General features: G+C 47.5%; 4 protein-coding genes across 4 annotated transcripts; 2 read left to right on the top strand and 2 right to left on the bottom strand.

Moving 5' to 3' along the window:
• Positions 1–10049: 10049 nt before the first annotated feature.
• LOC306944206 (gallinacin-9) lies at positions 10050–11520 on the bottom strand (the record flags this gene model as incomplete). The annotated part of the gene is made up of 2 exons (XM_079532677.1): positions 10050–10183; positions 11463–11520. 2 exons carry the CDS (start codon positions 11518–11520, stop codon positions 10050–10052), a joined length of 192 nt encoding a protein of 63 aa, XP_079388803.1.
• Positions 11521–18205: 6685 nt separating this feature from the next.
• LOC306944204 (gallinacin-10) lies at positions 18206–18708 on the bottom strand (the record flags this gene model as incomplete). Its single annotated transcript, XM_079532675.1, has 2 exons — positions 18206–18342; positions 18651–18708. 2 exons carry the CDS (start codon positions 18706–18708, stop codon positions 18206–18208), a joined length of 195 nt encoding a protein of 64 aa, XP_079388801.1.
• A 27683-nt stretch (positions 18709–46391) lies between these two features.
• Positions 46392–47079, top strand: LOC306944202 (gallinacin-12; the record flags this gene model as incomplete). The annotated part of the gene is made up of 2 exons (XM_079532673.1): positions 46392–46524; positions 46931–47079. The coding sequence occupies 2 exons, from the start codon at positions 46392–46394 to the stop codon at positions 47077–47079; spliced, it is 282 nt and encodes a 93-aa protein (XP_079388799.1).
• Positions 47080–52233: 5154 nt separating this feature from the next.
• On the top strand, positions 52234–56782 carry DEFB125 (defensin beta 125; the record flags this gene model as incomplete). The annotated part of the gene is made up of 3 exons (XM_079532674.1): positions 52234–52294; positions 53276–53393; positions 56692–56782. 3 exons carry the CDS (start codon positions 52234–52236, stop codon positions 56780–56782), a joined length of 270 nt encoding a protein of 89 aa, XP_079388800.1.
• Positions 56783–71488: the final 14706 nt, after the last annotated feature.

Genomic DNA, 71488 nt, shown 5'->3' with positions numbered 1-71488 from the left:
GGAGCACTGGAACAGGCTGCCCAGGGAGGTGGGGGAGTCTCCTGCTCTGGAGATGTTCAAGACCTGGCTGGATGCCGACCTGTGCGACCTGCTGTAGGGAACCTGCTTTGGCAGGGGGTTGGACTCGATGATCTCTGGAGGTCCCTTCCAACCCCTACAATTCTGTGATTCTGTGATTCTGTGATTGCTTGCCTTTCAGCTTCTTAATTATACTGTCGTTAATTTAGTGCTTAGCAGTGTATGAAATAATAACATAGACACATGCAATCTTTCATGCAAAATTTTAGAAGAAAATACATTTTCATCTCTTTTTCCTCTTAGGGATACCCCTGATTATTTTTTTCCCTGGTTATTTTTTTTTCTGTTGTTTCAGTGCCCTTTCTGATATCAGCATTCACTTGGACCTTCCCAGGTTGTGCAGACCCAGAGGATAAGCTGCACACCTGCCAACCTCCCATTTATGTCCCAGGTTGCTACAGAATCATAGATATCCAGTCTAAATCTACTCTCTTTCAGTTTAAAGTCATTTTCCCTCATCCTGTCGCTACATGCCTTTACAAGAAGTCCCTCCCCAGCATTCCTGTAGGCCCCCTGCAGGTACTGGAATGCCCCCATGAGGCCCCTTGGATTCCTCTCTTCTCCAGGCTGAAGACCCCCAGCTCTCTCATCCTGTTCCCATAGGAGAGGTGCTCCAGCCCTCTGATCATCTCTGTGGCCCTCCTCTGGACCTGCTCCAACAGCTCCATGTCCTTCTGGTGCTGTGGGCCCCACAACTGGACGCAGTGCTCCAGGTGGGGTCTCACAGAGCAGAGTAGAGGGGCAGAATCACCTCCCTCGCCCTGCTGGTCACATTTCTCTTGATGCAACCCAGGGTACGGTTGGCCTTGTAGGCTGCAGTGCACATTGCTGGCTCATGTTGAGTCTTTCATCAGCCAGCACCCCCAAACCCTTCTCCTCAGGGCTGCTCTCAAGTCATTCCCTGCCCAGCCCGTATCTGTGCTCGGGATTGCCCCAACCCAGGTGCAGGACTTTTCACTTGGTGCTGCTGAACTTCCTGAGGCTGGCATGGGCCCTCCTCAGTAGCCTGTCCAGTTCCCTCTGGATGCCATCCCTTTTGCTCTGCTTTGTCAACTGTACCACAGGAGCAAAAGGATGTCGTTACCTGGTCCCTGATTCTTTGAGACCTATTGGGGATATTTATTGCCCTGGCAATGTTGGAATGAGGCAGAAGTGCCCAATGACTGCATTGACAGCCGGACATTTCCCCAGTTGGATTTCATGCTGCTCCTGCTAATTGTGGACGCGCCCTGAGGACAAGTGTTGAGTAATGTCACCAAAGGTCACTCCTTCCCTCCTGTCATTTGCAGGGAGGACACGGGGAGAAGAGGATGGCAAGGAGAAGGTGAAGGAACCTCGTGGTGAGAAGTTTGCAGATGAGATCTTCAAGATCATCGCTCACCTAACTCTGCTAAGGCCATCGCTAAACCACGTCCCTTAGGGACACCTCCCTCGGTCAGTTAAACACCTACATGCAGGGAGAATGCACCACTTCCCTGCGCAGCCTCTTCCATCACCAAAAGGCTATTTCCATGAAAATATTCTTCCTGACATCCTTTCTGAACCTCCCCTGGCACATCTGGACACCTTTTCCTTGTGTCCTATCACTTGTCACCTGAGAGGAGACCAACGTGCACCTCGCAGCAACCTCCCACCAGGCAATTGTAGAGAGCCTATATTTCTGCAGAATGCTCATCTCTACAAGCCACCAGCCCACCTGCGTGTTACTGCCTGTGGTGCAAGGAGATCAAGGAAAAATCCCCATCTTCCCCAACAAACACAGCCAAAGTTCAAGCAGAGAAATGCCAGTGTTAGTCATTTTATTGAAGCGAGGAAAGAAGCCTTTTTGGAGATGCTGCCTGGTTCAGATTTATGATTTCACAGGTGATAGTATCTGCTTCAGAGCAAGGGAAGTATTAAAAGCCATTCCCTTGCTTTTTTTGTTTTTTTTTTTGTGTGTTTTTGCAGGAGGATGTGTTGCCAGCAGGTGTGATGGAACTGGAGTGCCAGAGAGGCCAGTTGGTAGACGCAGGAAGGATTTCCCAGGAGAAGTCAGGGAGTCATCAGTTCCTCCAGCCCCTGTATGATGAAAAGCAGACAGTCTTAGCTTGCCCCCCAAGCAGTTTGTCTGTGGTGCCATTCATTTGGGGGTGTTTATCTGCTGTATTTCATGGCACCATAACGGATCCTGCCATGGGATGTGAACAACCCCTGAGGACCCTCTGTGCCAGCAGGGCTGTCATTGGAAAAGCGACCCATGGTGACATCGGTAGCTGTGACACATAGCCATAAGAATGCTTTGCACTTCCACATACCTTGCACAGCAAGAGCCTATTCCATTCTTACATGTTCCAATCCAGTAATATGGCCTCCGACAGATTCCTCGAGTGCAGATTCCATTTCGAAGCCTACAAGTATCAAAAGGCTGAGGAAAGTAGCGCTGACCTGAACAGTGAAAAAAAGAAAAATCATTTTCTGTGGAACTGAGCAAAAGTTGATGCACATTCTCTAAAGCTGGCTGTCCACAGAACGTTGTGGTGCTGGGGTTGTTCCTCCCCAGCTGCAGGACTCGGCACTTCCCCTGGCTGAATTGCACGGGCTTCCTGGCAGCTCACTGTCCAGCCTGTCCAAGTCACATCTCACCTGCAACGCCCTGCAGCACCACAAAGAGCACAGCCAGCAGCAGGTAAAGGATCCTCATGGCCACGGCCGGGATGTGAAATCCTGGTCTGCAAGGAACTGACACAACAAGACCAAAAGACATGGAATGGTTAATCCCTCACTGAGAGATGAGCAACAGCTTATAGAGTGCCCCGAATGACCCACACCAAAATCTTATACAGTACAGTGAACTGAAAAGAAACTGCAAATATTCAAATAGTCCATAAATATATCTTGAGACAACCAAGCCTCACCATCTCCTCTTCTTTGAGTTTCCAAGACTTCTGAGACTAGAAGCTCTCACAGTTCCTTTCCTCCCCTATTGCACCAAAATTCTATCTTTGATTTTATGAATATTGGTCTTCTTACATTGAGAATTTTAGTTCTGCTTCCGTATGGTACATGACATGCTACTCTGAAACCAACACCAACTGCTGAACCATTCACCTACAGCCTGCCGTGGCATTCAGAGACCAAGACAAGTGTCACTGTTCTCCAAGTTGGAGAAGGACACCACTGTCTCTTGAGCAGCAGTGAAAGCCTGACCTCAACCATAAGGGAATTGGACTTCTGGTCAGCTATGGAGGAAGAAAGGCAGGTTGGAGCACTGAGTGCTGTGCAGATGGCAGCCTCTGTAGGCAGCTGGGCAGTTCCAGGCTGCAAAGAGCTCTGTGTCTGCCAGTGCCCATGGACTGAATGGGAATGAAAGCAAAGAAGTGGATAAAGGCAAGGAGCAGAGGGCACCTGTCCAGAAGCAGCCACAGGAGGGATTACCCACTGAGGAGGAGGAGGAGCACCGCCGCCTTCTGTCTCTCTTCTCCGGCAGGTTCCCCAGCCCCAAACACTCCTCTTTATGTGAAGATTGAGGGCTCTGGCAGAGCAGCCACTGGCCAATGAAAGAGGACTTTTGCTTCCCGATTGGTGCTGCATTTTGCTGCCTTCCAATGAGGCTGCACTTTGGACAGCTTTGACCACAAATCCCCAGGTCTTGGTGCAATCCCTCTCAGAGCATTCCGCTTCCTGCGAGAGACGAGAGACGTTAGGCCACAGGGCTGTGTGAAATACCTGCAAACAGGCACAGACTGCTGCTTAGGGCATTGCTGATGCTTAGAGCATTGCTTGCCTTTCAGTTACTTAATTTGCTGTCGTTAATTTTGTGCATAGCATTGTATGAAATAATAACATGGACACGCGCAATCTTTCATGCAAAATTTTCAAAGACAATACATTTTCATCTCATTTTCCTCTTAGGGGTACTGCTGATTACTTTTTTTTCTGTTGTTTCAGTGCCCTTTCTGATATTAGCATTCATTTGGTCCTTCCCAGGTTGCCCAGAGCCTTGCAACCTGGATAAGCTGCACACCTGCCAACCTCCCATTTATTTCCCAGGTTGTCACAGAATCATAGAATGGTTTGTGTTGGAAGGGACCTTTAAGATCACCTACTTCCAACCCCTGCCATAGGCACCTGCACCTCCCTCTAGTGCAGGTTGCTCACAGCCCCATCCAGCCTGGCCTTGAGTGCTTCCACGGAGGAGCATCCCAAGCCTCACAGGGCAACCTGTTTGTTGTCTCACCACGCTCACATGAAATAATTTCTTCCTGATATCTAGTCTAAATCTACTCTCTTTCAGTTTAAAGTCATTTTCCCTCATTCTGTCACTACATGCCTTTATAAGAAGTCCTTCTCCAGCCCGTGCAAGTATTGTTCCATTTGAGTAAAATTGATTAAAACCCCCAGAGACCGAAGGTGCATGGGGAAACCTAAAACTTTTAAGATGGCCTGGAGTACCATATTTGCCCTTGAGAACAACCTTGGCTATGATACAAGCTTCAAGTTGTATAAAAGCGAATAAATGGAAACATCAATTGTCATAGGCTGGGAGAAATGTGGACAGAGAGAGTATTTTTAGTGATTACTAGGGACTTAAACAAGTAGGAAATAGAAAATGCAATGTTGCTGCCTTTGGATGAGGAGCAGGACTCGAACAGGACGTTCCCCTCTGCAGGACTCACATGGATGACTTTCAGAAATCTCTGTACTGGGAAAGTTTTCTTCATGACCAGGTTTCAGCTTCATAATTACTTGTTTGGGCTGAAGACAAAGGCAGCTCAGATGCCTTCCATCCTCCCTGAATGGTGCTCTGGGGGTCCCTGCGTGTGAGTGTGCTGTTCCATTGCAGAAAATTGATTGAAAATACTGGGCAGGAGTTGTGATTTCCAGGCAGGGATTGGCCAAGCTGGGTCTGGGCACGTTTCCATGGGACAGGCCAAGGCCAGGACGTTTTCCCAGCTGGATTTCATGCTGTTCTTGCTAACTGTGGACGTGCCATGGGGACAAGAGTTGAGTAATGTTACCAAAGGTCTGTCCTCCCTTCCTGTCATTTGCAGAGAGAACACGGATGGCAAAGAGAAGGTGAAGGAACCTCGTGGTGAGAAGTTTGCTGAGGACTGCCCATCCTCAGTGGTAAGTCACAGCTATCATTTGAAATAAAATCCATCATTCCAAGACTTCTAGTTCTGCGGCTCAATTAAAATCTTACAAACAAGAAAACATGTACTGCTTGGCATTCGATCACTGCACTCAGTAATGGTGACTCTGGATGGTTATAATCATTTTATCTGCAAAATGTAATTGGAGTCTGCACAATGAACTGATGGCGCGAGATGCTTTATAGCTGTTTGTTATTTGTCATAGATGTGCTGTGGTGAGATGGGAAAGAGGATCCCTTAGCTTTTATTAGAAATATTATTAGGGACTTTATATCACTTTATAAACAACAAAAAATTAACATTTCTTGAATAATTCAAGCTTTTGAGCATGCCTTATCTTGGTTTATGTCACCATCTACATATACCTGAAACAAAATAGGTAAGAATTAAATAGGATGGGCATTTTAATCTTTCATCAGCATGCCACAAACAGCATGCCAGATCATGCAATCACATCCTCTGCAGCTGCTCACAAGAAAAAGAAGGAAAAAAAAGAAAAAAAAAAGATAAAATTCTAAATGGAAGAGCTGTTGATTTTGTGCTCATGGAAGTTTTGCCTATTAGTTATAAAAGAGACCTAGGAGAAAAATGCTTAAATTATAAGAACTGGGTACAGTTTGATGGATATTGATACATTTTTATTTTACTTTTATTTTGTTATAATTTAAAAATATAAATAAAATATAGGAAGTCCATCAGATTCAAATGTAGGAGTCCTCAGTGCAGCTGATACAGGCTGTTTTTGCATGTGATGGAGACGAGAGCACTGTCTCCCCATTCTTTTGAATTTTATAGACAAAAAGCACATTTCATATGATCAAGTAAATGTGTTTTCACCTGATCACATTTTCTTGATCATATGAAATGTGCTTCCCTTAAAAAGTGATATTTCAATGGACAGTTTCTAGAAAATTTACTCTCCTGCATAAATGATAACTTCAATTTGCAAACTGTAGGTTGAAAGTCATACATGATGCTTGGGTCAATGGTCCATGCAGAATAAATGCAGGATTATTTTCTGTGGCATTTTTTCCCCCCTAGTGGCTGCTGCGTTTTGTGACACTGAACTGGGACATGAAGATCCTTTACCTTTTCTTGGCCGTTCTCCTTACTGTGCTCCAAAGTTCTTTAGGTAAGAGCTCCATAAAGCCAAAGGAAACACCAAGGGAATTTTGTGAGTACAAACACAGTAAAATAGAAATGGAAAGGGCTTCCATCTTGGCTGCTGCTGTAGTAGTTTGGCACACAGGGTGTGACTGCTGGCCTTCTTGCACCGGAAACTGAGAGAATGTAACGTAATGGTGCAGAATACTGGAATACTGCTGTCACACTACAACCCTTGCATCTACTTGGTCTTCTTTGGGAAGGAAAATGAAAAGTCACCATCTCTGCACAGGTTTCATGCGTGTACCTAACAACGAGGCACAGTGTGAGCAGGCAGGAGGGATCTGCTCCAAGGACCACTGCTTCCACCTCCATACCAGAGCCTTTGGGCGCTGCCAGCAAGCAGTGCCGTGCTGCCGGACTGTGGTGAGCTACGGTTGTTCAAGGATCAGCTGTCTGATGGGGAATGGGTTTGTTATATACCTCAGCCAGTACACTCAGAGGGTTTCCTACAGATTTCAAAGGTTCACCCGTATGTTTATTGCAATGCAAAATTATGGGGGGAAAAGTCCAACAGAAAAAATCCATGAAAATGTGTGCTCTGCTTCCACTGTTTCTGATACGTAATTTTCAGTTTCATCTTGCTGTATGATGTTTGCAACTCATCTTGGTTTTGGAAGTTCTCGTTTAAACTATGCTCAGTAGTAATAGGAGAGGTATTAAAAAACAGAACAGAACAAAACAGACTAAGCAGTAGATTCATATAAAAAGATTCTCTATCTTTGTATCAGAGACTTCAAGAAGTGGAGGAAGCTTCGGGTTCAGAAGCTTCCAGGCATTTCATGATTAAGTATTTATTCATTCATGGTTATAAGAACACAGTCTGAAAGTTTATTTCCCCTTCTTTCTTTCTGGAAAGTGGCTGGATGCTGGAAGGGTGGTGATGGAGGCAGCATCCCTGGGGGTGTTCAAGAAACATTTCCATGTTTTGCTAAGGGATGTGGTCCAGTGGGCTGACATTGGTGCTATGCGGATGGTTGGACTGGATGATCTTGGAGGCTTTTTACAATTTTGGTGCTTCTGTGATTCCCTCTTGCAGTACAACTAATGTTTGCCACGACCTCAGACCAGCTAAGCAGCTCTTCTGGTGATGGAAGAGATTCATCATCCTGCTACAAAACCTGGAATGTGGGGCTGAAAATAGGGGTTTAACATGCACACATGCATGCACCAAAGGCTGAATAGAAGAGGAAAGAAAAGTGGCACCCCTGCAAATCTCTGCAAATTGACCTGAAGAGACTCTGACAGTGGTCACTGAACCACCCAGTGAAGACTAATGTTCCTTTTCTTTTCTAAAATAAAATAGTTTTTAGCAAAATCACACTGCATCCCCATGAGAAGATGCAGAGCAGATTCTTGCTTTGGCCTTCAGATCAGATGCTTGCATTTTTGTTTTCTGCTTAGAATTAATGGTAATAGAATTAACACTGAAAGACAGAATCTCCAGGAGAGGCTGAATGCACAACTGAAGTTTTCATATTTTGTAGACCACGTATCTCTACACATTTTAATAAGTGTTCTCCAGAAGACTTGTGTCTGCTCCTGATACCTGCAAGGAATTGCCTTGGTTTGTGTTTTTGCTGGAAGTCCTGGCTCCCATCTCACCCAGGGTTAGTGTGACATGATAAAAAAATCCAAACTCACATACAGACGGGAATATGGGCATTTATTACATCTTATTACATCAGTTAGCAATGGCCAACAACAACTTGTACAAACCCCTGTGAGTGGGTCAGCAGAAGGCTGGCACAAAGGGATTGTGTGCATGGACCATGGCACTCCAAAACCAGTTCATAGCAGCTCGTGGGGTGGGCAGTGTGGGTACTTTATCCACTGCTCATCTGAGATCCTTTAGTTCTTTGCATTAGCCCTGTGGTGTGCTAAGCACATGGGACACCATGCCATGCCATCCCTGCCATCCCATCCCATGCCATGCTAGCCAGTCCCATGCCGTGCTATCTCACCCCACCCCATCCCATCCCATCCCATCCCATCCCATCCCATCCCATCCCATCCCATCCCATCCCATCCCATCCCATCCCATCCCACCCCATCCCATCCCATCCCATGCCACCCCATCCCATGCCACCCCACCCCATCCCATATGAGTGTGTCTGGGGGCTTTCACTCATTTTCTGCTGTTTTTTTGAAACGTTTGCAAGTTTGTTGGCAACCCTTGGAACGAAACAGGGGACATTTCTTAACAGTGGAGACTCCAGGCTGATTGACATGCATCCAGACAGCACAGTGTTGTGGCTAATAGTTTACTATTCAGCATTCAGGGAAGTAACACCCCCTGCTGATCTAGACAAAATACAGGCAGAAGGACCAGAAGATTCATAGATTCAGTGAGGTTTTTCAAGACCTAAAGAACTTGACCTTCTGCCATGCTGGGTTTCTCTGTGTTGACATTCCCAGCACTTCATGCTGGGTTGGCAGAGGACAGGAGAACAGACCTGACTCCAAACTCCAGCCTGGAGCTCTGGACTGTTGGTGGTTTTTGGTGTACTAACGTGTATTGCCACACATACTGCTGCAACCCACACACTTTAAGGGTGATTTAATAGGACTCAAAGACACGTGCATGTAAATTATTTTAGTTAAATAAATATCATTTACAAGTTGATTTTTGTAGACAGTAATAACAACAAAACCACCCTGACATACACCAGCAAATGTCAGCAATGTGGTTTCACTTGGAATTGTTTTTATTAGAAATGAAGCTGCAAATCTCTATCTGAGGTACAAGAATTCCTCCTCAGATCTTCTCATGCTCCTGGGACTCTTCACTCCATTGGGAAAGGCTCCTTGGGGTTGCATCAAAGTTCAAAGATCCTGTGATGTCATAAGGCAGGAGATTCCCAGGGCTCTTATCTGTGTGGTCAGTGAGGTCTCAGATTTAGGAGCTGGGTCTCCTGCAAAGAGAAATCAGGTGGTGGCCTATTCAACCCTTCTCTATTCAGACAAGCAAATGATACGTTCCCATCTCAGGCTGGTGTAGACACCTGGTAACACATGAGGTAGAAGACTACTGGAGATCCTTGTGATCTGGACCTCTGATCTATATTCACTGAATCACAGAATGATTGAGATTGGATGCACTTCTGAGTCCCTTTGGTCCCCCCAAACCTCAGCAGGGCTGCCCAGAGCAGGGTGCCCAGCACCATGACCAGGGGCTGTGGGAGATCCCCAAGAGGAGCCACTATTGCTCCCTGCTCCCTGTGCCAGGGCTCTGGCAAGGCTTCACATTATTCTATTTTATTTATTTTTTTAATCCTTCAGCATAGTGTTTCACAGAAGCTCACTTCAATTAAATATGAATGCAAATAAGTAAAAATAGGTAAATAAGCAAAAGAAGAACAACTAATTTATGATGTCCAAAAAAGGGTAGGTATGCTACAGCTCATGTAATTAGCTGCGTAACTGGACCACGGCATACTACAGCATTGCTCCACATGATATATCTCCTACAGATAAAGAGGTTTTCTCAAGGTGCTGATGAAAACACATTTTACTTGCAGAGAGTGGAAGATCTCCTACAGCACTTTGCTCTGATATTTGGCACTCTGCACCTAATAGAACAGCCCAGGTGGAGAACTGCATTCCAGGTATGAGTTCTGACTTGCTGCTAGTTATGCTATGTTGATGCCCCTGGGTTTCTCAGGAGGAACTCCCTTACCATCTGCAGCATTTCAGCTTCCCATCACGGCAGGTTCCAATGTCAACGGAAGGAGCAGGGCATGCAATAAAAGAGCAGGAGCCATGGCTCTGCCGGCATGCTAAGGTGTCAGCAGCTTCTTGGCTGTAAGCTGCAAGATATCAAAGGGAAAATGACATTCATTTACCACAGCAGAGCACAAGGAGAGATACAGCATAAGATTACAAGGCATGCTATGTGATGTCCTGACACCGTGCTTGGATGCAGGTTTGTGATTGGGGTATCTTTGATATTGATCTCGCACCACCCAGGAAAGGTGATGTTATCCAAATTAAAATGTCTTAACTGGACTTTTTCAGGCTATCAGCCCAAGTTTCAGCAGATGTAAATTATTGTTCATTATCTTCTGATTTGAATAGCTTCCCACGTGCTCACAGGGAAGCTGTGTACACTGTTACCATATATAATGTAATAAAGCTAATACAGCATAAAAATCATGAAACCACAGCCAAACCCAGGGAATATAACACGTCCCACTAGAAGTTTTTATATAGCTCTGTATATGCTATGTAATAAGGTCAGTGACTGTTGTCACTGGTGCTGCATATGGCTTTAGGTAGCCACTGTGCTGGTTTAACCACGACTGATATGCTCAGAGCTGAAGCCAAATGCTCAGGTGATGTCAAACTGCAACTCCATCATCACCAGGACAACTGCCTGGGCTTATCCCATGTGAAATGCTACCCCAGGTTTGGGTCAGAGGGTTTACAGGTTAAACATTACTCATTCCAACTGAGATGTTCAGCCTGGAACTCAAATTGCATTCTTTGCACATTATTTAAGTGAATCTCCTACAAGTGCCTGCTGTTGGGCCAAGTGACTCTACATCCCTTCAATGAGTAGACAGGCACTTGCTGAGCTAAGAAAGGAAGTACAAATGTAAATCTACTGCAAATCAAAGCAGCAATGGAGAAAGCTTAAACTTCTCTGAAGCACTTAGAACAGCCTGGAATTAAGCATATCAAACCCATTAAATGCACTGTGAAAACAGAGTTGAGGCAAAGCCCCACAGTCCCAACTATATTATTTGAAAAATACAGGTCTGCTGATCTGGAATACACACTCGGGAGGTGCGAGTGTAAATGTGAGAAGAGAAAGCTCTCATTTTGCAAGATGGTGTCTTAAGCATCATCCCACTGAGCTGCCTGAACACACAGGGAGATCATCTTCTTTCCATCCTTCCAATCACATAACCAGATGCAAGATGCTCAGGGCTAGAATGAGACCACAGGCAAGTCAAGGACCTTGACTCAATAGGCTATGAATAAGGAAAGGGAGTTTATGTATGACAAGAGTCCAAGTGCATAGAGGCTAGGACTTCTCTGTACATTTCCCCTTTTAGTCTCCATCTCACCTATTTTCCATCTTACCTGGAGCAGCCTGGAAGAGGAAGAAGAGAATAGCAACAAGGAAGAAAAGGATTCTCATGATTGTCCTCTGCAGTGGAATAGCCTTTGCAGCTGTGAAGATATCTGAAGGTGTCCAGAAGCTGAGGTATGAGGCAGAAGATGGCTGGTCCCTGCACTTATAAAGGCTGTGGGTCTGGACAGTGCAGACACTTCAGGGGAGGAGGAGTGGTGAAAGTTCATTGTCCTATGACTGTAAAGATTGGTGATGTATGAAGATGTTGCAACCCAACACATTTGAAGATGCCTGACCTGAACAAGGACCAAATGACGCCCTGTGCTCAGCTGATGGGCTGCACCCGGAGAGGACACAGGATTGGAGCAGGAGGGAGGTGGGTTCCTGTGATTCACAATACTGTAAACCATGCAGGTTTGCTGATGCCTTGTGGCTCTTGGACATGATGCTGTCACAGACTGTCCCCTTCCCAGCCATGGGGTATGGCTAACATACCAAGACTGCATGAAACAGGGATGCAACAGATCCTCCTGCTTGGATGGAGGAGTGGGTCAGGGCTTTGGTCCTCTCTTGAGTTGGAATTGTGGGGCTGCATGTGTAGGAGTCAGAAGTGAAAGGGTTGTGGACGTCCCTCATCCCTGTCCATGAGATCTGCAACTTGGTGCAATTTCTCCCAGATGTTCTAGCACAGTTCAAAGCTCAATTGCTATCTGCATCCTTTATTTGAGACTTCAGTCATGACGTTTTACCACACCAGGAAGATGAAGTCATTAGACAGAAAGAACCAGAAGGAACACCACTGTGCATTGTGCCACTCTGTTGTGGGAGACTGCATCCCAGTTTCCTTTTGGCCACCAACTAAGCTGTCTCAGACTGGTGAGACTGTGTGCCTCAAGGCTCCTGCCTGCACTGAGTTCCTCTACCCCACTCTGATGGCTACAGCCTTAATACTTGTGCTTGTCATTGAGAAATGCCACTCTTGAGGCATGTGAAAACCGTACATGTTTTATTGGCATTTCTTTTTGCAAACACCGGGAGCCAAGAATCATTAATGAAATCAAGTCATGAGGGTGCTTAATTTTTTACTGCTTCTGTGCAAAAATAAATAGCAGGAAGTCAGCTAGGCTTGTGCGCAGAGAGCATGGTGTTCCATATCTGGTAAAGCAGTTGAAACAAATTGGGTGCTGGGCATGAAGCTGGTGCTACAGCTTGTGAAAAAGCACGCCATGTTCTTTTCACGGCTATGTCAGGCCTTCAGGATTTCAGAAACATGCAAAAATATTCTTTACAGTGGAAAGTGAATGAAGAGGTTGAGTATGGGCAAGAGGAGCCAAGTGGCAAAGAAGACAAATTGGTTTTTTGTCCATGCTCAGCAAGTTGGGGAGCTATGTAATGCTGGGGGGACAAGTGGGACCATGTATAAGATTGTAGGAATGTCCGCTGCCATGACCTCATGAGCTCCAAGGGAAGGGCAGTGAGCCTCATATCTTTCTGTGATACATGATAGGCACTACATCCAGCAGATGTATGTAGGGTATGCATGTATGTTTCCTTCCCTTTTCACCTCCTGGGCTGACAGTTTTGCATTGATCAGATACGTTTCTGAGTTGAAGTCCTTATAGAATAGCCTGAGTTGAAAGGGATCAATAAGGATCATTGCGTTCAACTCCTGCGGAACATGAAGAGAAAACTGAATTCCAGACCAGCAAAAAGCAAGACATCAAGGGTGAAGCTGCTTGCTATCAAGTTTACAAGAATAGCAGGACTTAATGGAGAAGGAAGATGCACTTGCATCCTTCTTACATAACCTTTCCCTGCCTGTCCCACGGATGTTTGTTTTGGGGAGTGAGGCTGCTGAGCAAATCCTGCTGATATCAGCACATGGTACTACGTGATATTCAGTGCTCTTTGGACCCAAACACTGTCACAAGAGGGAAGGAAAGGGGAAATGGCTCCATCTTCCTCATTTCCCTCTGCAGTCTCTTTCCACTGAAATGATAAACACAGTCCAGGCAATAAGAGCACCCACAAATGTGGCCTGGGATTGGGAAAAGGGAGCCTGGGCAAATGCCTTGCTTCTTCCTTCTCGCTGAGAACCAAGAGGAGATGCTGGCAAACAGTCCCCAGCACACAGAGAAACCAGTAGGGCGGTTACTGATGGGGAGCTGTCTACCTTGAGGTATGCATTTGACCTGAGAGCAAAGGAGCAGGAGGAAGAGTTTGCATGGGCCCTGCCCTTGTGAAGAATGGCAGATCCATCAGCCAGAGAGAGTGAATTCATAGAATCACAGAATGGCCTGCGTTGAAAAGGACCACAGTGACCATCGAGTTTCAACCACCAGGGTTGCCAACCACCAGAAAGAAAAGCAGTGAGGGGCTCAGATATGTGAATACACAGCAAATGTAACAGTGGGCGGGAGGTGCAGGATGTTTGTTACCCTTGATGGAGCACTTGATAGAGGCTTCTCATGCATTAAACTAGGCTTCAGAAGGAGTTCTCCAGTCCTAGTACCTGAAGTGATTGTGCAAGGTTTGCCACAGGACAGCCTCCAATCTGGTTTCCTACCATAGCAACGAGCTACGAGGGGGAGAAGTCACTGAGCAGCAAGTTATTGGAAAGTCTGTATCACAATCACTACTTTGAAAACTGGTTCATCCTTCAGGTAGTTGAGAAAGGGGTTTCCTGATGTCCTGCATTAGCTTTCAAAGGTGTGCCTCAGTTGCAAGGTCTCTTTTTTCCCTGTGGTTTGTATTATCTGATTTGAATCATCATTGAGATGCACTACCAAACAGATTTGATCCAGTTGCTTTCCTGCAGATCTCCAGGAGAAGGAAAAAAACAACAGAATTTCTTACCAGGGACATTCTCAATAGACATGGGATGAGGGACATCTTGAGGGGAACAGTCAGGAATCAGTGAATGAGAGATTCAAGACAGAAAAGTGATGCGGGTGGCTTCTGGTCGAAACAAAAGCCCTTGGATGGGTGTGAGATGAAGCATCTAGAGACAAGGAGGGACCACCCTGCTTGGAGAACTCTATGACTTAAACACTACAGGTGTGCTTCACTGGGAGGAGAGGGAAATCTGAATTTATCCAGACTTAATAACAAAGATTTCTTATAGGGGGAACTTGAGGGATGGGAAAGAGGTGAGTTGTGCCTACAGTACTAGAATGGAACCAAGTGCTGGGAGTGAGATGTATGGCTGATGGTTAGATGCTAGCAGGGTCTTCACTGAAGCTTAGGAATGGGTCAACCAGGCATTTCCTGAAAAAGTCATGGCTCAGGGGTTTGCACACACTAGAGACAGTTCTGCTATGCACCACAAATGCAACCATCTGACTTTGGAAGAAGAGAGGTTTTGTCAGCAGCCTTCCACTTCACCAGAAAACTGCTCCTGCACTTTTTTGTCGCTGGTGTAGATGTAGTTGAGTCTTAATAAACAAAGAGTGCTTCTGCAGGTCACCACATTTCAAGAAGGGAACTCCAACAGCTTACGTCACCTCTAGCATGTCAAGAATGGAGTTAAATTAAACCATTAGTGGGTTTTAAGGCATTTAAGGACACTGTAATTTCTTTGTGACATTTTATCTGCAAGTAGAGGTCCATCTATTCTGTGAAAAAAATGGGTCAGCTGAAGATTGGTCATTCTCCTTCTTCTCTTCATCCTCTGGGTCTGAATGCAATGAACTGAATTGGTAAAAGTTGGATGTGTTGTGCTCTTCAGACTAGCAAAATGGGAGAGATTGATGAGGAAACTAAGATCACAGGAAGGAAATAAAATACCAGATTCTGTTAATTTGAACTTTTCTGATTTCTGCATTTCCTTTCTGCTTCTGATTGAGATTCTTCTCAGATTGTTTAAATCCTTCCACATTCCCACAAAAACTAATATAGGTTGATGGATGGATCATAGAATCATAGAATGACCTGGGTTGCAAAGGCCCACAATGCTCATCCAGTTCCAACCCCCTGCTGTGTGCAGGTCACCAACCAGCAGCCCAGGCTGCCCAGAGCCACATCCAGCCTGGCCTTGAATGCCTGCAGGGATGGGGCATCCACAGCCTCCTTGGGCAACCTGTGCCAGTGCCTCACCACCCTCTGGGGGAAAAACTTCCTCCTCAGATCCAACCTAAACCTCCCCTGTCTCACTTTAAAACCATTCCCCTTGTCCTACCATCACTACCCACCCTTTCCCCCTCCTGTTTATAAGCTCCCTTCAAGCACTGGAAGGCCACAATGAGGTCTCCCCAGAGCCTTCTCTTGTCCAAGCTAAACAAGCCCAGTTCCCTCAGCCTTTCTTCATAGGAGAAATAGAATAGATAAAAGGACAGACATGAAGGCAGACAGATAGATAGATACACTGACAGATAAAAAGCTCCAGTAGTGGAGAAGGAACAGTTTCTTTGGCTGGATATAAATCCATATTCGGAGATATGGGAATCATGTAAATTACCTAAAAATAGGCCCCTCTGCCATGTGGGAATTCCTGGTTTGTTTCTAATGCATCTGGCTGAAATCAGCCTCGTGTTGCAATAACAACCTTTCAAGATGATAGATGTAAGAAATTGACTCCAAAACCAGACCACTTGCTTCCATGACCAGTTGTGACAGGAGAAAAGAAGTTAATTGTGAGGCTGTAATTATAGGAGGATATGCTGTAAAACATCCTGGTTTTGCATTTTAGCACTATAGATTTCTTGGCTATATCAGTTTCTACCTCTTCTCCAAAACACAGAGAAGTCATTCCCATAATATCTCCTAGGAACAGTTTGATTTTATTTTTTTTTTTCATATTCCTCTTCTTAGAAGACATATTTAATATTCTTTTATGAATGTTACTGAATACAGGTCTGATGTTTAGCAACGATAAGAGATCATAATTCTTGGTTTAAGAAGGCATTTATTTGGGTGTGTGAATAAAATAATAACATATGTATTGCTGCATATGCTCCATGCTGAAGTGACTGAGCATCCAAACATCCCGTGAGGTAGGCTGGAATAGGTGGCCAAGATGCCAAAGTGGCTTGTGTATTAATTAAAAGCAAAAAAGGGAGTGACTTCAGCAAGGAAAGCCTGGATCTCCAGAAGCAGTGTGCTAACAGGACGCGCCCTCTGGAAGCTACTCTGAAAGCTCATTTGCTGAGGGTTTAGACAGAGGAGGAATCCATCAAAATCAGCTCCTCAAGGCAGTGGAAATGTTGCTGGTACAAGGGCACTGACCCAGTGCAAGCCCTTCCTTACTGTGCCGGAATCCTGTAGGGATACAAAGAACCTCATTACTTTGCTGAAGTGGGATGAAGCTCAGCCTCTGAAAGACTCAGCTGCTGCTAATTACCATTAAGAATAAACATATATGTTGAGTTTGAGATGCAGTTTGTAAAAACCTTCACGTAGATGCCTACAGAGAAGGGTCCCTATGAGCTGGATGTGTAGGTCTGCTGACAACCAGTCTGCATGAACTGTGCTCATGGCAAACCACATCTGTTACCTCCGGTAGTAAGTTATTGATTCAGCTCTCCTCAGAACAATAAACCAGGGGTTTTGTTTCATGATTTAAACACACAAGTTCAGTGCCATTTGAAGAGCCCTGGAGTAGGTGCTGCTTGGCCTCCAGCATTGTTTTCCCACAGGTCACATCAGCCAGACTTATCAATGTGGTTTAGATACTCCAAGGCACCTCAAATGCCACTAAACACCACAGTTTTGTTTATTGAATCAAATCCTTTGTGTCCAGTTTCTTTCCAAATAGATTGAATTCACAGTCAGAAAAAGAAGATATCAGAATACCTTACTGGTTTCAGCTTCTACTGTAATGAATCAAGCCAGCTGAAAACAAGCATCTCAATAAGAAGAAATTCAGTTCTGAACATTAGCATCCACTGATATCATGCATGGGATATTCTATTCAGGAGTAGAGTTGAGTTGAGTTATTCCTTTGCAAAATCATTTAATAGTAGATTGCTTCTGTGCTGTTTATTTTCCTAAATTCCTAAGTGGCTGCTTCCTTAATATCATTGACATCATGGCAGTGAACCTAATATTGGTGAGGCCTGAGCTTCTTGAAACCACAATCTGACAGCTTGAGAAGTCAAATTGAGATGCCTGAGACGTATCTTTGACCCTAAGCTGAAGTGCACTCCTCAGATGTGTATTTAAATCCTTAAGGACAGAAAAAGTCTTGCTACTAGGGGAGCTGCAGGGATTATTAGAGGTTGGTCTCCAAAGTCAAAAGTGCAATTCAAATGCAATTGCCTTCATTCAATCACAAATTCACACCTAAGAGATGTATGGTTGTGCGAGGAAGAAGTAGATATTTTCTTTATTGAAACCCAGGTCTTTTGGGAAAAGTACAGAGGAATGGTTGACACTTTTTTCCCTCTCACAGGTAAAAATACTGTCAGATATTTTTGTAATAAGTTTCTTTGTTTTCTTTTTCCCCATCTAAAATCAAATTTGGGAAGAAAATGCTGAATTCTGGGAAATGTTGGCGCTCTTGAACTTCTACTCTTGTACACAGCTCCCATCAAAATTAATTACCTCTTTAAACATGACCACTTCTCCAGCATAACTACCAACAGGACAAGAGGGAAAGGCCTCAGATTGCTCCAGGGGAGGACCAGGTTGGATATTAGGAAATATTTCTCCTTGAAAAGACCAAAATTCACCCTCTCCAGATGTGTGCATCCTGCACAAAGGAGCAGCAGGCAAACAGCAGAAAGAAAATGCTCTCCCTTCCACCCTGCAGCACTTACTTGGCACAGCAGTTTAACAGCCCCCCATGGCACGGTCCAGAGATGGTGAAGGTGGGGGGGCATGCCCCTAGACGGCAGAAATTCCCCTGGGCCTTGCATGCTATGGTGTCAGGGAAAGATAGATCTGCTGAGCCTGTGGGGAGAGGAAGGCGTTAAGATCTCAGCTTTTAGTTTTAAACAGTGAAAGATAAATACGCGGTAATGGATAAAAATGCAATAAAGGATAAATATGCAATAAAGGATAAATATGCAATAAAGGATAAATATGCAATAAATCATATGCTGTTCATTTTTTTCAAGAATAGATTCTGCCTGAGAATAGATGACGCGTAGCCCCAGCATCATAGATTGCCCATCAGTTGGCCACAGCCTTTTTTTCCTCCTAGGCACACACTTGTGCTTGCATCTCCTCTCAGTGGCTGGGTTTATGTTGTATCTCACCTGGAGCAGCCTGGAAGAGGAAGAGGAGGACAGTGAAGAGCACGCAGAGGATCTTCATGGCTCAGCTGTGGGCTGTGTGCCCCAAATCCTCAAAGACCGAAGGAGGATGATGTTTGTTTGAGGAAGAGGCGAGGGAAGGTGCCTGGCATTTATAGGGGTTGTGGGATTGTGAAAGTTTGACGGCTGAGTGCTCTGTCAATAAGTAACTGCACCCAACCTTTTGTCAAGCAATTGGTTATCCCCCATATCACAAGTTGCAGTGAAAGATCTGGTGAAAATGTTGCAATCTGCAACAGTGAATTTCCACTGACCGTGACGGCCAGTTGTATAATGGGGCTATTAGCCAAGCCCCAAATCTCTGGCTTTTGCAGATTTGTTTCCAGCATGGACACAGGCATGGAACATGCAGAGGGCTTGGTGGTCAGCCATTGGAGCCCAATCCCAGCTTTGGCCCTGAACCTATTGCTTGCTGACAATTCCTATAGCATTTGTCTCCTCATCCCTCTTACTGAGGGAACGCAATGGGAAACGTTTCAGTCCTGATGCATTTTTGCTTTGCCATTTTTTATGCAAGTTCCAGACTAACTTCACCCAGTGCAGAGGGCTGACACAAAGGTCTCTCTCTCCTGTAATTCTCACTCATATCCCACCTTGAGTCCTTTGCATTTTTACCAGCTATTGATATCCACTTTTATTTCCCCTCCTATTGCCCCAAAAGGTTTGGAGAATGGTATAAGCCTGTAAGAGATTTATGCATAATAAGGGAGGGATCATAGAATCATAGAATCATTAAGGTTGGAGGTCCTTTCAGTGGCTAACATTAGCCCTGGCAAAGATGACTTTACTGTGTGTGATGTGCAGGCTTGCCACTCACTCCTGAAATGTTGAGAATCATAGAATGCTCCGAGCTGGAAGGAACCCATGGGGATCATTGAACCCAACCCCTGTCCTCACACAGCACCCCCCAAACTCAGACCCTACATCTGAGAGTGGTATCCCAGTGCTCCCTGAGCTCCAGCAGCTCGGGGCTGTGCTCACTGCCCTGGGAGCTGCTCCATGCCCACCGTCCTCTGGGGCAGAACCTTTCCCTCACCCCCACCTGACCCTCCCTTGGTGCAGCTCAAAGCACAGATGTTTGTTCAGTTCCTGCTTCTGGCATTCCAGTTCAGTGGTTTGCTTCCTTGTTATTTCATTTATTAGATTTCAGCGGGAGTTGATGCTATTTTTGTTCTAAGAATTCTTAGCAAGATGAAGACATGACTGATGCTTACGTTTAATCTACATGCTAACTACCAAGTTTAGGCAGTAACAAGGTAGCAGCCAGGTGAGTCACCTGCTAATGTAGTGAATAACAATAAGGTATACACCGTTTTTACTCTTTCATCCATAAAATCTAATCACCAAGGACTGCTCAGTGCTTCAGAATGTTCTCTTTCATCCCCTGCCTCGCAAATTGTCCAATGGTGAGGACTCTCTGCTACCACATGCAACGTTTATAGAACCATAGAACAGCAGAATCACCAAGGTTGGAAAAGACCTACAAGATCATCCATTCCAACCATCCACCTATCACCAATAGCTCTCATAAACCATGCCCCTCAACACAACATCTAAATGTTCTTCAAACACCCCCAGGCTCGGTGACTCCACCACCTCCCTGGGCAGCCCAGTCCAGTGCCTGACCACTTTTTTGGAAAAGCAGTATTTCCTAATGTCCAACCTGAATCTCCCCTGGTGCAATTTGAGGCCATTCCCTCTCACTATTATCCTATCGCTATTTAAACAAGCTCTGCTCACTTTTAGGGCTGTGCTGGTCCCCACATGCAGATTAACCCATATCGACTATCAAACAGATAATATCTTAGTGGTGCAAATTTCCATAGCATTCACAGATCTTGACACAAACACTTAATTCTCAGAGGGGGAGAGCAGCACTCCAGTAAAGCAAGCAATGTTTTAAGCCCTGCTAGCATGCGCACAGCCTTAAAATGTCATTCACAGCAATAGGAAAATTCCATGACTTTGACTGCTAACAAAAACAAAGACAGGTGCAAGCTGGTTGCTTCAGACCAGGCCAAATTTGTACAGAATGCCCCGAGAGCAGAACATTTGATGTTGCATTGACCATTGGCTGGAACACACCGGTGTGTACATGGAGCTGCTCCCATGGCTGCCAGGGCCAGGAAGGAGTTCTGCTGGAACCTCTGCTGAATGTTGACTTCCAGACATGATCTGGGAGCTCCAGGAGCTGTACATGCCTACCCCAAGAGAATGGAGCTAAGCAAGTAGGTTGTAAGGGGTGTCAGTGAAAATCTTATTTAGGAATGCTGCAATGTGGATACGACAGAAAGAATGCCTTGAAAATATTCATAGAATCATAGAATCACCAAGGTTGGAAAAGACCTGCAAGATGATCCAGTCCAACCATCCACCTATCACCAATAGTTCTCACTAAACCATGTCCCTCGACACATCTAAATGTTCCCTGGAAGTTCCTCGAACGTATTAGCAGTGAATGAAAGGGTCTGTGTGGATATCTCCCTCTTTTCTTCCTTTCTTGACAGGCCAACTATCTCCAGCTAAATGTGCTTCATAACAGGTGCCGTGTCCGCTGTTGTTTGCTTTTGTGCCAATGTTTTCTCAGAGTTCTCTCAAGCACAGCTTAGAAGCTAACAGCTAGTAAAATTTGGGGAGGAGCTGCTCGTAGGGTCTGAGCACTGTTATGCTTTGAGGAGTGTTTAATGATACAGGTCTACCTGTATTTGGGCACAGTAAATTTTGATTTTGCCATTTTAACTAGGAATATGCATTTAAAGCTACATAGGCACATGATTATTGAGAAGAGCATATACTTACATATCAGTAACACCATTTTTATGCCTACAAATACTTCAGTAGTCTCCTTACATTCTTAATTATGGCACACATCCTTGCAATACGTACAGAGTGATTCATATTTGTGGCGTTTCGTCTTTCATTGGTCAAAAGCAAAGTAAGAGAATAAAACCTGACAATGCTTTGTTCTTCAGTCGCCTTAAGCTTCCAAGATTTAGCTAATCAGATGAAGGAACATGGACTGAAATCTTACATTCCTCTTATAACCAAGTACATGTAAGGTAATTTTAACAAAAACATACAGGTTTTTCTAAATGAGAGAATGCCAATGGATGAGCAAATTCCTAGCATCCTCAAAAAGGCACATGGGTCTGATGCAGGCAGAAAAGGAGACTGAAAAGCCACTGTATGCACCGAGTTCAAGGACACCATACTGCTGGAGTCTGGCAACCTGGTCAATTATTACCTATCGGCAGCTTGGCTACCCTTGGTTGCTTTTATCTCCATTGCATTTGTCATCGTGTTGCAATCCATACAGTGAGTCAGTTAAATAGACCTGTGCACACAGGTGCTAAAAAGCTACACAGCCAATGTAACATCCCCATAAAATCTGTGCAAGATGAAGATTCCCCTGTAGAGATGGAGTTAGAAGGAATGACAACCAATGTACGTGAGGGAGAATGTGAGGCAGGAGGTGCTGATTGCTATGGAGAGAAAGCAAATTGCTTTCCAGCCTTATCCTAGAATCATAGAATCACGGGATGACTTGGGTTGGAAGGAACCTTAAAGCTCACCCAGTCCCAACTCCTGCCACAGGTTGGTTCCCCTCCAGCAGCTCAGGATGCCCAGAGCCCATCCATGGCCTTGGGCACCTCCAGGGATGGGCACCCACAGCTCTGGGCAGCAGTGCCAGGGCATCACCGCCATCTCAGGGAAAGCTTTCCCTCTGAATCCCAATCTAAATCTCCCCTCTTATAATTTGCAGCCATTTGAACTTGTCCTACCAGTCCATGCAAAAAGTTGATTTCTCTCCTGTTTATAACATCCCCTTAAGCACTGGAAGGCCACAATGAGGCCTCCCCACAGCCTTCACTTGTCTGATGAGTTTCCTGATCTCTCACATATCATCGTTTCTGGAGTGCTGCATCTCCTGGTGATGTCGAGTTTTCTGTGCAGATGCTATTGTAGGAAACAGCACAAACAGCACACTGTAGGTGTCCCTATTATTGCAGGGAGTTGGACTAGATTATCTTTAAAGGTCCCTTCCAACACAAACGATTCTGTGATTCTATGGGGTCACATACATCAGACAGGTCAGTGTGGCATTGACCTTCACCTACACACACATGATGGTTGGCATAGATAACAGGCAAGTCTGCTGTCTCTGCTGTGTCCAAAATCTTATTATTACTCACTGAGGTGTAGCTGATATTGCCAGTGAAGTCTGGACAGTGATTCAGCCAATCTCTCTGTGTCTGCTCTAACAGATTAAATAGTGTCAGGACAGGAGTGCTGGAGTTTGATCATCCATAATACATTTTTGGAATGGCCTTGGCAATTTTGACCTCCGCTAGCACTCTGCCAAAAATTCCTGAGCAGTTTCAATGCTAAATCCAGGCTAGAAAGTATTCCAGCAGGCAGTCTGGTGTGGTAACCTTGTTCAGGAAGCAGAGATGGTTGCATAATATGGATATGGTTACACACACTATCAGATCTCAGGACCTAGAGAAAGGCATTGCTTACTAGTATAGAAATTCAATTTTCCAGCCTGTATGTGCAACTAATGGTACTGCAGGCATGCATGGCTTCTAAAATCCTTGCTGGAAATCAACTGTCTCTGCTTCCCAGTTGGGCAGATGGCAAACTGTGAGGAATAATACTAACAGCAAGATTATTGCTGACCTGAAAAATGCAGGATGCCCAGGGAATTAGAAAAGATGCTTTGAAGTACAGTACTTCAAGGAGCAAAGAAAACAGGCTACATGTAGGATACCCTTTGAGTAAGGAGATGGTTACTTCATACCTAGTCCTCTGGAGAGCAGATTACATCTCCTGAGGTCAATGTCACAGGCAAAACCTGGTTGTGTAACCCATGATGTAATCAAGAAGATAATCAATTTCCAATGAACAAACCAGTGCCTTATGAAATGTGTGCAGGGGCTGGGTGCTTTCTAACACCCCATGGGCTACATCTGCTGGGGAAAGGAAGGGAAGGAACACCACCTGACTGGGGATCAGGCTCTCTGCCCTTGTGGCTTCATCACCACAATGCTTTCTTCTTAGTTACTATCTTGAGACAAGGTATTTTTGTACAAAACTGGAGGCCAGGCAAAGCTGAGAGGGCTTTTACCACTGCTGCTGGTCGTGTTACGCCTCCAAGTGTCCTTAAAGTGTAGAGGTAAACATGTGGTGATGGCTGTGGTCCAGAGACCAAGAGTGAGCACTGACTCTGAGGTGAATAGAATAGAATAGAATAGAATAGAATAGAATAGAATAGAATAGAATAGAATAGAATAGAATAGAATAGAATAGAATAGAATAGAATAGAATAGAATAGAATAGAATAGAATAGAGTAGAGTAGAGTAGAGTAGAATGGAGTGGAATGGAATGGAATGGAATGGAATGGAATGGAATAGTTTGAGCTGGAAGGGACCTTTTCAGGCCAACTTCTCTGCAGTGAGTAGGAATATCTACATCTCAATCAGGTGCTCAGGGCTCTCTGTCTCTGCAGCTAGTTTCAGGTCACTTTCTTGCTGGAACTTTTCATTTGTGGGTTCAAAGGGCCTCAATATAGGACTATGATGTTTCTTAGGGGTCAGAGACAGGACTCTAAAAATCTCCTTGACATCTACTGTCTCTATCCACTTTAATACCTCCTTGATTTTTGTCTGCTGAAGTTGACCAAACACTCGAGACCATTTGAAGGCACTCATCCCTGTCATCACAGCACCTAAGAGGGTCACTTCTAGCCTTCAGCATAAAGGTCCCTGCAGAGTCACTCACTGCTAATAGCTCCTGCTCCCCTGTGCATGACTTTGCTGAGAAACCAAGCCTATAACAGCAGTACCTCTCAGCCCCCACCTCAGACGGCATTCCTTCTGGGTAATGAGCCTAAACTCCAGCAGGCAGTGACCTTTGGAAAGGCCAGGATTTGCTTGCAGCGGGCTGGGCTGCATTTCTCAGGAGTCCCCTGTGCAGTTTGCACGCCTACGTCTCTGCTGGGGGTGTAAAGCGTGGTTTCAGCTGCCCTTCACCCTCACCTCTGGTCCTTCAGAGGTGCATCATGGATAGCTTTGTGGGCGTTGGTACAAAGAGCATGTGTAAATGTTTGGCCTTGGTAAAGAACTATGGAAATACAGAGAAAAAAAAAATATGCCTGCCTCCTTCTCACAGCAAAAGAATTATTATCTCTCCACAGGCAAGTCCCGTGGATCACCTCTCTTCAGGCATTACCTGAAGGTAATGAAGGTATGAGGCAGAATTTTCAGCAGCCTATCCGGATCACCTGGAGTTGATTGTCAACATCTCCCCTTTGCCTTCTGATCTGGGTTTTGTTTTATGCCTAACTTCTTCACTGGGCTGGGGCAGAAGGATGCACAGAATGAGAGAATCCTAGAAAAGTTTGGGTTGGGATTGACCTTCTTACAAGGTAATAGTCATAACAAAAAAAGAAAAAAGGAAAAAAGAGAAAATTTACACAAATCTTCAAACACAGAAAACTGAGAAACAGTTGCTCATCTTCCTTCTACTTCTGTGATAAGGGTGGTGAGGCACTGGCACAGGTTGCCCAGAGACCAGTGGGTGCCCCCTCCCTGCAGACAGCCAAGGTCAGGCTGGATGGGCTCTGAGCACTGATGGAGCTGTGGGTGTCCCTGTTCAGTGCAGGGAGTGGGGCAGATGGCCTTGAAGGGTTCCTTCCAGCTCAAACAATTATTTGATCATTCTGGGGCATAAAGCTTTTGAAAAGGGTGTGCTGAGAGCAACACGGCCATGAGATTGGGCATCCAAAAGAAGTATACCGGTAACATCAAGGTGCAAAGCCTGCCTTTCTTAGTGAGGGGTCAGGAAGGCAAATAGAGACACAGAGAGAAGCAGACAGAGGAGGGGAGAGCAGTCAGGAATCTGCTGAATCTTCTTAAGGCATTACATATGATGCAGCGGTTGCTGAACTTGCCTTGTTGGGTAATGGTGTGACTAATTGCTGCTTCCCACACACTTACTTGGTTTGAGACAGTCATAAACACGTTATCTGACCTTCTAGGATGCTGTAAGGACTGCTTGGTATGATCACACTCTTAGCCTTGTGAGAAGGGGCATGGTGTCCTGATCAGGGCCACGCGCTCCCGTTCAGTCCTGCCACTTGCATTCTAGGCAGAAATTCACATCATGCCTCCTTTACTGCAAGCATAAGGGATAAGAAGCTTCTGACACACTTCTGAGGCTTTGAAAACTCAACCAACTGTGATAGATCATGGAATGCTGTTAGAAGAACAGTTACCTGCAAAGGATTGGCCTGTGACTTGTGCCTTTCCCATTTGGACATTTATTCATTTCCAAAATTTACTCTTGGTCTCATCTTACTACCGACACTGGGGTCTGCCCACTGGGGGGGTTTCTGGACTTCACCTAGATCTTCTTGGAATTTATGCTGACATTCCTCCAGTTTCCAAGAAGACTTTCACTCACAAGCATATTCCGGGTGTGCACCTTGATAAAGACATAAAAAATTGCTAAGAGGAATTAAAAATCATTCTGAATGCAGTTCCTAAGTCTGGTGTCACAAAAGATGTGAACATCTGGTGGGATCAATGGAATGAAGAAGTGAGACTGGCTTGACTCTTAAAAAAATGCTAAGAGAAAGATGCAACTGTGTGCATATGTGTGTATTTTCTGGTTTGAGAACTGCAGTGGAGACAAAGAAATTGCTTTTAGTCCTATTTACTGTTATTGTGTCCTGAAATCATTCCAAAGAAGTACTTCTCTACTCTGGATTCCTTTATAATCCATCTCATACCACATCTGGTTTATGATCAGATTTTAAAGATATCAGTGAAGATATCTGGATAGATATCTTCTAGAAAGATATCTGGAAGTCCCTTTGCCTCCAGACTGCAGAGAAGGATAAATATCATCCTCTTTCTATCAGCAAAAATACACTGGGATCTCAATAGACTCCTCCATCCCTCTCCATCAGTAACACTGTTCAGACCCTGAGGAAAGAAGGGGCTTTAGATCTCATTACTGACAGTCTTCCTTCTGAGTTACACTCCCTTCACAAACAGGAGGATCTTTATCCATAAAAGCATCCCAGAGTACAAAAATGATCACACCTTGACCGCTGGCAGGGAGGTCTGACCTTGCCTCAACTGCAACGCTGTACAACAGAATGGAGGGAAATGAAAACAAAACTTCTGTTTCCAGGGCAGTCATGGGATCGTGCTTGAAGTGCTCTTGAAGAGTAACCCAGACGCTTGTACAGGCAGAAAAAGCCTTGTTACCTGATGTATTTCAAAACTCTCTGATATCGTTTTCAGCAGAGACAAGATATCCAGAACTGAGCCCAGCTCAGTACTGGCAGAAGGGCTCCCAAATCTGAAAAGTTGGACTTTTATTCACAGGCTTCAAGTACACCTCTGGTCAAGCCAGTTGTGTGTCAGTGTTCAGATAAATGGCTTTTTATAGTGGGACAGCAGGACTGATCGTCATTTTCTGAGTCATTAATGGGAAATACCTGCTACAAGGTTTTACAGTTTTATAGAACAGTGGTGTGCTTTTCTGCCTCACACTTGCCCATATGATTTCGCCTCAAAGATTTTCCTGTTTCATGCAAAGTGGAGAGATGTAGCTTGAAAAAAAAAGCAAAGAGCCTTCGTACTATGAAGCAATTTTGTCACCAAGCAACCTATAACTCCTTCCCTTGCATGGAAGTTACAAATCTCTACTGCCTGGTAAACTGTTCCCTTGATTAACACACAACACCAAACAGCTCTTGCCTAAACTGTGGCTCAGATCACTATTATGTTTGAGTTTGTTTTTTGTCTTTTTTTTAAAAAAAAAAAGGCATCAAAAAGTCTTAAAACTTCATCCCAGTGAACGCAGAGGGCTGGTGCAATGTTTGGTTTCCTAATGGCATGTCTGCATTCGGACCACCCGCAGTTCAGTGCCATCTCATCTGCCTTTCCACGTTTCCCTTGGAAGAGCTGAGGACATGAGACAACGAGGTGGCGACATCTGGAGGATGGCCACCAAAGAAATCTGCTCATGCAACTCGCCGGTGAGTCAACGAAAGCTTTCGGGACAGCGAGGAGGGGCCGTTAGGCCTGGGCTCCATCAGAAATGGGAGAATGTGAGCCATAGGAAGGTGCACACGCCAGGTTTTTGTCATGGAGGTAACAGCTGTGGAAACACCTTGTCGTCCTAGGTTCATCAGACTCTCCTCGCCTCTGTCTGTGGATGTGATTCCCAGGCAATGTGAGGCTTAGTGCAGCCCCAGGGCTCCCGAAAGCTGTGATGCCCAGCTGTGGCCTGGTCTAAGGTTTGGCTGTTTTCCCTTCTGTCTCCACCCTCAGGACACAGAAGAGTGTTTGGACAGCATCAAAACCTTCTCTGTTTCTCTGTTTTCTCTGTTCTTCTCTGTTTGAAGGGCCTGGAGCATCTCTCCTATGAAGAAAGGCTGAGTGAACTGGGTCTGTTCAGCCTTGAGAAAAGAAGACTGAGAGGGGACCTGATCCAGGTCTGTAAATATCTACGGTGTGGGGGGCAGAATGGCGAGGCCGGACTCTTTTCAGTGGTGAGTGGAGACAGGACGAGGGGAAACGGCTGGAAACTGCAGCATAGGAAGTTCCACACCAACGTGTGCAAGAACTTCTTTACAGTGAGGTGACGGAGCACTGGAACAGGCTGCCCAGGGAGGTGGTGGAGTCTCCTTCTCTGGAGATGTTCAAGACCTGCCTGGATGCCGACCTGTGCGACCTGCTGTAGGGAACCTGCTTTGGCAGGGGGGTTGGACTCGATGATCTCTGGAGGTCCCTTCCAACCCCTACAATTCTGTGATTCTGTGACTCTGTGATTCTGTGATTCTCAATCTGCCCCCTCCGAGAATGGGCTGGGAGGGCTCACAAGAGGTCGGGAAGGGACACAACCAGGCAGACGACCTGAAATAACCAAAGGGATATTCCTTAACATATAATGTCATGCTCAGCAAAAAAAAATGGAAAGAGATGGGGCTTAGGGGTTCAGCATCTTTTGCCTGGAGTTAGCTGGGCATCAGCCTATTTGTGGGTGGTGCTGAGAGATTGCCTTTAAAACCCTTGTTTCATTCCATGGTGTTTCTCTTCTTCTGTTTCTCTTTCACTTACAATTTTTTTTCCTTGATTCACAAATTTCCTTCCTTTTACTCCTTTTCTATTCCTCCATCCCTTTAGGGGTGGTAGAGAAGCGAGTGAGTGGCTGTGTGGTGCTTTGCTGCCTTCCAGAGGTAATCCATAATGCCTTTTTGAGACACTCCATCTAGCAGATTCCCTTATCTGATCTTCCTCACGGACTGAAGGGCGTTTTGGTGGCTACACAACCTTTTGAAGACATTAATCCAGTACCATCTTCTGTTCAACTAACATCCAAAACTCAAGACTGCCACGTTAGGTGAGCTCTTCACTTCTGTGATTATAATGGAGCGTTGGGTGAATGTTCTCTTTCCTGTATTGTACTGTATTCCTGTATTGGATGCAGAACTGTGGGGCTTTGCTTTCTGTTCCGTATCTGACCCTAATGTTGGCATAGCAGCCTGTGCCTGCAAAGAGAGATTACAACCCTGGCGTGAGAACAGTTGGAGAAGTTACTATTTTCAATTCCTCTCTACTCTTTTGCTGCCACGCTCAGTGCTCCTTTGTCTCTTTTTATTATATTCCCTGTATTTGTCTTTAAAAGTTCACCTTTGAAGAACCCTTAAAAGATTTCCACTGCTTTGAGTGAATTATAACTACAACTATGTCTTCTCACAGCTTCAGGCCTCTTTTTTTTTCTAGCACTCCACTCACTCTGCCCATCTCATCAAGAAATGCATGGGGCACCAGAAAGAGAGCGAGTAGAGTCTTAAACATCCTGATGACTAGTCCTTATAGCTGGCTTCCAGTTCCTCACAGCTGAACATTTCAACAGAAAGACACTGGTATAATGGAGCAAGTCCAGTGAGAGCCACAAAAGTGGTAAGGAGCTCGGGTACTTGACAGACAAGGAGAAGCAGAGACAGTGGGGTTTGCTTGGCAGAAAGAAGATAAACTGATCGAGGTTGGTGGCCCTGCATGTGGCAGGGGGGTTGGAGATTCATGATCCTTGAGGTCCCTTCCAAGCCTGGCCATTCTGTGATTCTGTGATTCTTTGATTCTACCTAACAGGAAAGTATGTAAGTGGACTGAGACTTTTCTTAAAGTGCACAGTGATGAGGAGAAAGTACAAATTACAACAACAGGACAGATTGCCATTGGGTGCCAGGCCAGAGAGCACCAGTGCTGTGGTGGATAACATGCCTTGCTAAGGATCAGGAGACTGCAAGATGGACTTTTTGTAAATGTCCTTACCTGGAATCAGCTACACTTGCCCTTGTGGGTATCAGGGACGGGAGAAAAAGTGCCCAGACATGACACTGGACTGAGATGACCACTGCTTCCCTTCCAAATATGGGATGAGGGAAGATGAAAGGTATCCTAACACTTTCCAAAACTGGTCCAGATGACAAGACCTCTCTGCCAGGATACATTTGCTGCCCTTCGGTGAAGCTGTGGGATCTGGAGCAGGAGGGCAAAAGAGCTCCCCTTGGGCCAGCCATCCCATCACTGCACCCCAGAGAGGGGGAGGTGCTGACCCCGGTGTGATTTGAACACACAGCCTTCTGATCTGGAGTCAGACGCGCTACCATTGCGCCACGAGGTCAGGGATGAAGGATGCTCTCTTCATCCCAGGGCCCATGCGGATCCATTTGCATCTCAGCTCCATCCTGCCCTGCGCTTCCACCGTTCTGTCTGAGCACCATGCTACAGTGACTTGGCCCTTCCTCTCCAAGCGGTGTCCCTGTCCCCTCCACCTCCCACGGCCCTAATTCAGGCAGGATTGCACACCATGGGGTGAACACCTTGGGTTGGATATGGGCGCCACCATGACCACAGGCCGCACCAGGCACGTTGCAGCCCATCACCCTGACCTCGTGGCGCAAGGGCAGCGCGTCTGACTCCAGATCAGAAGGTTATGTGTTCAAATCACATCGGGGTCACACGTGGGGCAATACTGCACATCCTCTCTCCTGCCTCTGCTTTTCTGACCCGTCTGCCTGCATTTGGGGGTGTTTTGACAAACCTTTATGCACCTACAGCTGGGAACCTGGACCTACCTGGGGCAGTTCTTGCAAAATGCTCCCCAAAGCCACATCCGCATGCAGCAAGGGCTGCAAAGCGTCACCATGAGCTCATCAAGGGCACATCGCTCCCTGGTTTCTTTGAGAGATTACTTCCTTCGCAGTCAAGAGGAGACAAAGGACCATCGTTTACCGTGGCTTTCAGCTGACCTCCACAGGATCTCCCAGAACAACCGATGGGGCTCAATCACAAGGCAGCTGGCAAAGTGGTTGGATGACTGTTGGTGGGCTGTGGTCAGTGGTCATAAGTCCAGTTGATGTTTCTCAGCCCTTGGTATTGCTTTGGATGTTGCTGAAGGTCTGCATGATGGGCACAGAGGATGTTTTACAGAATGAAGGATACAAGAAGCCCACTGGGAGGCACCAGGCTGGTGAGGGACCAGTGGCACAAAGGACAATGGCCTGTGCTTGTCACACAGCTGGGCACCCCAACGGGAGCAGAGCTGGAGCCCAGATCACCATGACAAACGACCACACCTTGACCACTAATAGAGAGGTTTGACCTTGCCTTCAACTTGAACACTGTACCTTCAGCCAGCAGAATGGAGGGAAATGAAAACAAAACTTCAGCTTCCAGTGTAGTCATGGGATCACGCTAGATGTGAACACATCCCCGTGATCCAGCAGTGGCCCAGATGCTTGTATAGACAGAAAAAAAATCCTTCTTTCCTGACAGCATGGTCAGGACAAGCACAGTTGGGATCATCATTATTCCTTATCTACATCCCACCCAATGCCATGCAGTGATGGAAGCCCCCAGGGCTCACAGGGGGCCAGGGCCAGTGGCGCAATGGATAACGCGCCTGACTACGGATCAGGAGATTGCAGGTTCGACTCCTGCCTGGCTCGACACTTTTAATCTTCTCGGGGCACCTGCTTGTTCTCTCCATAAAGGTTTTGCTGCGGTGCTGCATGGGATTTTTCTATCCCGGCTGAACGATGCTACGTTTTCTTTTGCTGAACTCCAGGTCACTCTGAACGGTGTTTGACCCCACCGGTGTCATTTGTGGACTCAGGTTTCACCCCGTCCTATTACTGAGTAATTTAGCGAAGATGTCTAACAGCAATATCATTAACATTGACCTCTGATGTGCACCTGCCCCCTGTTACACTTCCATGCAAGAACCGCCCCAGGTAGGTCCAGGTTCCCCAGCTGTAAAGGTTTGTCAGAACACCCCCCCAAAATGCAGGGAGACCATCAGAAAAGCAGAGGCAAAAGAACTGAGCAGAGTTTTGCCCCACGTGTGACCCCGATGTGATTTGAACACATAACCTTCTGATCTGGAGTCAGACGCGCTGCCCTTGCGCCACGAGGTCAGGGTGGTGGGCTGAGTTCATGGCTAATGTCTGTTGTGGCTCATGGTCATGATGGTGCACATGTCTTCTCCAAGGCGACCAGTGGTAGAGTGCCCATGCATCCCTGCAGAAAGGTGCTTCTGCCCTTGTGTCTCTGATTGATCTTGTGCTCTCCTGTAAAGTCCAAATTGCTAGAAGAAGCTTGCATGGTAATCAAAGGGAGGACTCTGATACACCTGTGAGATGCATCTCTCTATGCAAGTCTTCTGGGAGCTGTGGTGTGGGCTGAGTTCATGGTTTTCTGTTCTTCGTGCTACCATTTCCCTTGCCTGCTGAATGCCAGCAGGTGAGCTGGTGTTACAGCATCTTACCTTGCTCATCTGTTCCATAACAGGCTACACTGGGGCTGGTACACCTACCAGGTGTCAGAAAGGAGGTGAAACCTCCCTTCTTCCTCCCCAGTGCCATGCCCATGCCAGAGGAAGAATGTGCTGGGGGCCATGTAGGCTCCAGGCTGGAAGGAGGCTGGGGCCAATGGTGCAATGGGCAACACAGCTGACTGTGTGTCAGCAGACCTCAAGGCTGGCTCTTTGATTTGGTGTAATCCTGCCCAAACCTGACTGTAGTGAGAGAGATGGGGTTCAGGCTGCCCTGAGGTTTCTCTTGAAGTGGTGGGCTTCTAGGCTTGGGCTTTTCCCTGGCTCTGGCTTGTTTTCTTTCTTTGTCATGTATTCCACCAAGGAAAACATCTTTATCAGAAATTCATTGGGCAATTACAGAATCACAGAATCACAGAATTGTAGGGGTTGGAAGGGACCTCTAGAGATCATCGAGACCAACCCCCCTGCCAAAGCAGGTTCCCTACAGCAGGTTGCAAACCAATTGTCTCAAATATAGCTGGTGCTACATCTCTCACGAATGCTATCTGGATAGCATCACCTCCATCCTTCCCATTCCCTCTTTCTTTCAAAGAGTGATGTTTCCTGCTCCTTTCCATCCCACTTTTGCTTCGTTGCACTTCCATCTCACCCCACATCATTTCTCATTGCTCTCGTTTGGCTTAGTGTCAAATAATAGTGCCATCATCCTGTAACTGTTCTCTGACTATAGAAGACACTGATGAGAGTGAAGCACTGCAGGGCTGGGATCTGCTTTAGGAATGTGCCTAGGAGGAAGGTGCATACCTGTGCACCAGGCAGCCGATCTCCCAATAGCACCACAGTTACCAGATTTCCTACAATTGCATGGTAGATAAAGTTTATATAAAGTTACAAGAAAGTTCACATTACAGTTATATACTTATCCTGAATGCGGGGAGCTCACTCCCTAGAGCTCAGTGTCAGAAAGCAAACATCTTCCCTGCTCTCCAGACCCTTTAAAAGTCATCACACGCCTTCTCTTGAATTAGCAATGCTGAAGATGGAGAAAAGAGGCTTTGCCAGCCTTTCCCACCTAGCCATTCCCACCAGAGGGAGCCAGGAGCTCGTGGGCTCGCAAGCTGCAGAAGATAGGCTGTGCTGAGTGATCAGTCATCCCTAGGCCATGCTGCAAATCCCTCCACACAGGGCTGTGTTCGTGTGTTAGACTCCTGACACAACACTGGGGGCATAACACGTCTTGAAGAGATGCAGGAGGTATTTTTGGATACTTGACCTTACCAGCTTCATATTTAAATAGAATACACTGATGTAGGCGTGATATTGATATGACAGAGTACCAACTTTTTCAGATTTATCACAAGAATATCCTGCTTCCCACTCAACACCCTTAAAAATCCCTTAAAACATTACAAACAAGGTCACCTTATCAGATAGTTTGAGAAGTATTTAACCTCAACTGCAGCCAAATTCTGCTCGTTTACACTGCTAGAATGCAAACCTTTATTAGCAGCTGGGGAAAGCAGCTGGTTCCCAAAATTGTAGTGTCCCAGGCTACTTCAGAACTATCCCATAGCCACTGAATTTAAGCTTAAAACAAATGAGAAATCCTCCCATCTCATGCTTCCTCCCCTTCCTCACACTTCCAAATGCTGTGAGTGTCCATGGGATAATACACAATTTTCTGAATTTATCTAGAGGACATTGAATGACATTTCATTCAAGGGTAGAAGCTTCCTCCTCATTACTGACTGCCTTCTCCTTCAGCATATCCTTTCTCCAGGACTTGCACCCACCCGGCAGACACTTCTCAGGAGCCACCATGGTGATTTCATAAGCAGAGGTGCCTGGTGGAGGTGTCTGTGGCTGGCAAGGCTGGGCAGTTGGCTGCAGCACTGGAGGACTTTCCCACAGTAAACCTCCTGCAGCTTTAGGAGAGCTCATTCCATTGGGTGTCACTGTTCTCATCTCGTAACAATAATAATAATCACAGTCATAGAACCATAGAGCCATTCAGGTTGGAAAAGTTCTCTAAGATCACCCAGCTCAACCTCACCCACCCCCACCACGCCCACTGCCCACGTCCCTCAGTGCCACATCACCCATTGAACCCTACCACCTCCCTGGGCAGCTGTGCCATGGCATCGCTGCTCTTTATGAGAAGAAATTGTTCCTAGTATCCAACCTGAAGCTCTCCTGGGAAGTTGATGGGTATTGATCACTGATACACAGTTCTTCCCTGCCAATTGCACCAGAGATGAAGGCAGCTTTTGGGAACAACTATAAATACACATTCAGTGCTTCCCATGCTCCCGTCAGAAGTGATTTTGCATATAAGTTTGGGGGTTGATGCAGTACGTTTTTCTGCCTGTGGCCTTTATAGATTTAGCTAAGGTGACTGGGAGAGGTGAGCAGGGATGCTGTTACATGGGCTGTTTGCATTGGTGTGGAATGTTAGATTAGCAAGAGCAGCTCCACAGCAGAATGATCACTGAAGGGCTTATCTCTGTTCCCCAGATCAAGAAAAAGGAACAAGCCTTTACCAAAGACTGCTTATCTCACATAGCACAAACACATACCTGAGGGCTGGGTTGAAGTCTGTGTCTCTGTTGACTCCAAGGAAAACAAGATGATGCTAAATTAGACAGCTGGGCTGAGTTTCACTGTACTGCCTTTGGAGGCTGACAGCACAGCAGCCTTCATTCATAGACCTGATCCAGGTCTATAAATATCTAAGGTGTGGGGGGCAGAATGGCGAGGCCAGACTGTTTTCAGTGGTGAGTGGAGACAGGACAAGGGGAAACGGCTGGAAACTGCAGCATAGGAAGTTCCGCACAAACATGCGCAAGAACTTCTTTACAGTGAGGTGACGGAGCACTGGAACAGGCTGCCCAGGGAGGTGGGGGAGTCTCCTGCTCTGGAGATGTTCAAGACCTGCCTGGATGCCGACCTGTGCGACCTGCTGTAGGGAACCTGCTTTGGCAGGGGGTTGGACTCGATGATCTCTGGAGGTCCCTTCCAACCCCTACAATTCTGTGATTCTGTGATTCTGTGATTCATTTGAACCAGCATTCTGCATTCCCCTTTATAGTTAGTGCAGAGGTGCAAGCACTGGGTACATATGTCTGTACAAATGTCTTTCCTACCTGGAACAAAGTGGGAGAAGAGGAAATCAACAAACAAGAAAAATGAAAGTTCCTGAGGGCAGAGGCACCAAGGATTATAGAATCATAGAATCGTTAAGGTTGGAAAAGGCCAATAAAGCCATCTAGTCCAACTGCCAACCCACCAGTGAATGAGAACAGAGGATTCAGTGTTTACACGGTCTTGGGGACCAAGGAGGACTAGAAACCGTTTTCACAGTGTAAGCTCTTGTCAAAGCTGTTACAAACACCTCCACGCATCACTTCCCCTGCACAGTCACAGTCGCAGTTTGTCACCTCTGAGTCTGGGCAGCTGATGTGTACAAGCAACAGGGACTATGGAGAGAAACCTTTACCAAAATGAGTTTCATCCAAAATCAAAGCACGGTTCATTTGTTTTCCCTAGGGTGACATTTATGGTCATAATTTGAAAGGGATCACGACTGTACAAAATCTTACAGTCTGACAGTGAGAGCATTCACGTGCAAAGGCTGGAAATGATAGGGAAGGATTCTGAATGCTAGGTTATTGGAAAAGCACTCCTCTTCCAGCAGGTTATTAACACACCCAAGGTACTGCATTTCTCCCTCCCTTCCCATGGAACAATAATAAATAAATAAAATAAAGGAGACATTTCAGTCCTTAATGAAGCAGAACAGGGCCATTTTATTGCAATTTCAATGTAAGTTTACAGTATTAGAAAGCTGAGTTCCTGCTTTAGTCCGATGAAGAACTAAGTTGGATCTTGTCTGAGAGCTGAGATATTCCCCATGGCTTCAGCTGGAGCTTGGGAGAGTTGTCATTTCCCTGTCAGTGCCTTCGTTTCATTCTTTTCTCTGGAATGTATGAAAATGGACATAGACAGTGGTCCTGTCGCATGGCTGCCTGGCAGACACAATGGCACCTGCAAATCTGGAAGGAAAAGCCAACAAAGGAACCAGAAAGGCAGAAAACAATGCACATGGGCTGGGGGGAACGTTTATAATGTTGGCATCGAGGTCACTGGGTCGGAACAACATCAATAAATACAGAAACAGGCTCAAATAAGTGACAGTTTTAATGTATTGTTGGCAGAATGACTCGAGCTCTGTAGAGATGGATTCTCAAGAAAGCTGTCATGAATCACTTGTTCTATGGTCTTTGCACACCTGTGAAACTAGGAGTGCTGCTCTCTAAGTCTGCAAATGGATGATCTGCCCCTCATGTGCCTCCCTGATGCTGCCATAGGACCTGAGATGCATTGCTGGGTCTCCAAAGAAAGAAATCAGGAGTAGTGGGCATCCCATCTGCAGACAAAGGAAATAAAGGACTCCATTCTGTCTTGTGAAAGGTGTTTTGGAAAACAACCCCCATTTCGTTTGTCAACAGAGAAGCAGAAAGTGACAACATTTATTGGAGCAGAGTGGGCAAGCTTGTTTCTAGCTTATGAGCATCCCTAAAGTGTTTGGTTCTGTTGAAGAGAACACCATGGGCATCCAGGTGTTGAACAGTGGCTTCAGGCAGCAGCTGTAGGAACCTGCAATACTAATCTATTCTTTGATCTGATTTATTCTTTAATCTAGTCTTTATTTGTAAGTAGCTAATGCTATTTTAATAATACAGTAAGCTCCATGAAAACCAAGACCTGGCACCCAGAGCATGAACCAATCCAGTTGACTGCATACTGCTGTAATGCCTTGTTCTTGGAGAAAGGTTCTGCCATTTGAGGACTGGAGGTGTGGGATAACAGTGGTGCACACTGAGTCTATTCTGGAAGACCTTCCAGCAATTTCCACATGAGTGACAAAACCAAATGAGCTTTCCCCAGAATTCCAGGTGGGTGCGTTTCAACTGACACATGGGTTTTCCATGAGATGTACAACACATTCAGATCAAAACTACATGAGAAGAATAGTAAGATCAATCTTCACCTCTGAGGTATAAGTTCTTCCTGGTACTTTCATATTCTGATGTTCAGATGCTTGCTCTGCGTGACGTGTGAGTGGAGGTGGCAATGACCAGTGATCTGTGCTGGCTTGACCTCACCAAGTTAAATAACCATCTGCATGTTTTCCAAGATGTTTGAAAGCAAAATGAGCCAGTGCAGGATCCAGGAGACGTAGCCTGTGGCAATGTCTGTCCTTCCAGCTGCAGCCTGGAGATCACTGTCTGAGGTGGATTTGGTTTGCCAGGTAGGAAGCACATGGCATCCTCCACGAGGGTGGAGGAGCTACAGGGTATGGCATTTGGGCCTGGTTGTGGTGGTGTAAGAGATGAATGAGAAGGATGATGCTCTATGACACCCCTGACAGCCCATCATCATTTTTCCCCCAGAGGGTGGTGAGGCACTGGCACAGGTTGCCCAAGGAGGCTGTGGATGCCCCATCCCTGCAGGCATTCAAGGCCAGGCTGGATGTGGCTCTGGGCAGCCTGGGCTGCTGGTTGGTGACCTGCACACAGCAGGGGGTTGGAACTGGATGAACATTTGTGGTCCTTTTCAACCCAGGCCATTCCATGATTCTAGGTTCTACGATCATGTATGTGACTCTATTTACCTCTCTTGTCATCTGCCACTGTGAGGTGAAGAGGGCTTTTCAGAGTTCCCAGGCTGACTGAGGTTATTAGCAGGGCAATTAGCAGCAATTATGGATTTTTACAGGGCCACGTAGCCCCCTCCTCCTGGTGAAAAGTGAGTTTATGGCAACTTCATGGGGCTAATTTTATGGAAATTTTGTGTGATTTTCATGTGCCTGCTTTTACAAACACTGGGCCCATGCCTTGCTCTCCCCAGCAAGCCTCATATGGGTAAGCTTGGTGCTAGTAGGGGATAGTGAAGTACCTGGAGTATTCCATGAGAAAAGACATCATGGTGTGCTCCAGAAGAGGCTAAAACTACCTACAAAATTAAGAGAAGAGAGTTTTCAATCCATCTGTCCTATCGCTGTCCATAACATCCATGGGCCTCAGGTCATTAGCCATCCTACAGTGGTCCCAGGGTCCTTTCTTAGTTCAGAAATAATAATCAGCAGCTTGTTCGAAGTTTTCAACAGTTTGGCCCCAAAGTTCTGAGAGAAAGCTACAAATTACTCACAGACATTTGTTATATTTGTTAAACACTTCTGGAAAAAAAAATATATATATATATAATTTCCTTTGTGTCCTGCATCTGCACAGTGGAGAAATTTTGATGTTAGGAGAAATAAATTCTTTTTTTTCTCCCAGTGACAAATCCATAGCAACAAGTTGGGGAAGTCCCAGCTCACTTCAGTCCAAACTAAACCCATTTCTGTTTTCCAGGTCAATGAGTCATGAAATATGACTGAAATATGCACGAAACTCCGTCTGTATCTTACTTGAACATTACTTGTACATTACTTGTACATGACTTGCAGGCAGCCTGGCCATTAACTCATTCATCTGATAACATTTCATACCTACCCCCTCTCGTCGCAGTACACGATGTTTGCCATGTGCAGGCTGCAAGAATGTCTATGATGCTCTCCAATGTGCACACAGACCAGGTGCTTGCAGAATCTACTGCCCTGTAAATGATGACTGGGGTGGAGGATGCCTCTTTAATGCATGCAAGTGCTGTAAGAAATACAGAGCAATAGTGTTTGTTCCCAAACAGTAAAGAAATGAAAAAGGATCTGTATTCTAAGCACCAAACCATTTCTGTTTTCCTCTTAGGCTCTTTCATGATTCCTCAATAAGAGAATTATTCTTCCGTATCTGACTCCTGGTGTTCATCCATTTAGTTTGGGTTACTTCTATGGGGGTCTCAGGAGAAAAAATCCCATTTTATCAACTGCAGATACAGCAAATAAAGAAATTCTGACAAGGGGAACATTTTCTATTCAAGGAAAGGAGCTGAGTGTTAAAATCCACGTTGATTCAAACACTGGAAGCGAGGTACCAAGCACAATAATTAGGGGTAGGCTTGCTCTTCACAAATAAATGTGTTTTTTGTTACACCAGAGCAAGGTGTGGACGCGGCTTACATTACCTGAAATTACACTGCTGTAGCAATTGATATGGCAGAAAGATTTTTCAGTGCTGTGTCGTGTGACGCTGTTGGACAAGAAGGCATTAATACTTTATTTTTTTCTTTTCTGACAGCTCTGTAGCTAGGACACGTGAGGCATAGCCCTACTTTTGTTTTACCCTGGGAGCATTTAAATCCACTTCTGCTCCTTTTCAGACTGTCAAGTACTGAAGAAATATTCACTTTACCTGCCTGACCCTGTTGTATGTAGCCAAAAAAAAAATCATACTTCTACTATAGCAGGGGCACCATCCCAGGTCTGCTGGTCTGGATAGTGAGTGCTCTGGTTGGCAGAGGGTTATTATGGGACAGGATCCCTTGCTACAAGAAGTCCTATGTTTTGTATAAAACCAAACAAAACACTTAGGAATGATCTACACGCAGACCCTGTGATTTTAGAAATATCTGCCTGAGGCTGGTTTGTATCATGCAGGAGCTATGGGGGATCCCTATGTCATCTTTGAAGAACAACAGATAGTCTTAGTTCTGCATTTGACCAGCTAAGTATACAGGTAGCTATAGCACAAACTGCTGTAAACATGTTGGCCCCTAAGCTCCCAGTGTAGCCAATCATGTAATTTCAGTCCTAGAAGCACTAAATAAGCATTTGACTCATATGTAGACATGCCCATTGTAGACGCCTGCATCTTGGTGTCTGAGTTTGTCTGAGCCTTGCACTGACCAGCACCACTGGGCTTTGATCGACTGACCACATGCAGGTGTCCAGGGCCACAGGAATGGCATTCAGTTGTAGTCATGTGCAGGTTGGCCCCAAGGTCCTATGTCTCACCTGGTAGTCCTGTAAGATGTCTTGGAAACTCCAGAGCATCACAGAGGAGTTAGGCCTATATATTTGGGCAACTGAATGAAGTCCACAGTAGCCTACCCTAGGGAACCTGCTTTAGTGGGGGGTTGGACTAGGTGATCTCCAGAGGTCCCTTCCAACCCCTGTGATTCTGTGATTTTATCAACCAACCAATGCCTTCAGAGAGAAATCTGGTTGTGTAGTTTGTTCACGCACCAATAAATGAAGACAGCAAACACTGCAGCAGCACCTTGGGCTCTCTCTTATGCTCAGCATCACCAACAACCCAATGTCATTCCCAGACGCTTTCTCCCCTACCGAAACAACGGCTCATTTTCTCCACGTGTTAATTAGCAATTAACAAATTGAAGTTCAGTAATGAGGCTCTTGGGGTGGGTCGGTTTTGAGAAGCAGCCCTCCTGGAGGCATGGTGAGGAGGTACGGTTACCTCTGTGCTGGCTTTTGTGACCCTCTGTCATTGTTCAGGCTTAGCCGTGTGCAGCGGTCAAGCTGTACTCGTTACTCCATGGCCTGCCTTCCACATTCCCTACTGCCAAAGTTCCCTGGACAGCCTGGTTTGTTCCCAAAGCTCTATAAAAACAACAGTGCTCCTTGCTCCCTTGTTCCAGGTTTCTGGTGTTGTCACCCTGTCTCCACGCTGCGGCTGAGATCTTGCACCATGAATCTCCTCTCCTGCCTCATGGCTCTGCTCCTCTTCTTCCTCCAGGCTCTTCCAGGTAAGGAGCAACACCCATGCTGGGGTCTGCCTGTATGAAACAGTGAATCTTGTTGCATAGAGGGCACAAGTTGTGTAATGGTACAGACTGTATTTCCCTGTGTTAATCAGCTCCTTTCATTAGCGGTGATTCCTTAGACCAGAAACTGGAGTGAAAAACGACCAGCCCCAAATGACCAGTCGTCAAGCAGAGCATTCCTAGAGATGCCACTACAACATGCTGGTCTCCTTCAAACTCTGTGAAGCTTTTTTATTCCATTGTGTGGCAGTGCTACAAGAAGGCACCATGGAAATGCTTCTTCATAACCCAGGTCACCAGTCTTTTCACTGGGGAACTGTAGCAGAGGAGTAAAGGTACTCCCTTGCATTTCTCAAGTTGAACTGCCCCAGTGAAGTTTACTTAAGCTCTCCAAATATGCTGACACCCTTTCCCGGACCTTCAGTTGCATTCATTTACTGATTGTGCTTTTAGCCTAACTTTTCTCCATGCCTCATGAAGCTCCCCATCTTAGGATAAGGCTTTCAAAAAGGAAGGAATCAGATAAATATTTTCTCAGTGGTTAACTGGACCAGATCCCAACATTTAATTTTGGTGAAGTTACAGGGACAGCTCAGGGCATGCAAGCACATTGCTCTCCCTCCCATGACCAGCCTGCAGCATTGCAGCCCTGGAACTTAAGGTGAAGTGCATGATGTGCAGAGAGTAGGATATATTCAGAAACTCAACAGGCGTTGTTTTTCTCCACTTGTACAAAGTCCTTCTTTGGAGTCCTGCGAGGTCCATGAGCATTCTCAAAACTTTTGGACAAACTGTCTTGTGCTTTGGGGGGTCTTTGTGTCACACCCCTAATAGGGGCCCACGGGGTTTCAGCAGGAGGAAGATCATGAGACATGGACTGATCCTGCAGCACAACTGGGAATCCAATTCTTCCTGTAGGTCTCGGCTTGCCCAGAGACACCTCACGTTGTGTTGGCTACCACGGGTACTGCATCCGTTCCAAAGTCTGCCCCAAACCATTTGCTGCATTTGGAACTTGCTCTTGGCGTCAGAAAACCTGCTGTGTAGGTATGTGTGGGAACCCAGGCAGGCAATGTCTGCAGAGGAGAATATCAAAGTCAGCAAAACAATCTCCCCGTGTCCCCAAATGGTCCAAGACCTCTCCTTTCATCTACACAGGTGGATCTGGCTGTCCCTGTGCTAAGGGCAGCGTGGAGCCCAAGAACACGGTTGCTATATCATGTTAGCATAAAGCCCAGTGTTCTGTTTCCCACAGAACAGCAATTTGGTGAAAGAACACAAAAACTGTGCCCCCCACAGAATATGCTTTCATCCATATTTATTCCCAGTATCCTCTGTCTGCTGGAGGACTGCTGAGTGCCTCCACTGTGATATGTTTAACAGGCACCACCTCACTTCCTTCCAGTCCTTGATGGACCTGCTTCCTTTTGGAGCTCCTCAACAATCAATTAATGCCTGTATATCTGCACACGATTAATAGCCAGGTGTGCTAATCTGAGCCAAAGTTCATCCAGCATCCTGTATCTGACCTCAGCCAGAAGCAGATGCTTCTGTACAGCCTGTGTGTGTGAAATGGATATCATGAACTCCACAACAATATAATTACCATTTCTCAGATATTCTCTTGGCTTTCATGAATTGGCAGCTTTTAGATCTAGAAGTCCTTGTGTGTAAAAGTCCTCACTGATTTTTCCCCCCTGGAATTGGGTATTTCTTCTCTATCCCTGAAAAGCACTTCTCTCATTTCATTCTGTGCAGCAGTTGAAATGAATGGTCCTTGTGCAGCCATCTTCATAGCTATATAATATCCCTCCTTCAGTTTCCTTTTCAAGGTGATATGTCATAAATTCCTCCTCTTACAGAAGTGCTCCCAATAACCCCATAGTGCTTCTTTATGCCTTTGCTTTTGAGGACCATGAACCAGAACTTCACAATGCTTTCTGTGTAGGTGTGTACCAGTGATTCAGACGGTGGTGTAATTATGTTTCCTGTTTTAACTTCAACCCTTTCCATTTCAGACACTACATCAAACTTCCATAATTGTCAAGAGGAGGGAGGCCATTGTGTATCTCCAAAAATCAGATGTCTGCAAGAACAGCTGGGACTTTGCCCTCTAAAAAAATGGAAGTGCTGCAAAGAAATATAATGCAGACCTTGCAGAATTGCAGAATGCCACAGAAATGCACGGGCAAGAAAACAAAGAAGCTTTCTTGCAGTGTTGCAGAGAAGCTGCCCGACTTTCTCAACATAGCAAGTTTGCAATTCATTAGAGGTGACATGCTTTTTTAATCTACACAACAAAGGCAATAAACATTAAATTAGCACTGTAACAGTCCCACGTATACACAGAGAGAGGCAGAAGGTCTCACAGGCACACATAGAAATGCACAGAAACATTGCTGTTAAACCCATGGAAAACACATCCCCTCCCACTCCAAACTTCACCTCCCTCTTCTGTCTGTCCCATCAGGTGGTCTGTTTCTGGTTGGAGATCTCCAGTTGATGTCTTCCTTCGAGACACACTCTTTGCTCTCAATGCTCATGCTCTAAGGCAAATCTTGGGAAACACTGTGCCCCCCCTTCCTGAGCCCTTTGCCAGAAAGGAGTGAGTTTTGGGGAATCTCAGCACCTCTCAGAAGGTCACCTACGTCTGCAGGTGTGCATGCAAAGAGCCAACGTGTTTGCAGCTGTCACAGCCTGGTGTGCGGAGCTGTGAGGGCAGATGAAAACTTGATCTTCTTTATATTATTTATTGGCACTATCTTATAATGTTCATTCATCTTTGTAGATGGAGCTGTTGTTCAGAAAATTCTGTAAGATCGTTCCATCTTAATTCCAAAGCAAAGCCTCTGTGCTTAGTGCTGCGTCAGTAAAAATGAGGCAGCATCTTTTCCTTCCATTAAAAAAGTGGGTGTGGTAGGAGAGAGCTGTGATTTCTTTGAGTGTTGTCCATTTTCTGCTTCATATAGATGCAGCTTGTGAGTTTCTTCGGCTGGAGGGAATATCCCAAACCCATTCCATGCTGTTCATATGGTTCATCTTTCCTGACTGGCTGAGAGCCCAAGCGTTTCCAGTTTAGTGTCAGCTCTTGATTTATTTGTCTTTGCATCAATGTTCGAATAAATTGTTTTAAAATTCACGGCCTATATATACTTCAGAGAGTGAAACTCAGCCATAGCAACATCTCTCACAAGGGAATTGCTGAAAACAAGTCTATATAGAGACTGCTTACAGATGTGGAACATTCAACCCCAGCCCACCCCCACCAAGCCACTGCCCACGTCCCTCAGTGCCACATCTGCACACTGAACACCCCCAGGGACGGTGACCCCAGCACCTCACTGGGCAGTCTGTGCTACTGCATCACCACTCTTTATGATAGAATCCTTCCTGGTATCCAACCTGACCCTCACCCTCCCCTGTTGCAACTTGAGGCCATCACCTCTTGTTCTAGCATGTTCATGCTTCCATACATTCTTTCTCTAAGATTTCTGTGGGTTTCTTCTGCTGACCCTATTAGCTCAAGGTGCATACTATATAGGTGTTCCCTGAGACTGTATCACAAACGGAGTGCATCTGAAAAGAGCAGAGCCTTTCCCAAAGTCAGTTTGCAGGTGAGAAGGTGCTTTGATGTCACTCCACATTTTCATCACACCTGTGTTGGTTGAAGGACACAAGCAAAGCAAGATCCACATGCAGAGAAGGCCAATTGGCACAGCCAGAAAACCTGAATCGTGCAATCATGGAATCACAGAATAGCTTGGATTGGAAGGGACCTCAAGGATCACGAAGCTCCAACCCCCCACCACAGGCAGGGCCACCAACCTCCACATTTCATACCAACCCAGGCTGCCCAGGGCTCCATCCAGCCTGGACAGGTCTGAGCGCACAAACCTTTATCCAGGCTCAAAACAAAAGCAGTATCATAGAAAGCTCTGTGCAAGCAGAGAAAAATGTCTCGTTGACACATGACGGTTTGAGGAAACGCGCCAGTTTTCAGCCAGGAACCTCCCTACTGCCCCAAGCATTCAACCATCCAATGGAATTAGGAATTTAAGCTCCCAGACCCATTTTTGGACAGGAGATGGTGCAACGAAGTGTTTTTTTTTTGCATGAGAAATGCTCCTCTGTGGTGGTTTTTGTTGACATATACACCCACACACTCAGTCGTCTGCTGTTCCTTGACACTGGTTTCTCTCTGGACTCAATGGTCCATAGCTGCAAGCTCTTTCTGCCAGACATTCCTTGCAGGTTTGCCAACCACATAGCCCAGAGAGGCAAGTCCAAATGCTACAGTGCAACCAACTGTGAAAAGGTCCCAGGCCAACTCCTTGTCCGACATGTATTCAAGTCCTGTGGCACAGTCCCACTCCTAAGGGACTAATTCTCATTCCAAGAGGGTCTTGGACCTACTCCTGATGTGCAGATGCCCATGTGCAATGGAATAATCAGTGAACAAGAAAAATGTGAGATTTTTTGAATCATAGAACTGTCCAGCTTAGAGTGTATTCACAAGAACAATGGCATTAATGCAGTTGAAAGGACACCGTGGGCAGCAGCCAGGCAAGGGTAGCTGGAATATCACACGCAGATTTTACAGGCAAAGCTACATATCATCTCTCTCATATAATTCCCATCAAGTGGTGCATTGCTGAGCTAGCCAGCCACCTCCTCCACCAGTGGTCATCATGCTCAGGAATGAAACCTCCCGAATTTCTCAGAAGCCAGAGATGGAATGGCCTTTTTGGCAGGAAAATCACAGCCAGGTTTCAGTTGGAGCAAATATTCACAGGAGCTCAGATAGAAATGAATCACTCCCAGCTTGCAGCAACTCCAGAGTCTCTCTTTGCAGGTTGCCACTGCTCAGCCCATCATCCCTTTGGGCACTTTGCTGGCGGAGGACAGAGAAACCCCTGCACCTCATTTTTCCTGGCAATCCACCCACCCGAAATACCAACTGCCAGGTAGAGGAAGCAAAAGTGAAGCAAACCAGCATTGTTTGGAGCTGTGGCGCCGGGTCAGAACGACACAGAGGATTGCTGAGTGGTGAATATCACCGGGATATAATTAACTCCTGCCTGCTCCCTCCCTCCTCCAGGATGCCATCCCGCCTGCCAGCGCCATGCAGAGGCTTCTGCACAATCTCACGCTCAGCCCTGCTGCTCCCCAGCAGGACCAAAGCGATGGGGAAGCTGTGTTTCATGTTCATCTTCATCTCCCTGCTCGCTCACGGTAAGGCTGGGGGTGGTGGTAAGCTGGGGACAGGAGGAAGCTTTCCTCACTGTGTAATCAAACCATAATACTGTAGGTAGTGATGGGGGAAGGTGTCCTCAGGTTTCTGGATGAGGTAGTGGGGCACTATGGTGAAAAGCATGATTTCATCCCCCGGATTAATGCTAAAACACCATACAGCCAATCTGGGAGCAGCCTGTTTGGGGAACCTCAGTACTCTCCTGCTCAGGGGTTGGGTTTTGGAAGCTCTGGGAGCAAACTTTCTCCTTCTTCCAGGCTGTAGCTGGCACAGGGATGCTGGGGGTGCTCCTTGCTGCTGTGTGTGCACAGGATCCAGGTGCAGCAGGAACTCGGTGCCCAAGGAAGCACTGTGCATTTCCACTCACCAGCTCACTCCTCTCTGCAGGAAGCACTCACGGCCCAGACAGCTGTAACCACGACAGGGGCTTGTGCCGAGTGGGGAGCTGCATCCCCGGGGAATACCTGGCTAAGTACTGCTTTGAACCCGTCATTCTCTGCTGTAAACCTTTGTCACCAACTCCCACCAAGAGCTGAAGGTGTCCGAACTGCAGCAAGTGGAAAGCAGTAGCTCCTACAGCAAGGAACGGGTCGGGAGGACGTGTTGTGCCTTTCTATGGGAGAGCTGCTCCAGCTTTCATTGGCTGTGGATCTTTTTCTTTTACTGTGACTTTCTAAAGTGAAGTCACACAGACTATATATTGTCCCTTTTGGCATCCAGCTGCTACCTGTCATGCACAGATGAGAAAGTGCCTTTCTCCTTACCCAAAAACAATAAACCCAAGGTTTAACAGAACAGCAAGTGCTCGTTTGTCTCTCCTGCTGACACCCAGCACTCTTCCCATCTCACCCTGGGGAGAGCAGTTGCAATGGGGCAGTCTTCTTCTCCACTGCTTTCAGTGCAGCCTGATTTAACATAAGTACAGGTGCATTCTGTGCATTCACAGGATGTGTATTAACATGCAAGTGCATTCAAGTGCAACCCCCTGCACTTACCTACTCATCCTTCCCTGGTTGTGCCAGGTTCCCACAGGCAATGGGAAGGGCTGGATGAGAAATACAGCACAGAAGGGAACGAGGATGCTCCACATGTTTACAAGACCTTTGACCGTTGGCAAAGGCCATAGCAGGAGCAAATGTGCTATCCTTTATTAAATCTTCCCCCAGCTCAACCAGACAATGCAGGAATACTGTGGGTTCACTCCTCTCCCACAAAGCAGCCAAAGGAAGGGAGACCCCAGGCTTGCTTGCTTTAAGTGGAAGGAGGGATCTGAATCTTGTCCATTGTTGCCCTTAGGCTGCATTCTGGTGCTCCTCCTCTTCTCCCAGCAATAATCTCAAAGCGACTGGCAAGTTTGCATCTAGCAGCTTTCTGCATACAAAGTGAGGATGAATGGAGCGCCTGATGGAGCTGCTGGTGTCCCTGTTTACTGCAGGGCTGTTGGAGCAGATAGCCTTTAAAGATCCCTTCCAGCTCAAACGATTCCATGATTCTAAGCTGCATCAGCCAAACTCTGTTTGCTCTCCAGATCCACCTTGTGCCTTTCTGTGCATCTTCAGCAGGAAGTTGATCCCCCCCTGCCTTGTCAGTGTGCTCTTGGTCTCTGATTCCAGGTAAAACCGTATCTCTCTCGGTCAATCATTTCAAGCAAGAAAACAATGATGTAAAGACAGAGTTATGCCAATTAGCTGAGGCGTTGGCCAGAGCCAGGGAAAAGTCCTCCCTGGGAGATGAAATTCTTGCTCTGATGAACCAAACAGGAAAATTCCCACTGACCTCACTGCGCTCAGGGCCCAGAGCCAGAGGTCCGGCACTGAATCATCTGCCTCCATTCCTGATTCACGAGCAGCCCGGATCTTCTCCCTGGGTCATCACAGCATGGTCCAGGCCATTGAGGCACACAGGGAGATGCCAGGCCTCCCCTGGAGATCCCCACAAACAGACAGGAGTGCTTGGGAACTGCTGCTGGAAACAGAGCCTGGAACCAAATTCCTCCCCACCCTGTGGGCTGCAGCCCGGCTCTCCAGCACACACAACACAGCGGGCATTTATATCAAGGCTCTTTTCCAAAGCAAACAGTTTCTTCCTCAGATTTGCCCACAGAGTTTGTGATTCACGCCTCTTATCTGAGGGACCGTTAGCCACCATATTTATGGCCTGTTTTCCTATGAAAGTGCAGCGTATGAGCTCACCAGCTCATCCCGTAAATCTCCCTGCCAGATGCTGGGACTTCTGCCCCCCTGTATGTTTTGAAGAAGTCAGCCAGCCAAATTTCCATCAGGGTCACCTGGAACTGCTCCTTTTGCAGGCGTCGTTGTAATGGGATGGTAGACACCAGCTGCTGCAACAAGGCTTGCTCCCATTCTCCCCCATTTGTATGTTCCATTGCTCACCGATCTAGCTGGAAATCATCCTCAAAAAAAGCCCAATCCATCCCAAACCAAACCAAAACAAAAATCGACACAAAATCCAAAAGCCTATTATCATTTCTGACCAGTAGGTGAGACGAACAGACACACAGAGTAGGACAGAGGAAGGATGAAGGATACGCATGCAGGTTGGAGAGCAGCACACTCCAGACCAGTACCCTACGCAACCCTTCTCTATGGTTTCTTGACCCATTCACTCCCTTGGAGCAAAACAACAGTATAAGATGCTTCTGTGTAAGTGTATTATAGGGCATGCTACTCAGAGTAATGATCTCCAGGTTTTTTGATCTTATGGGAGAGAGCCAAATGATGACATCTGTGCATGACCCTTTAATTTCAGCTACTTGAACCTAACACGTAGCTCAGGTGTTTCTCAGATAGGCATTTCTCAGTGCCAGCAGTCCTATACCATCTCCTAAGAGACACAGGAACAGTCCATCCCTCTAAGGAGATGTGTTTTGGGTCTTTGCAGCCTCTTGTGCACCTACAGCCCTATGGACAGCCCAGTCCTCACCCCTGTTCCTGAATGACTGGAGATATGAGTTCATCAACCGTTGGCCTGAACGTCCCCCTCACTGGAATTTGTTTGCTGTTCCCAAGCAACAGGCCAGTGTTGGTTTGGCAAAGATAGCCAAGGTTGAAGTGAAATCCAGCTCTTAAAACGCCACTGTAAATGCAGCTGAGTAATCAGAACCGGAATTATTTGGGGAAAGTGAGCTTTGTACTCGTGGGCAAACCCCTTGCATCCTGGCTGTCCCCTACACCCTCATGTAAAATAAGGTATTTTCTAACCCTGTGTGTTTGGCTCTTCCTCCTCCTCCAACTCTTGTCACATCATTAATAATACACCATCAGCAACCCCTATAAAACCCATCTCCAGGGGCATGGTGACTTCCAGCTGCCAAAAGAGAAGGAGATGTAGGTCTAGGATTACACCTACCAGACAGCACAGCTGCCTCAAGAACTCCAGAGCATCCCAAATGGTAACACGTTGTGTTCAAGAAACCAGAATAGGTCCTAAGATCCCATTGACTTCAATCATGGCTCAGATATCTCATGAACCTGAAGATCTACATGTTCCAGGAGGTGGAAATGGTGGGTATGACCCACCAGATGTCTGTAAACCTGACCACGAGCAGGTTTTGGGCATTATTCCCTAAACATCTCTTCTGTCTTGTGGGGCAGGATGCACAACAGCCTTCTGGACAGAGATTGCTCCCAGAGCATCCCCTGCTGTGCTAGGAGGGTATCAGCTGGCTTAGTGTGTATGCCAGAAGTCTAAGATCAGGAAAGAAATGTGCTGAAGGTGAACGTGGCCTCACTGTTCACGGTCTTGTCACGAAAAATAACTTTAGGGAAAAGAGTGGGAGCAGAATTTAGGGGGAAAAAAGACTTCCTTTATGTAACCGGCTGCAGATCAAGGAAAATCTTTATTGAAGGACATTGCCATGTAAAACTTCTCCTGAGAAGACAGTAGTCTGGGATTATGAGAAATCCTACACCTGTGCAGCCAGCAGCATTCTGATGGTTCCAGATAGAGCTCACCCTCTGAGCTGGCAAACTAGGAATAAATCGTGCAGCACATCATTGGGAACACTATGCCCACCTGGTACCCCAGCTCTGCTCTAAACCCCACATACAGAATATCTCCCACTGCCAGCATGCACATCTTCCACTCCCATCATCAGAGCAAGACACTGTTTGAGTGTCCAAGAGTTCCTCTCTGCTTGGATTGTAGAATTGTATCACAGAATCACAGAATGGCTGGGTTGGAAGAGACCTCAAAGCCCACCCAGTCCCAATCCCTGCCGTGGGCTGGGTGCCTCCAGCTCAGGCTGCCCAGGGCCCATCCATGGCCTTGGGCACCTCCAGGGATGGGGCACCCACAGCTCTGGGCAGCAGTGCCAGGGCATCACCGCCTTCTGAGCAAAGGATTTCTTCCTAACACGCAAAACCTAAATCTCCTCTCTTTTAATCTAAAGCCTGAAGAGCTGCCCTACTACCAGTATGCAGGACACCAAGACTTTCAGAGTCTACACACACCCTTGCAACCACCCCTTCTGCACACAGACCCGCTGCCTTTCTCCAGGCTGCGTGTGGCCAGCTTATAGGACACCCAGTTTAAATACACGGTGTCCCATGACCCAAAGTCCAGCTGGTGAAGGGCTCCTTATCAGCTCTGTTTGATGAAGGTGATCCCTGCTCTGTTCAAGAAGCCCAAAGGCCACATCACGTCCCACCACGTTACAGCACTTGCACATTTTCCAGCACTGACTGCGAATAGAAGACCATCAAGGTGACTTACAGATGAACAAAAGACTTAGTGATGCCCTCTGCTGCTTCATTGCTGTAAAAAGATGCCTTTATAACGTTTCTACATTTCCTCTTCATTTTTTTGCCCAACCATTTTTATTGTTTGGAGGAGGTTTCTCTTTGCTGTTTGCTTTGCGTTGTTTGCCAGAGTTGAAATTCAGGTCCCACGTTTGCTGATTTCCTGGAACTGATCTGGAGAACTAAAACAAACCAGCAGCAAGCCTCGATACACATGCTTCTCCTAAAGATTCTGCTAATTACAGGGACATATCCCAGCTTTCCTATGTAATAAACTCATAAAGAAATACGTTGAATTGCTGTTTTTCTTGACAGCTGCAAACAAAAGTTTGGCAAGCCTTCTCTTTGTAGCCCAGAAGTTGGGAAAACGTGAGCAGACCTTTGGTTTTTAACGATCCCATGCTTTCCAAGCCAACCCAGCACTGCTGGGGAGCACCGAGGAGCAGGAGACTCTGGGTTTTGTCACACTGGACTTTGTCAAACATGTACAGAGACTGGGAGTTGGAAATGAGAAAAATACAAAACACTTTGATCCTGCAAACACTTGGATAGGTTTCCAACGTCGCATGCTGCAGTCTACAAACGCACCAACAGCCCGGCTGGGTCAGCCCCAACATCCTGTCTCTAGCAGCAACCAGGAGCAGACTCACTGTCTGTGCTCACTGTGCTCACTGCAGTTTGCTGACAGAAGCCTGCTGCTTTCTTTTTTTTTTGCTTTTTTTTTTTCCCCTCCCCCTGAATGTGAGGTGTCTGAGAGCAGGCAGTTCCCAGAGCGACTGTTTGCTGTCATGTTGAAATGCATCTGAGATTGACAAAGTTCCCTCCACTCCAGGAGCGTTACACAACTCCCAGCCTTATAAATCCAGGATTCCCCTCTTCTCTAACTCTCTACAGCCCTTCTGGTGGTGGGACACCCACCCACATTCAGCCATGAGGATCCTCCAGCTGGTCTTTGCCATCGTTGTCATTCTCCTCCTCCAGGATGCACCTGGTAAGGACCAAATATTTGCAGAGGTTTGTGTAGGATGGTGGAGAGATAAGAGACAGGACTCGATCCCCAGGTAGAGGCAGACAAGATAGAGCAGTCAAGTCAAGTCGAGTCTGACCCGACTCTTGCTTCCGAGGAACAAATTTGTTCTCTACAAAGCAGAGAGAACACCATGACAAACAAAAAGCAACTTTTGCAAAAAGCAAAGGAAAGAAAGTGGGGAGAAAGACTGAAAGGTCATTTTTTTTGTTTTGCTTTGCCTCAGTTCTTCTGGGATTCTGTTTTAATAGGGAAGTCTTCCTTAGCTGTGCTGTTTGACTGGTTGCTTGTATATAGAATCATAGAGTTGTTTGAGTTGGAAGGGACCTCTAAAGGCCATCTGGTCCAACTCCCCTGCCCTGAACAGGGGCACCCACAGCTCCATCAGTGCTCAGAGCCCATCCAGCCTGACCTTGGCTGTCTGCAGGGATGGGGCACTGCCGTCTCTCTGGGCAAATGCACACGTTAGGAGCTCAGGTCTCACCCAGCCATAGGGTCACTGCGGTATTATGAGGACTGTGATGATGCAACCTCTATAGAAACCAACTCTGATAATCAAGAAGAGGAGATTTGTTGGTGTGGTGTGTCTGCACTCTCATTTAGTTAAGTCCTAAGGATAAAAGGAGGGAGAAGGACTTGTCCACTCCCTGATGTTGCATACCCATCAGTGCATTCCTCTCCAGAATCTCCAAGCCTGGTGTTCCTATTCTGTGTAAAGACACTGCCCAAGGGATCCACTTCACCTGACACAGCCAACCCACAGCTGCCCATCTTGCCTAGGTTTAGCTGTTGTGTGCTGTGTTTGATGTTCAGGTCCCAAGCACTTACCATGAAGCTCCCTGTTCCAACTGCAGGTGTTGGTTGCTCACCCAGTATATCACCAGTACGGTTCTGTTTGGGTTCCCAGCCCCCTAAGCAGCTCACCCATGCCCTTTGCCTCTGCAGCAAGAGGTTTTTCAGACAGCCAGCTGTGCAGGAACAACCATGGCCACTGCCGGAGGCTCTGCTTCCACATGGAGAGCTGGGCTGGGAGCTGCCTGAACGGCCGCCTGCGCTGCTGCAGGTGACAGAGACTGCACTGGGATGGACCAGCACTCCAGGGGCCACGCAGTCAGGACCATATGTAGGAGCTGCTCTCGGACACCATGGCTACATCCACATCTGATTTTGTCTGCCACCAATAAACCACTGAGTTTTCAATGTCTTTCTGCATCTGGACCTTCCTTCATAATGCTTGGGGTTTGCTTTGTTTGCTCACACGGAGGCATTTAAGGATGCTTGGGATGCACCCAAACCATCTGGGCATCCTGCTGTCTGTGTTCCTTTTTGGCCAGGGCTTGGACCTGAGATCCCTTCCCACCTCAACCTTTCCATGATTCTGTGGATCAGCGATTCAGTGATTTCACACATGTGAAATCTTGCTGACACAGTGGGAGAGTTAAATAAAAAGACAAGTTCCCCATGCAGCTGGTGAGAAAAACAAAAGGAGTTCTTCCAGCCTCATTTGCTGGCAGGAGATTGCCCAGGTTGTCTGTGTTTGTGAGTATGGGGCAGAAGAAGGGGGCTGAAGCCACCAACCAGACTTTGGATGGGCTCTGGGTGCTGACATGTGCAAAGCACTTGATGTGGGGGATAATGAATAGATGAAAAAATGCTGGTTGAATAGGAGAAAAAAAAATCCAGTTATGTCAGGCTTGGTGACAGCAGGTGGCAGTCCCAGCCTGCTTCTCTGCTTCTGCTGCAGAATGAAAGGAAAGAGGGAAGGGAAGGGAAGGGAAGGGAAGGGAAGGGAAGGGAAGGGAAGGGAAGGGAAGGGAAGGGAAGGGAAGGGAAGGGAAGGGAAGGGAAGGGAAGGGAAGGGAAGGGAAGGGAAGGGAAGGGAAGGGAAGGGAAGGGAAGGGAAGGGAAGGGAAGGGAAGGGAAGGGAAGGGAAGGGAAGGGAAGGGAAGGGAAGGGAAGGGAAGGGAAGGGAAGGGAAGGGAAGGGAAGGGAAGGGAAGGGAAGGGAAGGGAAGGGTCCTGATGTACAGAGCTGAATGGTGGCTGGAGAAGGGACAGCTGGCATGGACAGTAGGCCTTGGAGTTTTTTAGGGTGAGAAAAATTAAGTTCCTGTATTTCATATTCTAACACAACATGAGGGGTATCGCTGCCTCATCTGGTGGGTGGAAGTATGAATGGGAATAGGCCAGATGCATTAACATCAGGGAGAAAATCTGGTCAGCTGTTGATGCAGGAAGAAATAGAGCTGCTCACCATGAAGTGCTCTGCAGCAGGACTCATGGGAGCAGAGCATCACTTAGGAGAGGAATTAAATCAATGCGTGACAGGGCACCCATAACCTTTGGGGCTGGGAATGCCCCAAACTTGCTCCCCTTGATCCATGGCTGCAAATAGGATGCCTTTATGCCTTTACAGTGAGGGTGGTGAGGCACTGAAAAAGGTTGCCCAGAGATGTGGTGTCCATGGAGACTTTCAAGGCAAGGCTGGACCAGACCTTGGGCAACCTGATCCAGCTGTGGCATCCCTGTGCATTGCAGGGCAGTTGGACTAGATGGCCTTCAGAGGTCTCTTCCAACTCTAAGGATTCTATGATTCTTTATGCCTCCTGGTCTCAGGATGCTGCTCCTCTCTTCTGAGTGACAGTGCAGCTCCTCAGGGAGCTGGGATAGCTCAGCCAGAGGTTAGCAGCCACTCTGGCTCACCCAGGCCCCATGGAGCAGATAAGGCTCCCCTTGATAACAAGACCTGCCAGCAGCAAGCCTCCAGTTTTCCACCTTTTTGAAGTCTGCCTGGTGAGGCTGTGCAGAACTTTGTCCGCTTGCCAAAGTAACCAACTTCCAGCTCCAGCCTTCTTCTTCCCTCCTTTCCCCGCTCTTCCTCCTCGCTCCTCCATGCACACGCTGCTCCACGAGGCCGATAGGGACTCTAGGGGGGGAGTGAGGGGCTGATGTCATCTGTTTTTGGCTCTGTAGAGGAGAAGACAGTGTCGGAGGAGGTGAGGGTCGACACGTCTGCCTCTACCCAGCCTGGCGCCGGGAGCAACTGGGAGCCTTCCTCCCGCAGCCGCCTCCACTCCTTATCAGGGCAGGATGACATTGCGGGGACCCGAGTGGGGAAGAAGGTGGGAGAGCTGAATGGGAGCCTTGTGAGAAGGGTGTGTGTGTGTGTATGTGTGTGTGTGTGTGCTGGAAACAGCTCCTGGCAGGAGCCAAGGGGGGAAATAGCTTGCAGCAGGATGGAGCCTGCTATCAGCTATGTGCTGGAGTCAATGAGGCTCCTGCTGAGGTTAACCTCTCCCATCCTGGGCAGGCAAGCTGGAAAATTCTATGTGGTTGTCTCTGAAGGGTTAAAAGATCCCCTGTGCCATTCAAGGAGGAGGATGAGCCCTATGAGCAGAGGGAGGGAGGTGACAACCTCTATTCCTTACCCAAAGTGTGGGGTATGCATACAGGGCTGGCTGTGACTGTACTGGGAAGATGGGAACTGTTGTGAGATGGAGCAAAAGGTCCTCCTCCAAAGGATTTTGACATTTTTCTACCCAATTCTGAAGAGAAAATTTTATTGTCCATGGAACAGCAATGATATCTAACGTCACCCACTCTTTTCTTCTCTCCCTTAGAAATAAGGTTTGGTCATAGAGTCTTAGAATATTAGAATCATCAAAAAAACGAATGATTGAACCACTGAATCATCAAATCATCAAGTCACCGAATCACAGAATGGCTTGGGTTGGAAGAAACCTTAAGGCCATCCAGTTCCAACCCCTCTGTCACGGGCACAGTTGCCACCCACTGGATCATGTTGCCCAGGGCCCCTTCCAGAAAAGATCAGAGAAGAATGAAGCATTTTTAGGTAAACCCACAACCAAACTGTGCCTCCTCTCTCCTACAACACATCTTCAGGGAGGGAAAAGCCTGGTGGGAGGTGGGAGATGCAGCCCAAAGAGGGAGATGGATCCGTAGTGCCTTGACCTCCAAACATTTCTGACTGTGTCAGAGAAAAGCATGTCACTTGGTCACAGCTGATGTCTCAGAGTGTAATAAAGTACATTTTTCAGGCATAAATAAATGACTTCATCCTCCTGGCAAGGTGCTCTGGGCCACGTGGAGGAAAAACAGTGCAGGAGCACTGCAGCTCCCTGAGGATGGAACCGATGGGACAGCTCCAAGGCAAACACCACAGGCAGCATCCAGGCTGCAAATCTGGGATTTGGCTTTCCAGGATGCTGCCAAAACGTGTGGCTCTTGGTCTGGATATACCCTGGGATGAAAGGCAGAGCTGAAAGTTCCGGGGGAAGGCTTTGCATCCCAGATGTGGGATGGTAGGTGAGCCCTTCCTCTACTCCATCCTCCTTTCCCCAGGGTCTCCACCACGCAGCCCTTTTCCAACCCTAAACTTTCAGTGCTGCACACAGAAGAGCAGGACCCTTCCCCAAGCCTGGGAGGGACGTGAAAGCTGTCAGAAGGCTTTATTGTCCAGATCTTCAGGCTGCTATCAGCAACTCCCACACGCTGGAAGTGAGATATGTGTGACAACATTTTTTCCGTTGGCAAGCTTATCGTTGCTGAGAAGAGGGGAAGGGATTGGGGAGGGCAATGGAGAGAAGGGGGGAAAGGAAGGGAGGTGGATAGGTACGAATGCCCTCCCTCTCCATCCTTCGTTCACCCCGTGCTCCCCAGACCTATGAAAGGAGAGGGAAACATGTTTTTGGAGGAGCACATTGGCAACAGAGTTATGTCAGACCTACAGCCTGCTGGCCCAGTAGGGACTGTACCAAATTCCTTGGGTAAGATTCTAAAACTCTCTTCCTGAAAACGTATCTCTTAATTCATATGGGTATACGTACAAATGGAAAGACTTTCTGGAGGGATATTGGCTGGGCTAGCAAGACCTCACGGGGTATGATCCCAGTTGTCAACTGCACGTTGTATCTCATCATGTTTTTGCAGTGATCAGATTGTCAGGCTCTGGGAAGGAAGGGTCTTGGCCCGCAGTCTTGTTTTGCAGAGCAGAGCCTGAAACCTGGCTTCCTCAGTCTTTGGAGAAGGAAAAAAAAAACAACAAAACAACACAATCCACACCAATAAACACTTGATGCCACAGCTTTAGGAAACTACAACGTTTGTCAAGCTTTGCCATAGAAGTCTCAAGCTGGCAATACTTGTGATGGCGACACATCTTGGTCTGTAGGGCAAGAAGCTGAGTGAGGTTATAGGTGGGATTTCAGGGGTCGGCACTGAACACATGGGAAAACACATGGGAAGCACAAGGTGGAGAAAAAAAGTGCGTGTTTTTTTTTTGTTCAGTGAAATGATTATTGCTGGTGATGACTTTGGAGGCCAGGCAGAATCTTCTCACTGGCCATTGCCAGCCCCTGTGACACTGGCTGGGCCATCATGAGATAAAAATGAACCTCAGAACGTGTGGAGAGCACTTCTGTATCTTAAGCACAGGAGAGAAGAGTGGGTTTGGATGGATGATGAGTCTGGAATAGATGAGTTTGCAGCAGTAACACTCTCATGAAAGCAGTGGTCATCTTTTACACAACTTCTTACACAGGAGAAAGGGAAGGGTGAATTTAAACTAAAGGAGAGGAGATTTAGATTAGCTATTGAGAGGAAATTCTGTGCTGAGGCACTGGAACAGGTTACCCAGAGAAGCTGTGGGTGTCCCATCCCTGAAGGGGATGGCAGGAGTTGGAACTGGATCAGCTTTAAGGACCCTTCCAACTCCAGGCATCCTATGATCTGTGATTCTATGAAATGAAGCAGTGGTGTTATAAAGCCAGCCAGGTACTGTGAAGAGAAAAAAGTCCCTCATTTTCTTGGAAATTCTCTCATATCTACACGTAAGTACAACACATCTGTATCCATGTTGTGTAGCTTCTTAGGACAGAAGACTCTTGCCAGCTTGCTCTTTCACTGTCCAGGCAAGTGAGGAGTAGAAGAGCTTCCCTTAGGGCCCCAGAAGCTTCTCCATACTCATCCATCCAGAACATAAGCAGCACAGCTGGACTGCAGGAGTTTGGCAGAGTCCAGAGACACCTCCAGTTGCTTCCTTGCCCAAATGCTTCTTATTCTTTCCTTTATTGTTTTCTCTCTTGTAGGTCACCAAAGTGGGGGGACCTGCTCTGATATCTGCACCAGGGAAGTATGATGGGCTAATGGTACAGGGGTAAGACTCCAACTTCTGGGGTCATGGAAAGGATAATGCAAGTGGAACTTCAACCAGCTTGGATGGACCAAGGCACAACTGCACGAGACTTAAAAACAGGACAGAAATATATTGGCCAAAAATACATAGGGTAGCATTTGCTGAGCATGATGGTGGCTCTGGAGGCAGACAGATCCCAAATTAGCATTCAGCCATGCATGGGTTAGCTCTAGGAATCTCTTGTATGAGCCATGGGGAGAAAGGAGCAGAGGTTCCCCCTGTGGCTTGTCCTCCTTGAGAAATCTTAAAGCAAAACTTCTGACTCATTTAGAAACACTGTCAGTAAGTACATGCAGGAAAACTTTCGAGAGGGTTCTGCACCAGCCCAGAAGTATCTCTGGTGCTGATCCATCTTCCAGGCAGTGAAATAAATACTGAATAAAAAAAACAGTGTTTTTTTTCTTGGCTGTGACTGCCTGAGCCAATATCCCAGCAAACAAGAGGTCAATAAAGGATCGACAAGAGAAAGTTCCTTATTTAAGGTTTGGCACTTGTTCAGCTACAGCATTTGCTCTGACACGTGGTGGGCTGGTCTCTGTTCCTGCTTCTGAATGGCTCTCCAAGTCTTCCTGCCTCAGTTTACTCACTTGTGAGATGGAGGCAAAGGTAACGCAGTGTCCCGAAGATGAATGCTCATGAAGATATGGAGCCATTGAGGCTGGAGGGGACCTCACGACTCTCTGATCCACCCTAGCTCCAGCCAGGGCAACCTGGGATCACCTGGGATCTGAAGGAGGTGCCCAGGGTGTCAGACACTGTTTATTAGAAATATCTTAGAATAGAGTCCTTGTTGTGTCTTTACAGTAACAGAGGCTATCTCGGGACACAGACTGTTATGGAAGAACCACTTACTTTCATACTGAAGAAACTGCTTTTTGACAGAATTAAACCTCCTACAGAAACATCCTGTGGCTCCGATGTATTATTTTTTTCCCTTGAGCAAACTGAAAAGCAAAAGCGTTCTGCACGAAAACCCCTTCTGTAAAAAGAAAAAAAAAGAAAGTCTATAAAAAGTGATTTCCACCTCTTACCACACAAATTTTCTCCCGGGGTGGGGATGCAAACCCATTTCTGTCCCCCATCCCAGTGAAAACAAAAGCTGGGGGTGCACCTCGCCTGGTCCCCAGGGTGCTCAGCCGTGCCTGCTGAGGCCGTGGGAGTTTGGCTACTGTTATCCGGCTCTTATCAGCACTCATGTGCAGCCTGTCACCGATCCCACTTAGCTCAATGATCCCGGGCTGAGCCCAGTCTCCAGAGGACCCCGCTATCTCCGGACTGGCGGAGACCTTGGCTGGGATTGGCGTCTTCTGACGACAGAGGAGCTGCTCCGACTCCCAACCCTCTCCTGTTGCTTCTCCCGGCTCCTCTCTCAGGGTCTGGCAAGGGTTTGCCTGCTTCTTGCTGACCAAAATAGCAGCAGAGATAACAAACCCAAGCAGGGACATGGTGGCGAATTTCCATTCACAAATGCAGCCTCCCCACCCCCTAGGAGAGGACAACCTGGCCACCACCACCCCCTGCTCCCCACCTTCTCCCTTTGTACAGAGGAAGCAAAGGAGTGCAAGGAGCAGACCGTGTCTCAGGGTTGTCTTCTGCTCTCTTCGGATGAACAACCCACTCTCATACTTAGCAATTCCCAGAGTGTAGTCCAGGATCTGCCTTAGCTGTAGGGATTTCTGTTCTTGTGTTTTTAGAGGCATTTTTCCACCTGAAAGGCCAAAAGGGATCTCGTCCTTGCCCATCCCAGGCAGCACCACCTCATACCCCTCCAGCTATGTCATGCCCACCGTGGGACCACAAGTCCACATCCAGACCCACCAGACAAGAATGCAGGGCTCCAGTGCACACCCAGAGATACCCAAAGCAGCAGTAGGATGCTGAAGGACAGACCCTGGAGTCCCACATTCCTACAGCTGCCCGAGACATGCCTGGAAATGCTAGGAGACTTTGGCTCCCATAACTCAAATATTATCATCATGTCGTGTCCCATCCTGTGCCAGAGAGATGGGATCCCAAGGGAAGCACAAAGAGAAGAATGACAGTGACATGGTGATGGCCCCCCCATCACACAGCACTGTCAGAAACAGCCCCTGGAACAGGTTAGCAGGGCAGTTCTGGTGGGCCCATCTGCCTGCATCCTGTGGGTAGGGATGCTCTGCCCATATCATTGCTTTGTAGGATTACCCTCTTCACTTCTGGGGTCATCATACATCAGATCTGTTGGTCTAGCTACGTTGAAAGGACCTCCGTGATTTCTCTTACCAAAAAAAGGAATGAAACAACAGTCTGTAATCTGTAAGCACTAAGACCTTGCTTTCAACCCCATCTATAGAGCACTGAGCTGAACAAGCCTTGAACACAGACTGGCCATCAATACATACCAGGGACCACCCCCAAAAATCTTTCCTGGAGCGAACAGGTCTTAGACCTGACACACTTCCAGCATCCCAAAGATTGAGAAACAATTCTGAAGGTCCACTATGCTACGTGTCCCTCATCACACCTATCTGTGCTCTGGGGAGGTCTGCAGCAAAGGGGACAGCAGTGATCAGGATGGAAGATGGCAAGAACACAAGGAAACAGCCTCACGTTGTGCTAGGGGAGGTTTGGATCGGATATCAGGAAGAAAGGGTTGCTAGGCATTGGAATGGGCTGCTCAGAGAGGTGCTGGAGTCCCATTCCCTGGAGGTATTTGAGAGATGTGTAGCCAGGGTGTTACTGACATGGGTTGGTGGTGGATTTGGTACTGTTGGTTTGATGATAGTGTCAGTCATTTTTAATCTAACAGTAGTGTGATTGTGTGATTCTAAAGGGAACCTTGAGGTTGGACAGACCGGGGACATTGGCACAAATGTCTGCTATGTAACATTATGTGATGTTTCCTCCAGAACTGTGGGTTCCCACTGAGCCCTGTCCCCTAGAAAACCCCTTCAATTGGGCTGTCTATCCCAAGAGCAGTGCCTCGGTCAGGCCTTGATGGAAGCGTGTCCCTGACTGTCAGGATTTCACAACAGGCTAATAAACAGTTTTGCACATGGATTCAGCCAGCCAGGAACAACCCCATGTGCAGACCTGTAAGATCCCCATCCATCATCCCACACCTAGCTTTGGGGGCATTTTCTTAATGCAATGACAGACTTCTCCGGACCACTTTTGTCTTGGTGGCTTCCTTCTGCAGCACGATGTCTGCTGTAGCAGAAGCTAGAATTTCAATTTCCATGCTTTCTCCATGATTCCTCTATGTTCCTCTTCCAGGTTCTTCTCCTTATCTACCACCACCTTCCTGTTTTTCTTCCTCACCCAGCACCCTCCAGCCTCCCCGGCTCCTGCACCATTGGCTCCTGTCAAAACACTTCCTCCTTTGGCCGACGTCCTTCTGCAGAGGCCATCCCAGAGACCACGGGCAACCCAGGATCTTCAATGGGAGAGTGGTGGCTCTGACCCTGCACTGAAGGAAATAGCATTAGGCGGAAACGACAGCACCGGGATCCAAGAATAACTGTGCTATGGGCTACCCCAGGGATGCAGAGGTAAGCAGAAATAAGCCTCCTTTGGAGGTCAAGGTAGTTCAGCTGAGATGTTTGTGCATCTTCTGGCGTAAACACTGGTCCTGGCTTTTTCAGTGGGTGCTTCTATCCCTTTTTGGGACAGTAGTTTGTTCACCTTGGGACGTGCAGCTCAGCACTGCAGTAGAGAGGAAGGTGGGGATGATGGTAGGAGGCCCAAGCCCTTGACACAGGGGTTCCCAGCAGGAGGTCCCCACTTCTGTGGTGTTCGTTCCCTTGGGTGTGTGCCAGCTCAGGGCTAGGACATCACTCTGCTTGATGCTGGAATGACTCAGGACCATGAGATGGGGCCACCTCTTGCAACACAGTTGAGACCTTGGTGGACACTTGGTGGACACATGGGGCCAGGATGACACATGGAGCCCGTTCTGTGAGCTCTCGTTATTTAGGTTTAGATTGGATAGAAGGAAAAAAAAATTGCTGTAAGGGTGGTGAGGCACCAGCATAGCTTGCCCAGAGAGGCAGTGGGTGCCCCATCCCTGGGGACACCCAAGGTCTGGGTGGATAGGGCTCTGAGCTGTAGGTGTTCACTGCAGGGAGATGGACTAGGTGAACTTTAGAGGCCCCTTCCAACTCAAACAGTCGTATGGTGATTCAAAGCCAGGCTGGATAGGGCTGTGAGCAATCTGGTCTAGAGGGAGGTGTCCCTGCCTATAGCAAGGGTTGGAACCGGATGATTTAAAGGCCCCTTCCAAACCAAACCATTCTATGAACATATGATTCTATGTTCATGATGATGATGATGGCTAGCAATCCATCATTACAACTCTTCATCACAGGAACTTCCTGCACCACTGTGATGTCCTGGAATGAAGACCCAGGGTCAGACATGGATGATGAGTTGGGGTCCCCACCATGCACACATCTGGTGGTACCAACAGCTCCATGAACAAGGGCTGTCCAAGCCATGTGCTGGGACACCTTCTCCCTTTTTCCACGTGAAAAAGGCCACCTCATGGGAAAACTTCTTGTCCTAAAGAGTGGTGATGCAGTGGCACAGCTGCCCATGGAGGTGGTGGGGTCAGCATCCCTGGAGGTGTTCCAGAACCACGGAGACATGGCACTGAGGGAAGTGGACAATATGCATGGTGGGTGTGAGCTGCAGTTAGGCTTGACAATCTTAGAGATCTTTTCCAGCCTTAATGATACTGTGACAAAAAAAGACCCATTTCAGCTTAGCCAACATGCTACCTAACCATCCAGGAATCAACTCAACTATTGGATTTCCTCCTAAAAAGCAAAACGTCTCCAAAGCTCCAGAATATCACAACTCCCATCAAGTCAAACTTACTACCTTCCTCCTGCTGTATCTATTTAGCTGGTAAGAAAATTCTTTGCAAGGCAGCAGGGGTGGTGAGAACTTGGAAAGGAGCCCTGGCAGAAACCTGACTGCTCTGTCTCAGCACGGCTGTCACGAGATGCTCCCATCTCTCCCCCAGATAATCCCACTGTGAAGCTGGGAAGCTGTTTCTCATTAGCTCATGCTCTGTGTATCATTGTTAGGTCTTTAGCACCTCTGGGCTTGCTGTGCACGAGGCTTCCCAAACCTTTGCAATCTTCATCTCCAGCTGGAGTTTTCCAGGATTCTTTCCCATTTCCATTGCCAGGAGATGATCTGGAGCAAATCTTCATTCCCCTGTCCCTCCTTAACATCCCCTGGACATGGCAAAGGGACTCCCAGCCTAAGATGGGAATGAAAACTCTTGCTCGTGAAAGCAAGATTCGTGCATTTAAGTACCTGAAAATGTGTTGCCAGCTCCACAGCATCATTTAACAGTGAGACCAGAGAAGAGTAACACACAAAACCTTTCCAAAACCCCATTTTCTCCTTACTTTTTGTTTTTTTTTGCATCCCTTGGCAAGCCCTGCTCCCAACTGGACGCCCTGCTGCCCCAGCCAGGAGCTATTTGCTCAGACCTCTGCAGCTGCAAAGATTGAGCAAGCTTCACAAACACGTGGGCTCCTGTTAGGCAGTAGCAGAGGTTTGGTCCTCTTGCCACTGAGATCTTCAGGTGCTCAGCTTCCTGTTCATTCCTGATGTACACACACCTCTGGCATTTTGGTCTTGGAGGTATTTTGTGCTGTGATGGCAGAGCTCCTTGTTTAGCTGCCAGCAGGTCTCTGCAATGCTCCCTTCAGTATCTGCATTGGGTCAATAAGAGCTGTGACACCAACAGCAGCATCACAGGGCTTGGACTTGATTCAATCTCTCTTGTAGGCAGAGATAAGGATTCAGCAGCTCCAACAATTCACCTCCTCCTGGTTTTCCATTCCTTTGAGGGGGATTTGCCTTTGCCTCATTCAGAGAGGGGCAGAAAGAGGAGAGGGACCACCTGAATGCCCTCAGAGGGACGGAGGCAATGGCCACACATGTAGGGATGTAGGGTTGGGGTGAAGGTGAGATGAACCCCCCCGTCCATCTCTGCCCTCTGCTGGAGGATGGACCTTCCCCTCAGGAGGTAAAAATGGGATGGGATGAGAAATAGAAAAATGCCCCGGCTCCTTACGGGAGCCATTCCCAAAGAGCTACGGAACGGGATGATGGAAATCGCCTCCGAGGAACTGGACTTGCCCAATCTGTTGCCACGAGCAGCTTTCGCCGTGCCTTGGGAAGGTGCAGCAGGAGCCGGGCAGCTTTCAGCTCGTTGCAAAGCCCTCCCTGACCACGAGATGGCATGAAGAACCACCGAAACCCCAAGCAGAATGGTTTCCCTACTGCTCGGGTCGCAGCCAGTAAAACCCAGAGGTCCCCAGCCGGGCTTTGCCCCCCAGGGGAGCGTCCCTTCACCTGTGGGGACCTCCCCATCAGCCTCCCTCTCCTGCATTGCTTTCTAACTGCATTCCAATTAAAGCATCCGAGCAGCCCCAGGCTGGCTGGTAGGCAGCCATCTCTCACAGTCTGTGGTCCCTCAGCAAACCCTCCCGGGCGCTTCGTCCTTCCTGTCCCACCTCCTTAGGAGTGACCCCAGTTTCCAGTCCCACCATTCCTCTTCCTATTTCCACTTCCCCCCTTGGGGCTCACGTATAAATAAAGCAAACAGCAAGGAATAGGGTTACAGGGACAGAACGGGTCCCTGGAGGCCAGCAGTGCACTAAGGATGCACGCACGTCATTGAGCACCTGGCACAGTGCCTGCTGAGATAACCTTTCACCAGAGCACCACAAACACCCGTTTCTGAAGAATACTGGGACGTTTCCCTTCTTGCAAGGAGGCAGCAAGCCTTCTCCCAGCTTTGCAGGTGGAAGGAAGGAGGCTGCCCAGCAAAGTGGCTGTAGCTCAGCCCCAAAGACCAAGGCTGGCTGCTTTCTCCACCTGGGCTCTGTCAGATTGTGCATTCTGTAATGGGGAAGCTGATAGAATCACAAGATGGTTTGGGTTGGAAGGGCCCTTAAATCCTACCCAGCCCCAATCCCAACATGGGCAGGGACACCTCCCATAGATCAGGCTGCCCACAGCCCCATCCATGGCCTTGGGCACTGCAAGGATGGAGCACCCACAGCTCTCCAGGCAGCAGTGCCACTGCCTCACTGCCCTCACCGTGCAACATTTCTTCCTCATAACCAACCTAAACCTACCTTTTTTTTTCAGTTTAAAACCATTGCTCTTCGGTTGACAATGGATCTGCAAAAGGGCTGGTGTCTCTCTGATGATGCACTGGAACAGGTTGCCCAAGGAGGCTGTGGATGCCCCATCCCTGCAGGCATTCAAGGCCAGGCTGGATGTGGCTCTGGGCAGCCTGGGCTGCTGGTTGGTGACCTGCACACAGCAGGGGGTTGGAGCTGGATGAGCATTGTGCTCCTTTGCAACCCAGGCCATTCTGTGATTCTATGACACAGCTTCTATCCCTTATATCTCTACCCATGCCAAACACAGGACAAGCATGTTAACCTAAAAGTATTCCCAAAAAATGTATTTCACGTAAGGAGACAGAGGTAACTTCAACGACAGCAATAAGATTGCGGGCACTGCTCTCAGCCATAGGGTTTGGGTGATGCTGTGTGGGCCAGAGGTTGGTGTCTCAAGCACCCACAGAAAAATGCTCTGCATGCAGATTTTCACAGTGTGTCAGTGCCCTGGTTGCTCTGCCACTTCTTCTTTTCAGTGGATTTCCTCCCCCGGGGCCAGCTGGAGGTTTCTATCTGAAGCATGAGAGCTGTTCCACTCCAGCTCCTCTTATGCAAACACATCATCTGAGCAGGGGGAGACCGCAGGAGGGACAGCCAGGTCTCACTTTCCATCACAAGCCAGGGCAGAGATGGCAGTCACGTGTCTCCAAAGTGCAAGCTCAGCAAGTGATAAAGGGAGGTGCTCACAGAAAGGGGCTGAGATAGAACCCTAGGTTCATAGAATGGTTTGGATTAGAAGGGAGCTTTAAAATCATGCAGTTCCAACCCCCTGCTATAGTCAGGGACACCTCGCTCTACACCAGGTTGCTCACAGCCCTATCCAGCCTGGCTTTGAATCATCATACAACTGTTTTGAGTTGGAAGGCCCAACCCGAAAAGCTGGGGCAGGAGCCCCTCCAGCACAGATGGAAACATGGCCCACGGATTAAAAAATCACCCAAAGTCACAGAGGTAAAAACCACCCCAGGCTGCTAACTGCAAGGCTCACCAATGGCTTCACCAGAGCCAAACACTGCTGGGAGAGCTGGCCAAGATGCCTGGTGAAATTCAGTAACTGAGGGAACTGGGCAGCTCCCATCCAGATGCTGCAAAGATCTCTCCCAAAGCTGATGCAGGACAAATTTTACTCATCCTCCTTTATATGCCAGGCATGCAGAAAGACCTTTGCGTGAGAGAAGCTTGGCACTCGCTTGAGCACACTGTAGATACAGTATGGTCAATTGTTTGCTTGAAGTCAAAGGAAGATGGACATCAGAGCGGTGATGAAGCAAGGGAACCAAGAGAAACCTTTTGTTACAAAATATGGAAAATCATAGAGACACAGAATGGCCTGGGTTGAAAACGAGCACAATGCTCATCCAATTCCAACCCACTGCTGTGTGCAGGATCTCCCACCAGCAGCCCAGGCTGCCCAGAGCCACATCCAGCCTGGCCTTGAATGCCTGCAGGGATGGGGCATCCACAGCCTCCTTGGGCAACCTGTTCCAGTGTGAAAATGCTATTCATGTTTAATTTTGAGAAGGATTTTGCCTTGCCTTAGAGCCAAAGATTAACTGTACCCCCTTTTCCCAAAGCAAAGTTGGGACACACTGGGAATAGAAGCCCTGAGTGGTTTTCCCTCCATCCTTCTCCCTGCCCATGGCAGGACATACCAAGACATTTCCAAGCAACAAACAATATTCCTGCTTTTAACTTCCCGTGCCATGTATGATCCTGCTCTCACCATCTCTCAGTTGTGGATTCACTCAGATCTGGACTCAGTGCCTCCCAGCCACAGTGAAGGTTTTTGCTTATGTCACCCATTCCTGAGTCACGTCCCAGCAGAGTCACCTGCTTCCTCGTGAGCACACTGAGTCACCAGGGCTTGCACAACCGGAGTTCCCTGTATGCAAGGATCTGATGGGAACCAGGGGGAAGATGCTGTTGCATGTGTCCAGAGTGATAAATAACACCAGAAGGGACCTTCAGCCTCGCAGGGAGCTGTAAAGCAGAAGGGGCTTAGAAGGGGGAGGACTGTTAACAACCCCAGCTGCTTCTGGCAAGCAGAAGTCCAACAGAATCAGCTAACAGCTGGCACATTTGGGTGAGCTTTTTAAAGCCACGTGCTTCAAGAATGAGGATTTGAGTTCAGGATATCTCAGATGTGGAGGGGAGGATGTTATCAGTACTCTCCCAGCATTTCTTTACTATGTTCTTTACTCTGAGAGTGGTGAGGTGCTGGAGCAGCTGCCCAGAGAAGTTGTGGATGCTCCATCCCTGGAGGTGTTCAAGGCCAGGTTGGATGGGGCCCTGGGCAGCCTGGGCTGGTATTAAACAGGGAGGTTGGTGTCCCCGCCTGTGGCAGGGAGTTGGAGCTTCACAATCCTTGAGGTCTCTTCCAATCCTGGCCGTCCTGTGATTCTGTGATTTCTCAGGCAGAATCCTTACAGAATCCTGCTCACCAATTGCTTTGACCTGGTTATTCATCTGGGTTTGATAAGAACCACGTTATGCCCATCTTTACCCCACGCCTTGTGGGAGATGTTCTGTTGCAAACACATGCAGGGCAGGATAGGGAGATGAACCATCAGCAGAAGATGCTCCAGGAGGCTGCACTGCCACAAAGCTCTGGGCAACCTGGTCTGCTGGTTGGTGACCCTGCACACAGCAGGGGGTTGAAACGAGATGATCATTGTGGTCCTTTTCAACCCAGGCCATTCTATGATTCTGTGGAGGAATGAGGTGAGGGAAAGAACATTAAAAGATCTTCAAAAGAATGTACCACAGTGCTGTTTTGGCAGTCAAATCGTAGTGCTTACAAGCTTCCAATTAAGATGAATTAGGCAAAATGTGGAGGCACACATCCAGAAGGAACCTGCAGCACAGGCTTTGGGTTCAGGGAGAAGCACGTTAGTCTCCTGTCCCAAACCAAACCATAGAAGAAGCTGCATTCCATACCCTGGTTCTGAGCAATAATTATTTGAGAAATGCAAAAACATATTGGCACCATTTAGCACCGTGTCATTGCATCTTTATTGCTTTCTTTGACATTTTGGGACAGTTTTTGCAAGAACTGTGAGCACCAGAGGTCACCCTAAAAGATGGTTTCACATCCCATTCCAGAGCCCGAGATTGCTAAACTTCTCTTTAGAGAATGACCAGGCACGTTTCCTCCCCAGTTTCCCATCTACTGATTATGTGCAGTATGGGAAGGGTTTTACATACAACTCGTTTGGAAGGGTTTCTACTTCTCTAGAAATCTGTAGGTTTTCCTGCTGCCATTTATACCTCAGCATGAGTTTTTGGCACATTCACATTTCAATGGCTGCTTTTGGTTTAGAAGGCTTTACAAGACAGAGCTTAATGCAAGGAAAGTGAGGATTTTGCCGCTGTGTTTTCTGCTTGGGTGCACTGTGGGCAAAGGCCTTTGGATCTGTAACTGCCTTTCAGTATAATCTTTAACCAGCAAAGAGTAAAACCCTTCGCTATGCTTTTCTCTATGCTTTGGGAATGAAAACCATAATCCAAAAGCAAACACATCTCTAGCAATGTGCCCAGCCCAGCTGAGATGCTGACTCACACAGGAACCCTTCGTTATGCCCCTTCTTGTTTGCTTTTGCAGCCATCTGTGCTGTCTGAGATCTCGTTGACCAAAATCACCTGCAGGAGAACTGACTTGCAGCCTGACCTTTGCTTGGCGTAGCTCAGGGCTGAGATGCTCCCATGCTTGTTTTTCTTATGTCCAACAATTTCGTTTTTTCTCTCTTCTCTGTAAGCTGTGCATCAGCCCCTCTAAAACCCCACTTGTGTTGTGCCTCAAGCTGCACAAGGAAGGGTTGTGTGGGATATTAGGAAATATTTCTTAGAAAGAGCAGCGATGCTGTGGCACAGCTGCCCAGGGGAGGTGGTGGGGTCACCATCCCTGGAGGGGTTCAATGTGGAGATGTGGCACTGAGGGACGTGGGCAGTGGGCACGGTGGGTGGGCTGGGGTTGGAGTGGGTGAGCTTAGAGCTTTTTTCCAACCTGAATGGTTCCATGGTTCTGTAATTGTATGAGATGCACAACAAGCTGGCCATGAGCAAGCAGGGTGGCCAAGAAGGCCAATGGGATCCTGGGGTGCATTAAAAGGAGTGTGGCCAGCGGGTTGAGGGAGGTGATCCTCCCCCTCTGCTCTGCCCTGGTGAGGCCACACAGAATCATAGAATGGCCTGGGTTGAAAAGGCCCACAATGCTCATCCAGTTCCAACCCCTGCTGTGTGCAGGTCACCAACCAGCAGCCCAGGCTGCCCAGAGCCACATCCAGCCTGGCCTTGAATGCCTGCAGGGATGGGGCATCCCAGTACAAAAAAAGACAGGGATTTCCTAGGAGGAGTCCAGCGGAGGGCCACAAAGATGATGAAGGACCTGCAGCATCTCTTGTGTGAAGAAAAGCTGAGAAACCTGGGTCTGTTCAGCCCGAGGAAAAAAAGACAGAGCTGATCTGATCAGGGTTTGTAAATATCTAAAGGGAGGCGGGAAGCAAATGGTTGAAACAGAATCACAGAATGGCCAGGGGTGGAAGGGACCTCAAGGATCATGAATCTCCAACCCCCTGCCACATGCAGGGCCACCAACCTCCACGTTTAATGCTAAACCAGGCTGCCCAGGGCCCCATCCAACCTGGCCTTGAACACCTCGAAGGACGGGGCATCCACAACCTCTCTGGGCAGCTGTTCCAGCACCTCACCACCCTCTGGGTAAAGAATTTCCCCCTGATGTCCGACCTAAATCTCCCCTCCCTCAACTTAAAACCATTCCCATCGTCCTACACATATCAACCCTTGCAAAGAGTTGATTCCCCTCCTGTTTGTAGGCTCCCTTTAGGTACTGAAAGGCTGCCATGAGGTCACCCCGCAGCCTTCTTTTCTCCAGGCTGAACAAGCCCAGCTCCCTCAGCCTGTCCTCATAGGGGAGGTGCTCCAGACCCCTGGAAACCAGGCTCTTCTCGGTGGTGTGCAGCGATAGGACAAGGAGCAATGGCCCCTGCAATGCTGTCACTGTGTGACACAGGGGCTGGGTGGGACGCAGGCAAACTGGAACTGGGAGGCGAACAGCTGCAAGGCCACGGACTCAGCAAAGCACAGCCCTATGGGTAGACCGGGGGAGGGCTGGAGGCGGGCAGCGAGGAGATGCTGTCACGTCGGGGCGGTCCCTGCCGTGCTGCTGCCCGAGCCTTCCCCTCCTCTTTCCCTCCTCTCCTCTTTCCCTCCCCTCTCCTCCTCCTCCTCCTCCTGCAGCCGCAGTGAGGCCGGGCGCGGTGCGGAGCGGTGCGGCGGGGCAGGTAGGGAATGGGGCTCGGTGGGGATCCGGGGATGGGTTCAGCCCATCCGTAGCTCGGAACGTGAGGGCAGAGCTCTCTTGTCCTTCCTTTTCCAGCCGCGTTTGGTGCTTTTGCTTTGGGCTGTGGCTGCGGGTGAGCTTTGTCTCAAAGGTAATAGCGCCTCAGAAATAAGCACCGTAACCCTGCGAGGGAGAAGGGAAGCGGGGAGGAAGCCTTGTTTTCCTAATGGATGGAGAGGAAACCTCGTTTACTGAGCGCTGGCTGAAAGGAGACCACTTGGCATCGAGGGGATGGTGTTGGCAGCCGCTGGGGCCGTCCCGTGATGCTCATCTCCTCCCCCCCCCCCCATCATGGTGCTTATCCCCCCTATGGTTCTCCCCCCACGATGCTCACCGTGGTGCAGCACAGCAGCGCAGCATCGCCCTCCAGCTTGGGGCTGGTGGTTTTTTTTG

This window comes from Tetrao urogallus, assembly GCF_951394365.1.
Source record: "Tetrao urogallus genome assembly, chromosome: 2".
NCBI lineage: Eukaryota > Metazoa > Chordata > Aves > Galliformes > Phasianidae > Tetrao > Tetrao urogallus.
Note: the sequence above shows the minus strand (reverse complement) of the source record. Positions and strands in the feature narration are given on the sequence as shown.